General features: G+C 38.9%; 1 pseudogene; it reads right to left on the bottom strand.

The window, feature by feature from the left end:
* Positions 1-5,309: 5,309 nt before the first annotated feature.
* On the bottom strand, positions 5,310-54,634 carry LOC139714491 (ribonuclease 3-like; annotated as a pseudogene).
* Positions 54,635-57,963: the final 3,329 nt, after the last annotated feature.

Genomic DNA, 57,963 nt, shown 5'->3' with positions numbered 1-57,963 from the left:
GAATGGGTCAAAGTCAAGTTGAAGTCCTTAAATCCCAAATACATGCTCTCCTATTCATCCAATTAAACCTACGTCATGGAAGGTGAACATTCAACACATTTGTGACAAACTTGTCATTTCAATATTTTGCCAATTTTGTGAAAATATAATCACACATTGTCCACATATACTATCTAGACCTATTAGGAGAATCATGCATTATGGCGGAGGCATACCAGTCGCCATAGCGACATTTCTAGTTTAATTTTTTTTTTCCACAACATTCATTACAGAACTTATTTTTAGCACAATTATGCTAAATTAAATTAATTTTAGCCATTGAAAGTGAAAATAATCATATCTGTTTGAATAAGGTGAGAAAACTATTTGCATAGACTTTGTACACAAAATCATTTTTTTTAGTCATTTTCGGTCTTTATTTTTTCTTATTGTGCTGACATGCATGTACAGAACATTGGTGTCCCTGGACATTACAAATTTGGTCTCACAATATTCAGGAGACTTTAAAGGAAAAGAGTAATAAAATGGCATGAAAAAAAAAAATATTTGTGCGTTGTGGAGCGCATTGCAGAATTTGGCCCTTAGGCCAATCCGTCAATTTTTTTATTCTTTACAATTTCCAAGATCCAGACGATGGTTCTGATAATTACCAAAATTGTGATGTTCTGCTTCTTGTGTTATCAACTTTTCCTGTAAAGTTTCATCAAAATCAATTCAAAACTTTTTTATTCTTTTGCACACAGACACAGACAGACAAACCACTGCAACAAAAACATAAACTCCTTTCAATGGAGGTTTTGACTAGAAATACCTGTAGGAATAGTGATTGGCATCCAGTATGTCAAGTTATCCTACACCATCCTAGACCACAACCGTTTTGCCACCATCAAATCTAACTGAAATCCATGAGGGGCCTACAACAGGCTCTTTCATAGATGACCTATGTTTTATGTAAAGCACATTTCGCAGCATGGGTTTACATACAATGTACTAGAATTCTATACATTGTATATCAACATGAATTCCATTTAAAACAAGGAAAAGTAGAAATTACGCGGTGTGTAATATATGTCCCCGCCGGAAGTAGCATTTAGTAGCAAAATGTACAATATAGGTAAAAAGATGAAGGTCAAAGGTCAAAGAAGTCAAAGGTCAAAATTCTATGTAGAAGTTCTGAAGCCCTCACCTAGTGCCATCACATAAAGCAAACGGAATCGAAATCGGGTTAGAAATGGCGAAGGAGTAGCATTTTGTAGCCAATGTACAATATAGGTAAAAAAATCAAGGTCAAAGGTCAAAATTCTGTGTAGAAGTTTTGAAGCCCTCACCTAGTGCCCTCACATAAAGCAAACAGGATCAAAATCGGGTTAGAAATGGCGAAGGAGTAGCATTTGGTAGCAAAATGAACAATACAGGTTAAAAATCAAGGTCAAAGGTCAAAGAAGTCAAAGGTCAAAATTTTGTGTAGAAGTTTTGAAGCCCTCACCTAGTGCCATCACTTAAAGCAAACGGAATTGAAATCGGGTTACAAATGGCGAAGGAGTAGCATTTTGTAGCAAAATGTACAATATAGGTCAAAAATCAAGGTCAAAGGTCAAAGAAGTCAAAGGTCAAAATTCTGTGTAGAAGTTTTGAAGCCCTTACCTAGTGCCATCATATAAAGCAAACGGAATCAAAATCGGGTTAGAAATGGCGAAGGAGTAGCATTTTGAAGCAAAATGTACAATATAGGTCAAAGGTCAAGGTCAAAACTGAAATTCTGTATACAAGTTTCAAAGCTCCCATGTAGTGCTATCATATAAAGCAAACAGAATCAAAATCGGGTTAGAAATGGCGAAGGAGTAGCATTTTGAACATTTTGATCACACACGGACGCACACACGGACGGACACACGGACGGACACACGGACGGACACACGGACGGACACACGGACACACACACGTACGGAGCCCGTTTCATAGTCCCCTGCTCGAACTCGTTCGGCGGGGACAAAAAAGAGAGTGGGACAGAATTTTGATACATCTGTATTGTGTACTTCACAGAGTGATTTTAATTGAACAAATACAATGAAGTAATGATCATAACATCATCTTCACTGGCACATTCAGTCCAAATCCTTTGATATCGAAGGGTACATAACATTAACTGCAAATTTCTCTGGCCAGTTTAATTTCAACACATTTCACATTTTGTGCATGTACTGAAGTATCTATTTAGACACTAATCATACATTTCCACATGCAATACTTTTAGGGCCTGCATTGTAATAATAATAATAATGATAATTGACAGCGCTTATACCATGTATAGCGCATAACACAAGAGTTATACGTGTAATGTCCCTATGGTTCAAAAACATACAGTTCCAATTACAGTAATGATACCGAGCTTCATGTTTGTTTACACTGTAAACAAATGCATTTTCAAGGCAGACTTGAATCTATTGATATCAGTGATTTAATTGTCTTAATTTCTGAGGTAAATTATTCCATAAGGTAGGGGCATTAAAAGCAAATGTTCGTTCTCCGTAAAATTTGGTTCTTCTTTTTGGAAAAACAAATACCCATAGATCTTTATTTTTTGAGCGAAGGTTCCTCTCTGGTGTGTAGATTTGAAGTAGCTCCCTAAAATAATGTGGAGCAAACATATAGAAACATTCATATGCTTACAACAATATTTTGAACTGAATCCAATTTTTCACTGGAAACCAGTGAAAGCTTCTTAAAACTGGTGAAATTTGTTCATGTTTTTTTTTTTTTAATTTTGGATACTTCTCGTGCAGCAGAGTTTTGGATTGATTGTAATCTCTGTATCTGTTTGACTGGCAGTCCATAAAGCAATCCATTACAAAAATCAAGGTGGCACATGACAAAAGCATGAACTAATTGTTCTGTGGTGTGTTTGTCAATAAACTTGAATTTTCCCAATTTTGTAAAGTGTACATAACATAATCAGGGCAATTACCCCCCCCCCCCCCCCCTGCTAAATAAATACACTGTACTGGTTAGTGATAAGATTAGAGTTAAAGATTAGGGTTAGGATTATGTAGGATTAGGATTAAGGCTAGGTCCAGGGGGTAATTACCCTACAACCCTACTTTGCATGGTACAGGGAAACGCTGCTATGGTGAGGTCATGGGACCCCAGATTTTTCCTCATTAAAACTGTATAACCAGCACGTCGTAAACACACTAAGAGACCAGCTAAATACAATGTACAGTACACATATTATGTAACTGAAAATTGAGAATGCTGAATTTGTCCCTTTACATGGCAATTATTTTTTAGATCTCATTTCTTTTTTTATGTTCTGTTGTTTTTATCCCTGATATGAGATAGCTGATACATGTAAAACAAAATTTGAGTGTTACCAAGCAGCTTATTACAAGGTTTCCCTGTGCAAAGCAAGGAGTTGTATTTCTAAACACTTTGCAACTCTGGTTAGGAGATAGAGAACACTTTTGCCTTGTGAACAATTAATTTTCTTTTTCTTCCGGCAAATCACGTCACTTTGCATATATCTTGACTTACATACGACTGCAACTTCACTATGGTACTTTGGGGTCGGGTCACATATTACTGCATTCTATGGCAAATGACAAGTACAAAGCAGAATAAATACAAGAATACAAGTGTGTAGTTGTTTTTTAGCTACACATTGGCACATGGTTTTCTTTACAGAGATCATAAAATCTATAGGCCCTTCCCAATGCATTTTTAAGTTTGATTTTTTTCAATTCATTCATTTATTTATATTTCTTTACAGCACCAGAATCACTAAGAAAAAACATAATGCTTCCGGCAAACTTTGGGCAGAGGCATAAAAATGCAGAAGGCTGGCAAGTATGAACCTATGAAAGAATTCACTAAAAAATGAGTTTTCAATGCAACAATCTTTATATTGTGAACATAGGATATTAAAGGCTGCCAAATACTTTTTTTAGCTTTGTCAATATTTATCACCACACTTTAAGTTTGCTGTGAGAGCATTAACAGTGTGACAATACAGCCAACTGCCCCCCCCCCCCCCCTCCCTCTGCCAATCCTGAAAAATGCATTGACTCACTGTGTATTTCACTTCTGGCACACAGAGGAATAACATTTGTAAGGCTATGAATGTATCGTATTCACCAGCATTAAAGTCACGTCGTCAGATAAGCCGCATCCTGGCTGTAAAAAAACAAACCCAAAAACCTGTTTGTGTGTAGGACCCTACTGTGAAGAATGACTGTGCATGTGTACACTCATACACACTGTACAATAAAAAGCTGAGTATTGCATCAGATAGTGTTATTGTGTTATGTGTGCAGGATTGCAATCGCCGCTATGGCTAGGCACACCAACTTACTCCTGCGCTGTGCTTTCTTTTACACACATTTTTTAGATGAGTGATTTTTTTTTTTTCAATACACATTTTTAAATGTCCTCAAAATTGGTACCAGCATCAGTGATAAGTAAGTAATGATAAAAAAAGTCACTCGACTACAGAACATAGCATTGTCTGTGATCAATTCAGTGGTCGATACCCCGTTGCTCATTGGCACATTGCATAGTCCCATACATGATTATGTGTGTAGGTTAGGCAGGTGATTATCTGACTTGGAAAGATGATAATTTGCTCGTGCTAGCGTATAGACCTCACCCCGACTTCACTGCTTTATTTCTGTTAAAGATAGTGCAGCCTTATCACTGGAGAATATGGTAAATTGAAACATTTCATTTTTTATTGACTCAGTGAATTATCTAACATATTATGCTCTGTTGTCTTTAGAATGCAGAGTTCACTGTAAGACAAAACTGGCATATTGCACGAAATGTTGGTTGAATGATCTAGCACTTAACTAAGTAGCCAGTGTTTTTGGAAATTAGGATACAATGTATAGTGCTTATAAATAATGCAGGCTGATTTTAAGCATTTGGATGGTAAAAAATGGTAACATATCATCCTTCAAATAAATATACACATTACCATTACAACAGGACTGTCAAATTAACACAATTATGCATTTCAGAACAATCTGATCTAGAGTTCTGTGAGAAAGTCACACTCTTTGTCCATGAATTTCTCTCTTATTAGTTAAACCTTTGCACAATTCTTACTTGTCTTCAATCCCTTCTAGCCTTGTGGGATCAATAAAGATGTGACAGGCAGGTCAGTCATCACTTCACTTCAATGCCTTCTTTCATCTCCTTTTTTTACACCGACTTGTCAATCTCCCAACTATAACCATAGACATCTCACTCAGACAGGGAACTGCTATCTTACACTTCTTCCATCCCTCCTTTGATCTCACTCAGACAGGGAACTGCTATCTTCCACTTCTTCCATCCCTCCTTTGATCTCTCCTCCACTCTTCTCTCTCCTCTCTTAATCGACCTCCATCACTTCTCTCTCTATCTTGTCTCCTTTCTCTACTTCTATCTTCCCTCCCTCCCACATTGCCACCAATTCTACTTCTTTCTTCCATCTTTTCATTTGTTCTTCCTCTGTTGTTCATCACACTCCTTTCTTCCCTCAATCTATTCTGTTCACTCCTCTCTCTAGACCTACTATTGGACCTCCTACTTGTATGTCTTTCACCTATCCCTTTCTCAGATCTAGAGCTACTTCTTGACCCTGCACCCCTTCCATCACTTCTTCCAGTCCTGTTGTATCCTCCATCACCCCTTCTCATCCTTTCTGGATCCGATGTTCTCTCCGAGTGCTGCCTCTCCCTTCCATCTGCATCATGCCTCCTTTGTCCATGGTTATCTTGTGGTCTCAATTCAGCATTACTTCCTTTTTCTCCTCCTGCTCTGCCTCCTTGTTCATTCTCTCCATGCTCCCCTATTGTAAGGCTCCCCTCATTCCTATCCTTGTCTTCTCTGTTGACTGTTTCCTGCTGCCGCCTTCTCATCAGGCATTTCCGCTGGAACCACAAATGAGGGAAATTTCCCTTCTTGAGGGCATTCTTTGCTGCCTCCATCTGAGCGTCCTGGATGTTGGAGGCAGTGCCTGTTGCCATGCGCTTGCTACGGAAATAGACTGCCACCGAATACTGTCGTGAGTTTGTTGGTCCACTCTGACTGATGACCTTGTAGCTGGGGACGTCTGGTTCCTGTCCTTCCACCCTGAGAGTCAGGCAACACTGCTGGAGCTGAGACTTGGCATCGTTCCAGTCTTGAGTCTCGATGAAAACCTGGTAAATGGTGGTAATACATAGACAAGAATACAGTTGGTTGAATAGCATCACTGATGCATCATAAATTCTGTAATATATGAAAATTCCATTTTACAATGCCTCCATACTGTATTAAACTCCTGCTTCAAGACCAACAATGTTTTGAGAGCAATTCATACCTTGCAGTTAATGTTGCTGATATACTATGCTGAGTGGTAGGCTCTATAACTACAACAATGAACTACTGTGACATACGCAAGAAATAATGCGCATATAATGTGCAAGACTCAAATTTGACGAAAAGTTTTCATGCAAGTACTAGCATTTTGACTTGACAATCACCTTAATGCAATGGGTAACATCTGATTGTTGAGAATTGCTAATGCTTGTAATTGCTTACATTTTAGTTTTTTGAGAGGTTAATGTGGGCTTTGTGGATTAAGTTATTTGTGAAGTAACTATTTTATTTAAAAAGCAAAGGAATGGGAGTTTTGATGAAATGTTACACTGACAATGAACATTACAGGGACCCTAGTGAGAGCACAAACATACACATGCCGTCAATCCCTCGTTTGAGGCGAGTCCCCAACTGGGTTTACCCAAAGTGGGGTGGGTATATTTGTCGTTTGGGAGTTGGGAGTCGAAGTACTTGTCCATTGCAAATAAACTCTCTGCTCAGGCGTGACAAACCTGGAGGCCAAGCCAGAGTTTGATGACTCCAGCAGCTGTCGTATTACGTAAGAGCATGATAAGGATATCTGCCTGTGGCAGACCATTCAAAGTGAACTCAATTTTCTCTATCCTTTTTAAAGTTTTCAATTTTATATTCTATTGAGAAATTCTATGGTCATCCATTTTACATTTCGAACGAAAAAAATTGACCCATAAATAACGAAAATACAGGAATAAGAAGGAGAGCATTGCCAGTTTGCCGGTGCTGACAATGTGCTATTTGACAGTGAGTTACAACGGGGAGGTGAGACTACCTCTTCATTGAGAAAGCAGCTGTCGTATTACGTAAGAGCATAAGGATATCTACCTGTGGCAGACCATTCAAAGTGAACTCAATTTTCTCTATCCTTTCTAAAGTTTTCAATTTTATATTCTATTGAGAAATTCTATGGTCATCCATTTTACATTTCGAACGAAAAAAATCGACCCGTAAATAACGAAAATACAGGAATAAGAAGGAGAGCATTGCCAGTTTGCCGGTGCTGACAATGTGCTATTTGACAGTGAGTTACAACGGGGAGGTGAGACTACCTCCCTGGTTACAATCAGCCTGCTGACTGGATCATTGAGAAAGAGAGAGAGAGAGGGAGAGAGAGAGAGGGAGAGAGAGAGGGAGAGCGAGAGGGGGAGAGAGGGAGGGAGAGGAGGGAGAGGGGGGAGAGATGGGGGAGGGAGAAGGGGAGAGCAAAATGGAATGACAATAGTTCCGGTCACTACAGTACAGGCATGCTCTGTCTGCATACGCTGAATGTCTACACTCACACACACACACGTACACACACACACGCACCATGGAGCTACATGGCCCATGCCAAAACCAAAACAATCTCCTCCTCTCGCGGTGCCATCCCCCCCCCCCCCCCCCTTCTGTGGCGCTGTGGCGATGACTGATGCTTAGATTAGGCCAGGGTCAAGAAACAGGTGTTTTATATCTTTGACTTTAAGTCATTGATTGCCAAGATATGCACTGGCATTATTTACTGGGGTGTAGCCTCTTCAAACGAGAGATTTGCGTCATGCATGTGACCCCAAATCACAAAACCAACAAATGACCACAAGATATACATGTACACTGTATATTTTCATTTATTTGTTTTTTTCTTTTTCTTTTTAATGCTGGTCTAATTCTAAAAGTGACTTTTAGCATAGTTTTCATAAATAATTCAACACATGACCTAATGATGGAAAAATAAGCAAGCAGGAATGCATAAAACCAACTACTGAGTCAGAAAAGAAAATGGGTCTAAAAACATGTGAGAGACCCTACGTAAACTTCCTTTCATGCTTCCCCAGAGAAAGGGTATCTTTGTTAAAGAACATTAAAAGTTTAACCCTTACACATTTAAGTTGACTAAAATTGTGAGTTTTAAACACCTGGCAGCCTGGGGAAAGAAGCAAAGGTAGGCCTGATTGAATCTCTCTTCATTCACTGTCCACTAGGGTACATGTAAAAATCATTCAAGCAGGCCTGCTATAATAGAACTGCCTGCTAGCTAACATGTGTGCCAATGTGTATGCTCATTGGTAACCTCAACTTCAGTCAAGAATTATTGGCTCTACATGTATTTCTTTTTTGTGTACTGCATGTGAAGCTGTACCAGGGATTTCCAAATTTATCCAAGTCAGTCAAACTTTCCCATTGAATGGTCTTCCCACACTACTGGGTCTTTCAGGTTTACTGGAAAATCAATCAATAAGACTATTTAGAGGATTTTGTGATACAGGGCCATACATACACAAATGTACAGGCATAGACACACAAAAATCATGAAGACATTATATTACTAGTGTCTGATAAATACCTTGAGCCTTGGGTAGAAGACTACACTACAGAATGTCTCTACTGCAGTAAGTCCATGGTCGACGTACATTGCACCAATCAAGGCTGAAAACAAAAATAATGAACAAGACAAGCTAGAACTTATTTTACCTACTATATTCATAAACTATCTTCAGGGAATTTTTAGGAATTAAAATAAAATACAATTATTCATTTAATGTAGGTTGTACATGGTCTACAGTTCATCATCACAATTCAAGGAATTATCTGTTCACACTATTACAAACTTTTGTGAAAAGAAACAAAATTGAAATGTCAACAAACTGACAAATCACAATATGAATTCATCACATTTTGCATTTTTTTCACTCACTTATCTCAAATACAAATAAAAAAATACTGACATAAATACTTCTACGACTACTATTGCTACCATCACTACTATCAATAATAACAATGCAAAAAATTGTGCTGATAATGATGATAATAATACAAGCTTTATAATGCACATGCTGCAAATTTTGCACTTAGGTTGTAAATATAGACATGTAAAAGAGAACTATTGATGAGTGAAACCAAATACACAAGAAGGCATGAAACATTTTCCCCCCAGGGGGTGGGGGTGGGGGATTTTCTTTGATTGGTAAGTGTATTCACAATTCAGAATTGAGATTGTCTGGTAGTGTATATACATTTATCAATTTCAGCAGACATATGTGACCCACATTAAACCAACAAAAAGTCACCAGATATGGATTTTTAGTTAAGGGCAGATTCTGAATGAGCAGACTTTAACCCTAATCAGGCGGGACTTGGTGTTTTGTTTTGGTTTTGTATTTGTTTTTGTTTGTTTGTTTGTTTGTTTGTTTTGCTATGCTAAAACCAGTGTTTTGGTTATGCTGAAGACAAGTCTTGAGACTAGACTATCAGTTTTGTTTCCCTTGGTCTCTTTACTTACCTTCCACTAAGTCAGCCATAATCTTCATTGGAATACTCTTCTCATTCCTATACCTGTCCTGAGTATCAATGATGTAGTCCACTAGACCCAGGTCCCCAGCCACAATGGACTGGGTCTTGTTGTTTACCAAAGAGCTCCTCAAGAGCTGGACAAAAAAAGGGACAGGAAACAAGAAACTTAATTATTTATTAATTCTATGCACAAGAGCCCATGGGACAGCTTGTGTGTGTCACTGCAAGTGTGTATTGTTGGAGTCATTATAAGAACAATCACGGCTACTACCAGAAAAACACTGATCAAGTCAGTGTTTATTTATGTCGATGTGGGCCAATGTGTCAATCAGTTGCAATAATTAAAGTGTTACATTCAAAATCTGTCCTGATGAAGTGGTTTTTGGTTCCGATCAAGTGGTGAAAATAAAATGTGAAAAGTATGTTACATTGAATTCTGCTGCACTTAATTAGGGCTCTCACTACAAGCTGTTCTGATTATTGGGAGTGCACTGTATCATCGCTCTGCAGTGATGTCACAAACTTCTGTAGTCTTCTCATCCAGCAATGGAAGCAGCACCAAAACTTTTAGAAAGTCATAACTTTTGTATGGACTGTCCAATTTTCGTCCACTTTACTAGTTTCCTATACTTATATTGCTGCATTTACTCAGTCCACATATATATTTGGGGAAAGTTCTACTTGGAATCTTGTTTTCTAAAGCAGAAGAAGAACTTACTGATAAGTGCCCCTCATGATGGTCAGGGAAGTGTTTGTAGAGGTAAGTGGACACCACCAGCTGTAGCACAGAATCACCCAGGAACTCTAGACGCTGGTTGGAGCCCCTGTCAGATACAAGCAACAGGATAGAGAGGAGAAGTACACTGTAGTCACAAATGAAAGAGTTCCTAGCTTTGTGTTATCATTTGATGTTTTGTTATCCATCCTTTCCTTTTACAAGGTCAAAATATCTTTATCCAAAATCGATATGGGTCTGTAACCCATACATAGACAAATGGAGAAAAATATAACTAGCTGATATTGTTTTATGTAATATTCAGAAAAGAAAGAAGCTATTTTATGCAGGCAGACTGCTTTCTGCTATTTCCAAGGCCTTGGTGTATCTGGTATAACAAATGCTCAAAAACAATACAAACAAAACACAAGGCAAGTGCCATAATCTGTCTCGCCCATTCCCGTACAAGAAATTGTACGCGAATGGGATATAACAGATAAAAAAAGAGATATACGAGATATAAAAGGGCAAAAATTTATGGCAAAAAAGAAACGTGCCATAAAAACTTAACATTGGGCCCTTAAAGTTTGTTGACCCCTGCCTGTGACCTTTGACCTTGTGGTGACCATCCACTCCCAAGGGACATTTACCATCCAAGTTTGGTCACAAACGGACCTATGGATCAAAGGTTATAACCCGTAATAGAAAAAAACCATAAAAACTTAACATATGGCTCTAAAAGTTTGTTGACCCATGCTTGTGATCATTGACCTTGTGGTGACCATCCACTCCCCAAGGGACATCTACCATCAAAGTTTAGTCACAAATGGAGTTATGGATCAAAAGTTATAACCCATAATAGAAACGCGCCATAAAATCTTAACATTGTGCTCTAAAAGTTTGTTGACCCCTGCCTGTGACCTTTGACCTTGTGGTGACCATCCACTCCCTAAGGGACATCTACCATCTAAGTTTGGTCACAAATGGAGTTATGGATCAAAAGTTATGACCCATAATAGAAACGCGCCATAAAAACTTAATGGGCTGTAAAAGTTCGTTGACCTCTGCCTGTGACCTTTGACCTTGTGGTGACCATCCACTCCCTAAGGGACATCTACCATCTAAGTTTGGTCACAAATGGAGTTATGGATCAAAAGTTATGACCCATAATAGAAACGCGCCATAAAAACTTAATGGGCTGTAAAAGTTCGTTGACCCCTGCCTGTGACCTTTGACCTTGTGGTGACCATCCACTCCCCAAGGGACATCTACCATCCAAGTTTGGTGACAAATAGAGTTATGGATCAAAAGTTATGACCCATAATAGAAACGCGCCATAAAAAATTAACAATGGGCTCTAAAAGTTCGTTGACCCCTGCCTGTGACCTATGACCTTGTGGTGACCATCCACTCCCCAAGGGACATCTACCATCTAAGTTTGGTCACAAATGGAGTTATGGATCAAAAGTAATGACCCATAATAGAAACGCGCCATAAAAACTTAACAATGAGCTGTAAAAGTTCGTTGACCCCTCCCTGTGACCTTTGACCTTGTGGTGACCATCCACTCCCCAAGGGACATCTACCATCCAAGTTTGGGGACAAATGGAGTTATGGATCAAAAGTTATGACCCATGATAGAAACGCGCCATAAAAACTTAACATTGGGCCCTTAAGTTCATTGACCCCTGCCTGTGAGCTTTGACCTTGAGGTGACCTTCATATATGGTAAAATGTGAAACTTTGTATGACCCCTCTTCCCTTGAAGTTTGATTGCAATTGAAGCCCAGAGTAAAGAGTTATTGAAGTTTTTGTAGCGTTACGGACGGACGACGGACGGACGGACGACGGACAGACAGACGCCGCAGGCGATATATCCCTTAGTCTCCCCTCACCTCTGGTGGGCTCGACAAAAAAAGGACACAAAGTGCATTTTCTGGCTTTAGAAATGGGACAGGGCATATCTGTAATGTCCTGCACTTATTAACCACATCATCGACAGATGGTATATGAACCACAGTGGTCAAACTGCAATAAGATTGGCAATTAGATTGTTGTCACACACTCTGTTGTACTGTAATGAAGGCAAATGGGGTTGGTGGCTTCAATTCAGATCAACACAGCACTACACTATGATCATAATCTGATTCAAGAAATGACCAGGAAGACAGTCATCGTAATATTTGCTCCAGATTTATGATTTGAAAAGACAATAAACAATACTCATCGAGATGTGAGCCTAATGTGAACAGACCTGGTGAGGTTGGTGTATCCTACAGTCCTCTGGGTGAAGGCTCTGGCCAGGAGACGAATGTGACGGAAGTGGATACCAGTGTCCTTCTCAAAGTTGGTCAGTTTCTATCAAAACACAGTTAAACACCCTCAGAGGAGTCTACAAGTACATCACCTTGGATACCTTTTTAACAGTTCATACATCTACAAACACGTTAATCTTCACATTACTTTTGGGCTGAAATTGTGTGATTTTGATTTATATTTGGGGATAGAATTTTGCAATTCCACTCATGACGATGACAACAACAACAACACACGTTAACATGATTTATTTACAGACTGGAGACAACTAACAATATTATCAAAATTCAAACTCTGCTGTCTGAAATCATACCCCTACTGTGTTGAGATATCATAAATATTCTGGGAGCGTAATCAATATAAAATTGAAAGATTTCAGATAGTAATAGAAATCTTTCATTTTTTATTCTTCGTCGTCTAGTTTGTATCCAATGAAAGGTACCAGTAATTTTCTGATGTTAAATATCTATTTACTTTTGCCTTCAATGCCCAATCATGATCTACCAAAATTCTGCCATACTAGTAATTCATCTTCTGTTTTCTGTTTAATAACTTGGATATTAGACAAAGTCAAATACTAGAAATCAGAAAAGTCTGCCTGACGTATCTAATCTGGGATATAGGGGAGAAGCAGAGTACATCATTCAGCAATGTCATTAAATTTCTTCAAATTGAAACACAGTGCACTTACCGCCCTCTAGATGGAAGAAAAGTCTCTTGTAATCACAATTTAACAGAGGAATCATGATTGTAATTGAGATATTTCTTGCATCATACAGCAAATTACTGTAATCATGATTCTTAAATCTTGATTAGCAAATCAAGGTGCAGAAGATATTCACATTCTTGATTTGCTCAATTTGTCTGAAAGGCTTGACCCCATAACATGACTGTGGAGGTGGAGCTTATCTTGACCCTACATTTCATTCCCCCTGACTGTGCAAAATGTAACAGAATCTGCCTGCACTACACCAGCTAGCATGCGTTTTGCAAGTTTGATTCACAATGAAGCAAAACTGGCATCAAGATAACCAACACGATTCACAAAGATGATCACAAGAGAGATTTTTTCTATCATCTGACAGAGCTCTTATTCTCCTTGACTCATTACCTTTAATGTGGCAGAACTCTCAATCAGATGTCTGTCAGTCTCAGGGAAGTCAGACTACATCAGGGAAGAGAGACACATACAACCATATTGAACACATTATACTTGCAAGTAGCTGTGGAATTGTGCAGTCTTGATATGCCTTGAACAAATGAACTGTTACAGTTTGATTTTCCTCAGTTTTTTTTATTTCTCCTCATCAAAGACAGAAGAGAGTTTGGGCTAAGTTACAGCTCTAGCAACTCATTTCCTTCATTTCTGTTGTAATGATGATGATGACGACAATGGCAAAAACAACGAATAGAAAATGATGATGATGATGATGATAATAATAATAAAAAAAATAATACTAATAACAATAATAATAATAATAATAATAATAATAATGATATTAACAATAATTTCAACTACCTTTGAGAACTCGGGCCAATAGATGCAGTTGAGCTGTGATAGGCATTACAAATTTTCGAAAAGATATCTCCACTGCATTATGTACTAAATGGTTTAATTTACTAGGGGTAAATTTACACATTGTCAGTTTTTCACAAATTTCAACAAATAATCAAATATCATTCAAATTTTTCCAGAGATTTGACATTTTTCTCAATCATCCATCATATTTTAGTCACTTTCACACTAATAAAGACAGCAAAAGAACAGTTTTGAAATATAATTTTTGGATAAAAAATGTAGTTTTAACAGAAAAAGATACATGTAATGATAATTATAAAGGATATTTATATGGTGGCGCTACTATTTAATACACTCCACTGTGCATTACAAAATAAGCCAATGCAAACATAATTCAAACTATCCTTGCTGATTGGGTGTTCATGTTTAATGTATTCTGGAGCGTACCCCAAAACTCTGACATGGGACCCCTTCTTTCTACTTTGCATGCAAGTGGGCTGATCTGCAAAGTGTAACATAACAAACATTGTACTGAGATTCAAGAGTTTATAGAATTCCAGCCAATACCTGCAGTGGGTCTCTCGGATGTAGAAGCCATATTTGTTGAAGGTGTTCATTCTCAAAGAGCAGCTTGCCGAAGATCATCCTCACATGATCAAGCCCCGCCTCAAGGTAAAGCGCCCCCATCACTGCCTCAAGGCAGTTGGCCATTGCATGTCGAAGATCGTAGGGTCGACAGAGGTCGGGCCCATGGGCATACAGCATATACTTGTCCAAATCTAGCTTCTGTGTATGAGATTAGTATATAAAATCTAAGTGTCAGCCTAGAGTTATGTCACTGTTGACTGGTCTAGTGATATCTTTAACTCTTGACTATGAAATTGCTATTCAATAAAGACTGTATGAATACTGTAAAACCAGAAATATCCACAACAAGAACTTTTTGCGAATTGCTACTGGCATTCAATGTATATAGTGCTGAGAAGAACTTTTGTGAGCATTTCAATTTTGTGAATCTTGGCTCCTCACGAAATTCGCCAAAAAAAAATGTGTGCACACAAAAATTTCTGGTTTTACAGCACAACATTAGCAATATCCATTTTTAATGTATGTTTATCTGTTTGTTTGTTTTTAAACTTGTAAATCGTTACAGAGGTGTAGGGGGTCTGAATAGAGAGAGGTAGCACCTTAGATATGCAGGTGTGCTGCACCATACTTGTTGGTTGGACAAGCATCATTAGTCTATTAGAACCTTCTCTAGTAATACAATATAGTATAGTGCATATGCACTGTAGTACCACTGGGCAGGAATAATCTTCAAACCAGCTGTACTGTGGGCCTGGCACAGCACATCATTGAGAAAACATTAGCATATATGTCCAAGTTGTCTTTGCACCCTTGTATGTGCATGAACCTTGCTTGGTTTCAAAGGGAGTGTACTCATGCCCCAATCATGTTAGCTTGCAAGAGTATGCGGCGGCTTCAGAATGTCTGGCGATAGGGTAAAGTCAGACAGACATAAGCCAGACATAATACGATACTGGCATCATTGCTCCTTTACCTCTTAAGAAAAGTTTCTCCTTGATAATGGATAAACTTTAACTCTTCATGTGCCATGGTGGAAAACCCCTTTGTGCCACATTATTCTGAGACACTAGCGGTTTCATGCTTTGAGAAAACATTCTGTTTTTCAAGTCTATGTAACTTCTTTAGATTTCTGTTGACCTGAGGCAAATAGTGAGTAAAGTTGTGGAGAAAGTGCCAAGCTTTGCTTTGATGTATCATTGTATGACAAATCTATGATTGTTTTTCTTTCACATGACCAGTAGTTACATTACTGCAAAGGCATGACTTTTGCACACAAAACAATGACAGAAACTTAGAAATTACTCTCAAATCCAGTAGAGAACACCTGTCGATAGTCAATCACTACATGAAATGTAAGCTATATGTGAGAGGAACGGAAGCATGAGAAACGCTTTCATTGTACCACGGCATTTGGCGATTTATCGATTGGATTAGGTAAATTAGTGCGTTTGAGCAGAATATGCGAAGTTGGCATGCTGTCAACTGAGTCAGACATGCGAACGTGGCACATAAAGAGTAAGATTTTACTTGAAATAAAAAAATTTCACCAATCTATGAACAATATCAATCTTTGGGGGTAGTATAATGCCACCTCAATGAGTCTCAACCCTAATCCCACCAGGTTTTTTTGAGGGACTTGAAACCACGGGGGGCGGGGACCCCTTCAGATCTCCGTCATGGATTAAAATTTGCACTAAGGTAGAGGCCAATGTAATCTACAAGACTGTATCATTAGATTTTTCAGATCTTAATTTATGTATTTCATATTAATCAATTTATGCTAATTTATGCAAATTTTTTTTTTTTTTGCCTATGAATAAAAGAAATAAAGCTCCAAGACTTCTAATTTTTGGTGGACACATTCTTTTCAATATCCTCAACAATAATATTAATGCAAAAATTTGGCTTCATAATCATTACTAATGCATTTTATTGTTTATTGAATTTCTTATGTATTTCTTTGTTTTTCACTTTTTGTTTTTGTTGTTTTTTCGTCAAAATTTGTCGCAAAAACTTTTCAACGTATAATCGGGCTAAAATAAATCAATATCAGCCATTGAAAATAAAAACGTTTATTTTTATATGAATTAATTTCAAAAACACAATTTACATTGGATTTGTACACAAAATCATGTTTTTGAGCAATTTTTGGGTCAACGAATTTTATTCAAAGGGGCGTGGCTTCAAAACGGTACGCCCGAGAGCGACAAATTTGGTCTCAAAAGTTGTGTGATACTTGAAATAAAAAAGTCATAAAACGTCGTGGCGAGAGCATAACGCACTGCGAAATAATCATGCGAAACATCGAGGGGGCGCACACAAAATGCCCCCCCCCCCCCAATATGGAATCATGATATTTCCTTGAAAAGTATGGTCAAAGTGAAACAGGACATTACAAACCTTGGCAAGGACTGAGAGGTGCTGATTTTGGACCAGGGCTACCCTGTAGGAGGCCAGCCCTCCCTCCTCAAGGTCAGGGAACAGGTGGTAGAGGTGTGTGCTAGAGAGGAATTCAATCACAGCATCACCCAGGAACTCAAGCCGCTCATAGTTCTTGACATGAGATCGTATGTCATCATCTGTCGCTTTCTTGGACATGATGCGGTAAAGTTGATTTATACCTGAAAGATATATAAAACAAAAAAGAGGTTTACATGGCTGTTTTTGTGCTTTTGAGTTTAAGTCTAGCAAGACAACACAGCTGCTGAAACATGAAAATTTAATTAGGTGGGAAGAAGTTTTACACCGAAAGCAAATCAGAATGATTTTACATATGATGATAATACTTTGTTTAATCTATTAGTATTGTTGCACTTGTACCTTTTTCATGACATGGTTATTCGCATCCTAGAGATTACTAGCAAATGCCACAGGTAGCTCCAAATATAACAAAAATATACAAATATGAGGCATAGTATTTGTTCATTCCAGCAGTGTTTGATCTCACATAGATGTAGACCTATTCTGTCAGCAGCCTGCTGTAAACCTCCGAAGTGAATACAATCCAAATGGAAATATCAGTAACAGGAAGTAATGCGAAGGGCTGTGGGATATCAGGTTAGAGTTCACAGGCTATGATAAGCTAAACAAATGATGTCATTGTTCCAGCCATTTCTGTTACGGATTATTGAGTAGATCGGCATTCACATTCACATACGGGTTAATCAGAGGGGTGAAGGTTGTGGTGTTAATTTTCTTCAATCTGTCTAACTGTACAAATTAAATTTGTAAGATCGCAACTGCTGATCTGTAATTCAACAAACATGTCAACAAAAAAGAACAGAAAAAAGGAACCACAGGACTCAAACCTCGCATCTCCTGCTTTGCGGGCAGCGACACTACCACCAGGCTGGCTATCCCTGGTTGACGGCAGTGACACGATGAATTTGAAACAAGTACCCAAGCTCCAAAATTCTGACATTGTTATGTTAAGAAGTCCAAAGGGGACAAGGCATGAATGAATTAATTTGTTAAAGAAATTATTTTTTCCGACACTTTTGTTAAATTACACATCAGCAGTGACAAATTGAAGAAAATTCACACCTCTACTACTATAAAATTGTAGTCACCTACAGTGAACTACGGGGATCAGTAAAATTCTTGCCTGTTTCCAGAGTATGGGATAGACCACATCATGTTTGCACCCTGCTACTTACAACAAGTAAAACGAAATCTCTTATGGGATATGAATCGGAGTTGTGACCTCATTCTATGTGGTATCTGAGGCAAAAAGTGTTAAGCCTTGAATTTATATCATATCTCACTTAGTTCACACTGGGCCTTTTGTTTGCACCTTGACATAATGGATCATAGTCTTGACTTTCAAACAGAGCTCCCAAGTTCAAATCCTGCCATGTGCTTAACCCTAACTAGGCCGGGCTATTTAGGTAGATCATAGAGCTGGAGGGGCCTCCCAGGCCCCCCTCCAGATCTCGGCTGTCGACCGCGCGATCGCAATGAAAATTGGCACACACATTGCCTATGATGTAATCTAAAGTACCATGAAGTAAAATTTTAAGAAAATTATCATTTATGCTAAATTATGGTAATTTATGCATAATGATGCATGAAATCAGACAATTTGGTATAAATCACTAAATAAAGCTCAAAATGGGCTTTTTTTGTGTAAATATTCTTTTCAGTGTCCTGAGCAAATAAAAGAGAAAAACATTTTGCCATCAGAAAAAATTTCTTAAGTATTTTATTGCTTTTTGAATTTCTTTTGTATTTCCTTGTTTTTTTGACTTTATGTTTTTCATTATTGTTTAGATGAAACTTGTCTGCGACATTGTTTCGAACAAGAAAATATGCTATTGATTGATTTTAATCAATAAAACCCCCAAATAATCATGCTTTTATGAAATTTGCCTGTAAGCACAGTTTGCATTGAAATTGTACATGAATTCATGTTTTTGAGCAATTTTTGGTCTGAAATGTACATACATATTTATGCGCAACTTCGGAACCGAGCGCCCGGGCGTCACAAATTTGGTGTCAAAAGATGCAGGAGACTTGAAGAAAAAAGAATTGGGCTTTCAATTTTTTGTGAGATACCAAGAAAACACTAATGAAATAGTACAGAACATACTATTTTAAGAAGACTTCAAAGTTTATTTGATGAAAATCGGGTTTGGAATGACTGAAACATCCAAAAACAAAGTAAAACAAAGCGATCGTAATAAAAGGTGGGTCCCACACTTTATTAGATTCGCTCTGTTTTGGATATCTCAGCAATTTCAAAACCGATTTTCAGCAAATGAGTGTTGAATTCCTCATAGAATCACATGCTCTTTCATATTTCATAAGAGTTTTCTCATTATCTCACCAAAAAATGTTAGAAACTTGAAATTAGGTCTCAACCCAAACTATATGTAACCGGTGACAACGGTTTCAGGGAAAAGTCGGGAATTTTGAAAATTCATTTTTTCACTGAATCACATTGCCCATTTCCTAAGCTTTGCATTGATATAAAACACTTGTATTCTTCGGCACCATAAGTGGGCATAGAAAGAGAAATAAAATGCACTTTTTAAGTTGTTAGCCTGACAAAATTGCGAGAAAACAGGCTTTGAAGATTCACCTCTTTCTCAAAGACAATGTCCGAGCGGCGATGGGGAGAATCACCCATCTGTACAATGGTGCCAATCGATGTTAAGCTCCGCCTCTAGCAACCCCATCGCCTTCCGATTGGCTCACTGAGAGAGTCAAATTTCCCGGGCACCTTCCTCGGAGCTCAGCATATGGAGCCGAAAAACAAAGCTTTTCGCTCGGGTTTGTTTACCAGTACGTCTTTCAAGATGGCGAATACAATAATTGCACGTATGGTGTACATGTACATGTGTATGGTGCACGCATTACGCAATGGCATCCACACGCCATGACCGTGTGCATGTAACAGGAGCGGTGGCGAATCCACACATTTACAAATCGCGTTTTCATTGTGGTTGATTTGTCTTTATCATTGGCGACCCTTTTGAAGGCAGAAAATTGCTAGTGCTGGCAAGGGTCACGCTTCCTGTTTGTTTTGCTTTTAGAAGACATGCATATGTTGCTTTGTTCGGTGGTGCTAATTAAATTAAAACAAACAAACAAACAAACACGACTCGTTAGTTTGGTGCGATCTTGACGTGCAGTATTTGAATATAATTGGTCACATGTGACCGCTCCTTTCCTTTCATCTACCTTCCATTGAGTCAGTCTGCTGTCATAATTTTTACTACATGTACAAGTAGACAAATTTAAGAATATTTAGTTTTCTTTTCACACGATTATGTCATACTACATGATTTTTGTTTCACTTCCGTTGTCGAACATTGCGGTACAATAGTTTGGATAGAAAGCCAAACGAAGAGCACGCACTACAGAGCGAGCGTATATAAACCACTATAGCAAGAACAATGGAGCATGTAATTGTGCACGCGTGGACAAAGCATTCCCCAAACGCTGCAACTGGTGTCTCCGAAAGCCGAATTATGTAAATGTATGCGACGCACCAGCCAATCGCATGCGAGACCCTGCGCCGTAGCAACACTGGGGATATTGGCGCGGCGTTCGAAAGAAGCTCGATACTGACGAGTGCCATCCAACAAAGGGTGCTTAAAATTCCATTTTCGATAGGAAAAACTTACAAATGTAGTCTTATGCTGTGAAATTTAGTGTAGATGTAGAAAACATATCAAAGATTCGATTTCTGCAAAAAACCTAAATCGACAAAAATAATGGTCAAAATCTTTGTACCCCGCCTAGGAGGGAATTTGCTCTTGCGACTTTTGCCTGAAACCGCTGTCGCGGGTCACATATGATCCCTTTAATGTCCAGAAATGAAGTGTTTTTACCATGATGCCACTATCAACCAGGGGGTAAAACAGGGACCTGGCAATGTGGTAATGAGATTGGCAGGGACCTATGGTAAAATAGTACGAATACTGAAGAGACTGCCCTGGATAGGTATTAACGACCATATTATTATTGTCAGTATCAAACCCACGTCTTGGCTCATGAGGCAGATAAGCTATATAGGCAGATATGCTATAAGCTTCATTGCCCTTTGCAATAATCATCAAATCACTTGCCTTTCTTTCTTTCCTTGGCAACAAACTTCTTGTGTTCTGTCACCTCCAGCTTGCGTCTAATGCCACAGTTGTAGAGGGAGTTTCTCACATGGTCTGGATTGGTACCGAAGTACAGCTTGTAGGATGGGTGTGTCAGAGCATACTGGGTCACAAAAGAGTTGACAGAAATATCTGTTGACAACTTTGACTCCTGACTTGGCAGTTTTTGGCTGCAGAATGATTTTTGCTGTTGTGTTCTTGCTGCTGTTGTAGGTGTTTGTTTTGTTTTGTTTTTTGTTTTTACTACTGATATCATTGACCTCACGGAGAAACAAACTGTTCGCTTTTAATTGAGGTCTGTGAACCGAAGTAAATGACAAAAATATATCAGTACTCATACTCCCAGAGGGTGAAGTTCTCATAAGTTCTGAAACAAGCTTGCTGTCCATTGTTTAGTTAAAAGCAAATCAATAAGGTACAAGTTAACTCCATTGAGCTGTGGCATCATACCTTCTAGCTCAGTTAAACAGTGCAGTTTTCTTCTTCTTTCGTATGACTTGTGTGCAGATAGGAAACCTAAAGATGTACAGTGCACAGGATAGTACAGATATCCGTGCAGTGTCAGACAGATTGCCATAAAAAAACTACCTAGCACTTTCACTGATCAAATTGAATCTTGTTGCACTACTGGCACAAACATTAATTGGGGTACAGTGACAATATCTACACATGTAATACTTTTGTACCTTTTGCATGACCTCAGTCCATGCTGTGAATCATATGATTTTGCAGTCATTTCACACATTTTAAAAGGGCACCATATCATGCAGCTAGAAAAAGGCCATAACTCACACTCTTAATATGCCACTAACTTTTCACCTAGTTTACAGTGCCACAAAAAATATCCAAAAATGCTGAAGATGAACACAAGTGGCAATGGGTCTTACTCTGAGTAGCATGGGATCCTTGAACTTGTAATCCAGAGCCTTGTACAGACTTGGCAGACAGGCAAAGTAGCGCAAGTGACTCACCAAAACAGGCAGCATTAAGGCATGCTAGTTGCCATAGAAACAGAAAGGAAAGAGACAGAACATAAATACAGCTGCCAGCATGACTGGACATAGATCTCCACTAGATGTGATCACATGCACACTAAATCTTGCTTTAACTTCAACTGTGATCCCACATCATTATAACCCGTCGAGGATGAGTCCCGAGTATACTTGGGCTGGTGTCTACGGAGATGCGTGTTGCAGCAAAATCAGTCCGTTCTCAACAGGTTAACACATGTAAAACAGAGTAAAATCAGATACCCAGAAGATATGCATATCAAACACACACAAAGCAAGTTATTTGCAAATACCAGCTGAAATGAGTTCATGATATCATCATCTTAATACAACTTGCCATAAACTGTAAAACCAGAAATATTTGTGGCATGAAATTTTTCTGAATTGTCACTGGCATTCAATGCATATTGCATGCATTCTAATATTTCTTCTACCAAATTTGCAAAAAAAATCATGCAAAATTCCTAGTTTTACCAATAGCTTTTGCATGAAATCTTGAAATTATGAAGGTTTTTTTTGGGTCAAACACAATTAAGCCTAAGTCCAAAATCATACTATAACTAACTGAACATCATTTTGAAGAGATTCATTATGAAAATGTGATATTTCACATTTTTATGACAAAAATTCAATTTTGTCATGATTTTGATCACATTCAAAGGAAAAGAATTTATTATTTATTAACATTAACTATTGCTAAAGTATATTGAGTAATTTAAGTTATTGTAGAGTTTGTACTTATGCTGAATAATGTAAGGTTATATACACTGTATATCTGTTTTGGTATGATAATTATGAAACAATATGTTATGTATAGGTGCTTAGAAACTTTGTATGAAGCACAGTAAGAATGTTTATTATCATTATTATTATTATTATTATCATTATTATTATTATTATTATTATTATTATTATATTATTATTATTATTGTGCGGTGATGACATCATATGCTCACCCATTCACATATATGCACATGCCAAAAGTTGGGGAATCTTTAGATTTTCATAAATTTGTCAAACTTTAATTCAATTTTGATAAGATTATCACAGTTGTGCTTGTAGCAATTTGCTTTTTCATCTCACACAACTTGTAAACTAAACTAGAAATAAATTTCCTTTAAGAGATAATTATAATGGACATGAGAAAGCAGCTTTCACAGATTTCAAAATGACACTAAAAATTTGTAATACAACAAGGCTCCTCCTCACCTGGCACATGTCAACACCAATCCTGTTGATAGGATACCCTCACTGCTGATCTCTGCCGTCACCTCGTGAGTACGACTGTTTTTAAGGCGGAGCTCCTGCAGCTTCTCTTCCTTCACCTTCAGCTTCTCTTTGTCTGCTCGGGTCACTGTGGGTTTGTTCAGCAGAAGGTGACGCAGCCTGGTATAAGACTTCAGCAACTTCCGATACCTGAATGATACAATATCTCAGACAGGTAGGTTCATGGTTATAATGTAAAGTTTAGTCAGGAAGCGAAGAATGATACCAGAGGAGACGAGCAGGACAGGTGAACACATAAACAGAAGATGAGTAGTAGTACACATACACAGAAGATGAGTAGTAGTACACATACACAGAAGATGAGTAGTAGTACACATACACAGAAGATGAGTAGTAGTACACAGAAATTATTAAACAGAGAATGTATTATGTTGAAAACAAAAAGAGAAGTGCAGGAGTAACACAAAAGAAAGTAATTAGAGGGTAAACAAAGTGCATACACAGTTTGGAGTAATGAAGGTACATATAAGTCTCACTGTGAATGAAAGATAATTCATATGTATGACAAGAAATTAGGGCGGAAACTATCATCATACTGGTAAACAGAAGATTACAATACAGTAATCATATCATCACAAGGAAGCTTCAAAGCCAGTTTGTATTAGTAGGACAGAAATATATCAAGATATCCACAAAAGAAATAAAGTAGCTGGAGAAGGAAAACAAGGGGAAAAGGGGAAGCAGCAAATAAAGCAACTAATAACACTTTCATATCAAACAGTATACATGGAGGGGTATGTCTCAAAGGAATATTATGATTTTTACTTACTCAGGGTCCCCAATGTAGGACAGTTGAGCAGGACGGACACCAAAGTGGACAATGACCGGAAAAGTGACCTTCTCAGGATCTCTTTGATCACGGTCTAACTGGTCTATCCTGATAGACGAGGGTTTCTACGGAATAACCAAGTGACAATAACACAAAGTTGAAGTTGACATTGAAGTTTATTAGCATCTATGTATTTACATGTTTACATGGCATAATGCATGACAACACTAAGGCACATGCATGAATACAGGATAAGAAAAAATAGAAAATAGCATTATGAATGTTAATCAAGTCTGAAACCTGTCTTGTACACAGGTTTTAAAAATGTAATACAGCTGTTAGTACAGTACAATGACTAGCTCCTGTTTGAAAATACATGAAACATAAACATATTTACAACTATTTACATCATGATATATTTGAGTTGAAAACTTGGCATGATAAGTATGAATTTTGACAGCTCCTGACAGGGGAAACTACTGCTCCTGAAAGCTACTAAATGTTTTCTGTGTTCTGCATCTTTTTGTGAGTGGTTCATCATGTAAACATTTTTGGGACTATTGCCATCCACCAGGAGACACATCATGATATTCTTTTGCTGTGACTGGCCCTAGTTGGGCAGTAACTTCTTGTACCATTTTGGACCACAAATATCAGAAATAGTGCCTCAGTCCCACATGCTCACTTTTTATGCTGTTTGTTGGAGTGTTCCCTGATGGCTTGGGATTTTGCACCAGCACTTGCTCCACGCTTTGGCTTTTGAGGTGTCAATACAAGCAACCTCTGGTGGCGTCTCATTGAGCTTGATTACCTGCTAATCCCCAGACAACAGACAACCATCTCCATTCAGGACAGCCTTTGTGTCTTCCCACCATGTCATCTGACGCCTCCTCTGTAAAGACCAGGTCTCAGTCAATAGACCGGAATGACTCCGCCCTTGTGCAAGAAGTCATAAAAGACATACTTCAAAGCAAGAGTTTCCTTTCTTTAGAAAAACAGCAGGCACAGATCATGGAGCTGGAAGTCAGCAATAATGAGAAATCCAGGCAGATCAGCGACCTCCAAAGGGACCTCAGCAAGCACAATGACAGGCTACATGCCATGGACTTGAAAATAGATGCCCAGGAACAATACTCGTGGAGAAATTGTGTCAGGCTCTTTGGTTGCCCGGAAAGACCAGGGGAAAATACCGACATCACTGTGCTGAAAGTGGCTAGCGAGCATCTTCAAGTTGATCTGAAGTTGGACAACATCGAGCGCTCCCACAGGGTTGGTATCAGAAAGGAACATCCCAACAAGGACAGTCCAAGAGGCATTATCATCAAATTCAAGTCATACAGAAAGCGACAAGAGTTCATCTCAAAGCGACGTAAACTGAAAGGTCAGAAAATGGCAATTGTCGAGGACCTCATCGCCCGAAATCAAAAGCTGTTGAATGACACTCGATCAAACGCAAAAGTGGACAAGGCGTGGAGCAAGGACGGACATGTCTATGCACTGCTGAAAGGAAAAGACAATCAAACAAAAGTGATCCATAACAATGATGACCTCAAAAAGTTGTGATTTATGATGTCGCTAATATCTCAAAATTAATGTGAAATTCCTGGTGGATTTTGTCCCCCACCCAAGTGTAGGAAAACAGGTTGATTCACTTGACTCACCTTTTGCCTGTTCTCTCATTTCTTTTTCTCATTTTGTTATATGTACTTTCTTTTTTGGTTTATCAAAAAGCCTGCTTATGTTCTTTACTCTGTATCTGTTTTTTCCACAGTTTGTATTGATCTTTGTGTAGCCAAAGTTTTTACTATGTTGTGTTTGTGTATCATTAATGCGAATGTAATGTTTTGTGTATCTGGAAGGACATCAACATATGTTTTACTATCTAAGGCATGTTGGTACCATGTGACAAAATTTCTATATTGTAATAATTGCACAGATTTAGGAATTCCATCAATTGAATCCCACTTTTCGTATATTTCTAATGAGTGAAACTATAGAAGATGTAGATCCTGATGTGAACATTTTGAATTCTTGCTACTCTTACAATTGTTACACCCCAAGTGAGTTCAATGCTCATTTCCAACATACTGCTGCTTTCAGCTTGATACATGTCAATGCTCAAAGTCTCCAAAGAAATTTTGAGGAAATTACAAACTTTTTGTGTTTACTAAAGCATTCCTTCTCCATAATTGCCATAGCAGAAACTTGGATTTCTGGCACTCCATGTATTCCTTTTGATTTAGAAGGATACACTTTTGTCAATTCTAATAGGCATTCTGGGCGAGAAGGTAGGGTAGGTTTATTCATATCTGATGGCATCAGATTTAAGACAAATAATTATGTTGTTCAGACAGAAGAAGAAAAATATTGTTGCGAATATTTATTTGTTGATTTTTGTGTAAATGATGTAAAACATACTGTCAGGGTTATGGATAAAAAGCCTGGTTGCAATAATGATGTTTTTATCAATCTTTATGATAAAGTACTCGGTGCAGTTTTGCATGAGCGTAAAAATGTGTACATTTTAGGGGATTTTAATATCAATTTACTTAAAGAGTCTTTAGATCATGTTGGACGTAATTTCCTTAATCTCAATTCATCATCTGGTTTATTCCCTGTCATTGATTCTCCAAGTCGTATCACTACTGATAGTGCATCACTCATTGACAATATTTTTACAAAAGTTGTAGATGCTAAACTTGATTGTGGTTCTTTTGAGGTTGATATCACCAACCATTTACCTATATTCTTACTTACTAGCATGCCATTATCAAAAAACAAGCAAAACATGACAAAAATTACACGTGAGATATCAACTGAAAGTGTTAATATCCTTAATTATGAATTATATAGTGTAGATTGGTCTTCTGTTTATACATCCAATGATGCATATGAGGCTTATAATAATTTTTTAATTTTGTTTATAAGTTTGTTAGATAAGTATATCCCAATTAAGAAAATTGATTTATGTAAGAAAAAGGTAAGGAAGCCATGGATTACTCCAAAACTTTTGAAATATATTAAGCGTAAGAATAAATTGTATAAAATGTTTCTTAATGAAAAAAACTCTTTTGAGTGAAATGAAATATAAAAGGTATCAGAATAAAGTGAACAATTATTTGCGTCATGCTAAGAAACATATTATTTAAACAAATAAATCAAAATAGAAGTAATATTAAAGGTACATGGTCGGTTATAAATGACATTCTTAGAAAATCAAGAAAAGTATTCCAGAATATTTTGTTTGTGATGAGAAAGAAGAGGGTGATCCACAAACTATTGCTGATGAATTTAATTTTATTTTGAGAATTGTTGTTCAACTTTATTAGAATCAATGACTCCTGTCAACAACAATCATAATGTAACCATTCAAACTTATCTTTCCGACAGTTGTCAAAAGTCAATTTTTTAAAGCCCATAACAGAATTTGAAATATTAGAAGTTTGTAAATCATTAAAGAATAGTTATTCGTTTGATTTTAATTATATAAATGTGAATATTATGAAGCAAGTTATAAATTTTATAGTTAAACCATTGGTTTTTATTTCTAATAAATCATTAGAAACTGGTAATGTTCCAACCAAATTTAAAGTTGCAAAATTAATTCCTGTTCTGAAGAAAGGGGATTGTCATCTCCTTAAGAATTATTGTCCAATTTCTATTCTCCCATGTTTCTCAAAGCTGATCGAAAAATGTTTATTCAATCGAGTGTATACTTTTTTGTGTAATAATGATATTATTTGTAATAGTCAATATGGTTTCAGAAAACATCATTCCACTGCTCATGCAATTATGGATTTACAAGACAAAATAATTTCATCTACAGTGCACTCCCGTTATAACGAACACGGTTATAACGAAATTCCGGTGAAAATGAAGTAAACTTTAGGGCCGGAACATTATCAACTTTATGTATCTTTATTGTTTATTAATTCGGTTATAACGAAATTTCGATATAACGAAAGAAAATTGCCGGTCCCGAGGACTTCGTTATAACGGGAGTCCACTGTATTAATAAGAACAATTTTTCGAGGAATTGCTTTAGAGTGGTTTGTTAGTTATCTAGATAATCGCTTTCAATATACATTTTTTGCTAATTGCTACTCATATTACAGTCAAATCAAGTCAAATTTGTTTTTGTTACATATCAATGATTTAACTAAATGTACTCAAAATTTGGAATTTGTATTATATGCAGATGATACAACTTTATTTTACACTCAGTCAGACACTTTAAGTTTAAAAGAAAATTTAGAATGTGAACTGAATAAAGTTGTGACATGGTTCAAAGTGAATAAACTGATTGTTAATTTTGAGAAAACATATTATGTTCCTTTTTATAATAGATCAAATGAAGTGAGTAAAATAGTAGAAAATATTACTCTTATTATTGATTCACAATGTATATGTAAATCTGAAAGTGTTAATTTTTTGGGTATGCATATTGATAGGCATTTACAGTGGAATGCACATGTAAGAAAATAAACGGAAAGATGTTAACTCCGCAAATGCCATGGGTCGTCAGCAGCACACCAGGGATCACCAGTGTTTCGGCCATTTAAGTGCTGTACACCTCCCCCTGGCTGGCCGGTGCTGCGTTGGGATCCCCTTGACAGCACCCCCATGGCATTTCAAAGAAAAAACAAAACAAAACAAAACAAAACATCACAAAACAAGACAGAAAAGAAAAAGCTTGGCATCAATCACCTCTCCTCACTCCCGAAACACTCTCTCTACACCCCCCTATTCCCACCACCCCCCCCCCAAGCCTTCCCTACTATCCATGCAGATCCTGTCTCCGCTGCCCCACAAATTCTCCTGATCCACCTTTCCCCGTCCCTACCACCTATTCCCATCCCTCTGACCCACCTCCTTACCGATCGACCAGCATATCCCCTGCACCCCACCTCCACAGTATGCACCTCCGCTCTCCACCCCCTTTTCTCACACTCCTCCCTCAACTCAGCATACCTATCCAGCTTCCTTTCCCTTGCCTCATCCATCCTTGTCTCCCATGGCACAGTCAGCTCCACCATTGCTAACCTGTGCACAGACCTAGCCACCAGCACCATGTCCGGCCGAAGGGCAGTTACTACCACCTCCTCTGGCACTGTACGGTTTCCCTCATCCACCCGCACCTCCCAATCATCCCCCGCTGCTAAGATTCCCCCACCATCATCCCTCTGACCCTTCCTTCTCACACTGCATCTCACACCCTCCTTCACAAACCGGATACCCCTCACCCTAGGAGGCCCATTCTTTTTCCTTGCCTCCACTGCCACCCTCGCCACCTCCGCCATCTCCTTCAACACCTGGTTATGCCTCCATGTATAGGCCTGTAATAGACCTCTACATGCTGACAAAGTGTGCTCTAGTGAGCCCTTCGCCTTGTTGCAGACCCTGCATCCACCATCCTCCACAATGCCCCATCTCTGGAGATTTACTGGAGACGGCAAAACATCAAAGGTGGAACTGATCATGAAGCGCACAGCTCCAGAGGACATTGACCAAAGGTCATTCCATGACACCTTCCTCTGCTCCACCCCTTCCCATCGGGTCCATGCTCCCTGCACTCCCTGCTGTACAGCCTTGGCAAAGCGGTACTCCTCCTCCTTCTCCTTAACCGCCTCCACCACCAACTCCCTCCTACCCTTCCTGCCTTGCTTGCTGTACCATCTGACACCCTGATGAAACCCGACCCCTTTCCGACCCACCTGAACCGCACCCTGCATCTCCTTCCACTTTGCCATTGCCACTGCCTCGTCCGCAGCCTCCTCCGCCCTCCACTTCCTCCCTGTGCGGATCGGTGGCCTAACTCCTGCTATTACCTGGTCCTTTGACTCCCTCATCATCATCACTAGCCTAACCTTGCCAGCTTTGAACTCCTCCACCACTGACGTCATAGGCAATTGCAACCTGCCTGATCTGCAAAAGAATGCCAGATCTGTAAGCATTCTTGGAACGCCTAACCACTTCCGGTAGTATGAGTTCATCTTCTGCTGCATCCTCTCAACCCTGGACACTGCCACCTCGTACACCTGCAGTTGCCACATGATCCGTGGTAGCAAGCCAAACTGGCAGCACCACACCTTCGCATTCCCAGGGATGAGTGTCCTGTCCACCCTCTTCAACCACTCCACCACTTTCTCATAGATCTGAACTCCTCGGTGCCTGTCATTCAACTTGCACTCATACCACAGCCCAAGGCTCTTTACTCCCTGCTCAGTGACCTGAGGGATATCTTCTCCCCCAATCTGAAATCTCCTTGCGACCACCTTCCCCTTCCGCACTGACACTGAGCGGCTCTTCTTGGCCTTGAACTTCATCCGTGTCCAGGCCACCAACTCCTCCAACCTATGGAGGCCATCTTTGACCTGGGTCTCGTTGCCAGACACGATTGTGAGATCATCCATGAAAGCCCTAATCGACGGCACAACCACATCTGCAGCCAGCATCAACCCTTCAATTCTCAGGGCCACACACCGGGTTAACACTTCCATCCCAAGGACAAACAGCAGCGGCGAGACTGGACACCCCATGGGGATGCCAATTTCTAGCGCTTGCCATTCTGTTGTGTAAGTCTGGGTCGTGAATCTCATCCTGAACTGGCTGTAGTAGCTCTGCACCATCTCCCGGATCACCCTAGGGACCCAGAAAAACTCAAGAGCAAAGCTGAGATACCTGTGAGGAACTGATCCATATGCATTTGCAAGATCCAACCAGATGACATCCACATCCTCCTTCTCACGTTTGCACCTCTGGATTGACTCCCAAATCATCTGGACATGCTCCGTGCACCCAGGGAAACCTGGTATCCCTGCCTTCTGTATAGAGGTGTCCACAAACTTGTTCTTCATGACAAATCCTGACAACCGCCTTGCTAAGACACTAAAGAGGATCTTACCATCCACGTTGAGAAGCGAAATCGGTCTAAACTGGCCAATGCCTTTGGCATCCCTCTCCTTTGGGATATATACCCCTTCTGCCACACACCAGCTGACTGGAACAATCCGCTCCCGCCATAGCACCCTTAGGATCCGCCACAGCACCCTTTGGACACGAGGACAGTACTTGAACAGCTTGTAGGACAAGCCATTCTGCCCAGCTGCACTGCCAGCTCGGGCCTTTTTAACCACGGCTTCAACCTCCCACAACTTCAACTCACTCAAGTCAAAACTGACCTCTGGCTCCTGTGGCCTCAATAGCCCTGCCACCCCAGTAAAAGGCTCCTCTCTCCTCTCATCACAGTATGTGGCCTTCAGATGCCTCTCGAGCTCTTCCTTCGACACCTCCAAACTTCCTAAAACCCCTTCCTCAAACAACCTCTTTGTGAACCTGTGCGGATTCTTATAGAACTCCCTCCTCTCCCTCCTCCTCCTCCTCCTCTTCCTACACTGATATTCGGCCCTCCTAACATCCGCATACCTCTTCTTCAGGTCCTCATACAAACCCTTCAGACTAGCCCTTTCTCCGTCTGCCTGCCTCCACCTACGCCGCAAGCTCTTCTTCTCCGCCCTCAATTGGGCCATCAACCGCTGTCTCCTCGACCCTGACTTTCCAAAATCCCCCTCCACATTCCCCCCACCTCCACTACCCACAGGCTTTATCCCAAACTCTTCTGCACAAGCCCCATAACACAACCCCTCAAACATACGCATCTTCTTTTCAACACTCCCAGCCAATTCCACTTTCAAAACTCCCGCAAGCTTGATGTCAAAAAGCTCCCACTTCTCACTTCTCGCCGGTGGCCATGCAATCGGCTCCTTCCGCTCTAACACAGCATGTAGAGCATGCTGAGGGTCTCCGGCTCTGTGGTCTGAAACCTGACTGGGACCTCCCACTGTCTCACCCAGCTCATTGCTGGTGCAGTCATGCCCTACTGCCACTCTTCCACAGCTCGTTCTTGCTCTGTGAACTGCCACACCTCTCTTCCCCTTGAACCTCCTCCCGCATCCCGCACACACACCCTCTTGATCTTTGTTCATTAGAATATATAGATAATAAAGTTTCAAAGAGTATAGGCATTTTATACAAACTTAAATATTATTTACCTTTATCTATCCTTCTTATTTTGTATAATTCTTTGGTATTACCATATCTTACGTATTGTATCCCAGTTTGGGGCAACTCAACTGTAATCAGTCAAAGATGAATCCATTACTAAAATTACAAAAGAAAGGAGTACGTATATGTACAGGTAGTCATTATCTTGCTCACTCTGCACCACTATTTAAAAAACTGTGTATTTTGAAGATTCATGACTTATATATCATTCATACTGGGTTTACTTACTTCCAAAATTTATTACCTGTTAATATATCAGAGATGTTTAGTATGAACAGTAGTATTCATAATTATAACAGCCGCATATGTAATGATTTTCATTTGTTCAAAGTTGATTCGGCTTACACAAAAAGATCTCTTCGCTTTAGCTTTCCCATTGTTTGGAATTCCATACCAAGTGAGATACAATGTACGTTCATGCTCAAATTTATGATTATTCAAAAAGTCTGTTTAAAAATTTCTCCTGCTCAAATACTGATTATTTAATGTCTCCACCATTTCCTCCAGTTGTTTGTGATATGATGTGTGTTCTGTATTGTGCACGTGTTAATGCAATTTGTTGATTGTGCTATATCATGTTGTATAGAGGACTTTTCCCCCACAAGGCCTCTGAGCCTTCTTTCAAGTTCTCTGTTTATTTCACATTTCACTTCAACTTTAATCAATGGCATAATTTCAGATTGTAAGAAAGAGTTGATTACAGTAAGTGTATTGTATGCATTGTATTTGTTGTATTTTTATTTGAAATGGAAATAAATAAACAAAACGAAACGAAACGAAACGATCATACAGTCATCTTCTACTGTAATTGTAAATAAATATGGAAATGGACTAGTGACTAGTGACTAATGAAATAACAAATACAACTTCAAATGTAACATTACACAATATGTGCTATATGTCTCGTGTATGTGCACTGTGCTGCCAACTTTAAAGATCCTAGGGTCAAGCAGTGCCACAACTGTTGTGTTCTTGAAAAATGCTCCCTCTACCTGGGTGCATAAATGGGTAAAGTCAAAAGTTGAACATTGATGTGTTCCTCCTAAAGAAGCAGCCTTACTGGAAGTGGAAGTGGAGGAAGAGCCCTGAGTATGCATGCTAAATTCCAGAGACCACAGTACAGAAACACGTTGCAGAGGCACAGAGAGAGAAAAAAAATCAAAGAGAACACTGCACTTTGCAGGTTTCTCTTTAATAATGAAAACAGCTAGATCTTTCTACATGTAATGTACCAGTACAATAGTTTTGCGTGTCTCCCTGATGTTCTAAACAAATTTCCTCTCATTGATGTGACTATACATGTTTAATACACTTTCAGCAAACAATGGATGAATTGGCATGGAAGTTAAAGTTGTTAAAATCAATATACCAGTAGATGAAAAAAGGGTCCAGAAGAGAGAAATTCATACCACATAAATACATGATATACGAACATAAGGATATAATTGTGGCAGTATAAAGAGGAGGGAAAACAGATAAAAACTTGAGCCAAAAAGTGAGTATGATGGCAAAGTATGATGGGAGAACAATCCACTTACTCGTCCAGGCTTGGTGGCTATCATACAGCGTAATTTGTCCACATATTGCTGCCATTTGGTCTCACTGACCGCTAGCCATGCTGCCAGCTTGGCCCCATCAATGATTGGACGACTGCTCCTGATCAGATGCTGGATGACATGGTGCATGGAAAGAATCTCTTTGCCATTGTTAGGAAGGATGCGGGCAAAACGGGGCATGAAGTGGTAGAAATGGCATCCATCCTCCTTACCTACAAAAAGTGAGTCCATCACCATACATGTAAAGCTGAACTGAGTGAGATGCTGAGAATTATATCAGTACCATATTACGCTAATCTCATCGGACACACAGATAGCAAAGATTCCTAATACATAAAGTCTACCTACTAGCTTTTAAACACAAGGCATAACAAAGAAGTAAAAAGAAAAAAAATTATTGTATGTATGATTAGCCCAACTATAAATCAAGTTAATTGAACACCAGAACAGCATCTACTCTCTTGACTCTTCTAGGTCTTCTGTTCCAACATTGATGCCACAATGTTGTGTTACTATTCTCAGAGATAAGGCATAACTCAAATGATATTTTGAATAATATTTGATTCACTTTGCAAATTTTGATTTATTTGTAATATCAGAATATTTGAGTTGTCATATCAGAATCTCTAATTTCTTATTCTCCTTGCCCTTCAATGCCTAGATTTTGTCTTTCGAATGTATATATATATAACACAGTGCTTATATAGCGCATATCACTACCGTGGTGTCTCTATGCGCTTTAAGGAGAGGGATGAAGTAGAAAGAAGAAATGCAGTGTACAATATGTGTACCATAAATGCAGAACCAAAATCATTCATAATACTTTTTGAACAGAAATGTCTTGAGAGCAATTTTAAACTTTAACACTGTGGGAGCTTCTTTTATATAACACGGAACAGCGTTCCACAATGTGGGAGCAGCATGGGCAAAAGATCGCTCACCATAAAACTTTGTTGTGATAATAGGACATTGGAGAAAATTTTTCTGAGTTGATCTTAAATGTACATCCTGTATTAAAGCTCTTCCTTCTTTCTTCCTTTTTTTTTTTGGCTTCCTTATATTACAGTATTTTACATGTAAGAAATTTTGTCACATGTAAAAAAGGAAGTAAAAATTCAGTCCAATTATAATATAAAAAAGAATGCAATCACCTTTGTAATCAAAATCCAGTAGCTCCAAAATTTCTTCAAAGAGAAATTCTGAGAAAAGATTCAGACCTTCAACAGTGAAATTCTGCAAAAGACAGGATATATAAGGGATTATTTCTAGGTGTAAACTATGCTCATAATTGTAATTTTAAGTAATTTTCAAGGTATGGAGAAAAAGTGCAATTGCTGGACATAACATGTAAACTCGGCAGACTTTGATACTTTGCATCTAATTACAATTTTCAATGTGATGACATCATCAAATTAAAAAGCAATGATGTTGATTCTACAGGCTATTGTCTAAAGTACAACATATGCAAATTTGGTATAATATTGAGCAAAAATGACTAAGATGCTTGCCAATAAATGTCAGACACAGTAAGTCATGAAATGAAATTCTACTTTTTTATTTTTAACGGGGATGGTATAGCTTTGGTTGAGGAGGGGATTCAGGTTTTGACTTTTATGAAATATTTAGAAACAACTTTATATAAAATATCAAGAGCATACAATTCTACTATTAGGAGTTAAAGATTAATTTGATGATAATCAATTTTGAGATGGATGAGTTATTCAAAAACAAAGTTAAACAAAATGGTTTTAAGAGAAGGAGGGTTCCACCTTTCATGAGGACCTCTTTGTGGGCCATTTCAAAACCAATTTTCATCAAATAAACTTTGAGTTCCTCTTAGAATTACATGCTCTTTCAAATTTCTCGAGAAGTTTCTCATTTTTTCCTCAAAAAAACTTGGAAACCTGAAGCCCCATCTCAACCAAAACTATACTAACCCTTTAAGTTTCAGAGGAAATGGAACAGCCAACTGAGATACAGCTTCCAGATTGAATGTTGTCAAGTCAATGCATGAATGGAAAAAAAAAATCATCTCTCATAGACACAACATGTAAACTCAGCAGGTTTTGAGACTTTCCATTGAATCGCAATTTTCAATATGATTGTGTCATCATATTGAAAAACAATGACGCTGATTCAAAAAACAATTAGGCACTTTTCAATTTGCACATTGACACTGGCGTCACCTTGCTATGATGTATTTTTCATGTACTGCGCATGTGTCAGTGTTGATTCCATCGTTCACCACCCAATTTTCGAACGCGTTCACCCCGGTTATCACTGTCCACCCCAATTCACTCGTGCTGCACTCATGCGGCATTGTCTATGACGTCATATTCTTCTTTTGATAGTTGAAATCGCGCAAAAGATCATGATGACTCTCAGCAAATCAGTGCTCAGTTCACTACTTTTCCTATTTAGTTTGAGTGAATATCAATGGTTTAATTACATGAAAGTTTATGATCTTGATACGTCACAGCAGCACCGCAGACATACAAACTACAGCCTCAGGTACCTAGTCTTTTTGCCTACTTTCACTGTCATGCAATTTGCAACTGCATACCCTAGTCCCACACATACACGTACATGTAATGCTGTACGCAATCACGATTCGGTGCTTGGCACCATTTTGCTACCTTACCATGCATTACGTTTTAAAATCCATGTAATTCATCCCAGGATACTTATTTAGCATCTAGTCAAAGACAAAGTCAGCATTAAAAGTCAAAAACAAGTCACAAAGTCCACATATACCCAAGGCACAGGTAATGCACACACCACGAGACATAACGCCTGAAATCATAAAGTTTTCTCAGCAGCAGGTCAACGTGGGGAGGTGAAATTTGACATATGCCTACGATTGGCATCACAACATTCTCGTTCACCCATTCGAAAGTCCCCAGTGTCAAAAGTACATGCGTACAACACATCCAAATTTCGAGAGTAATGAGCAAAAAAGACCAAGATACCTGCAAATGAGTGTCAAAAACCTTACTTTACGAAATTCAATTCTTCTTTTTTGATTTCAGATGACCAAATGATGACATCATCTAAATGGTCTGAAGTATGGATACTTTGAATGTTATTGCCAATTTATGACCTTTGGGAATATGGAATAAAAACAGAGGGTCCCCTGTCACTTTTAGGAGCTATGGCTAACTAAACAAAGGCATGTTTTTCCATTATATTATCACTTTGATGTGCACATGTATGCGTGACATGATAGCCTGACTGATATGCACTGTGCAAAAAGATCAGGTGACACTTGAACTTTATGTGCACTAAAAATGATACAGGTTATGATATTTACTTACAGAGATATGATTGATCATTTGACATCATGTCAAATCACAAAATGGCACCCAGAGGTGTCGGAACTAGGGTTGGGCATTGGTATAGCAGAGAGTAGATTGGTGGACTGATAAGAAGATATGCTTTCAAGTTTCCGACAAAGTGCTTTGAGTACACCGCATTAGTTTGCGTCTTGGTTCTTGGTTCTTGCTCAATTATGGCACAATAATTTTGAGTTGAGTGGGCATTTAAATGACTATGAAATTTCATGAGAATGATTATAGGGCCAAAGGTACAGACAGTTGAATTGCATTAGTGAAATTCCATCCTGATATTGCTAGAAAGTGAAAGGTAATAATATATCTCTTGTGGAAATGAGTTTAATATAATCAAATGCCAATGAGAAATCTCCTGTCTTTGGTGGTCATAGATGCTGTCATTTTTTTAATGTTGTCTAAGAAAAGCATGTATGCTGTGAATGAGCACTTTACATGAGACGTGCACAGTTCGTCGGTTGCCCTGCAGAAGGGCCTTAGCTTAGGTAAATGTTCCCGGCAGAAAGGCCTTAGCATAAAAGTGAGTGTAGCGTAAAAACTATCAAAGATTATTAATTCAAATTCTGAAGAACAGTGTACAACAATATTGACTAAATGGAGATATATTTCTAGCCCAGAAAATTAAGAACTCCATTTTACAGAGACATTCGAACATCAAAAATGTGATTATCTAAAAAAGTACTTTTTTGTGTGTATAAGGCATCAGGTCAATTGCCCTTCTGCAGGGCAATTGACGAGTTGTATGCCAGAATCATGCAATTATAAAAGTGAACAAATTGAATTTAAATAGAGGTATTGGCTTCAAATGAATGTACATGTATGTTATGGGTGCACAAGATGAATGTTGCAGTGGACTTTGAGGTAGAGTGAAACTTGCTATGATGTAGCTAAAAATCAAACAGAATGTGGGAATGTTTCTTTTCGACAATATGAAAATTGGAAACATGGGGATGACTATGTTCCTGGTTGTTTGAAGGTGAGAGGATGCATTACCTAAGGGAAATGCACCCTCTCACCTATTGACTTCAAATTTGAAATTATTGGATATTTGCAATATTTGTGTACATGAGCATTGTAAATGCTGCCCAAAGGAAATGCATCCTCTCACCTATTGACTTGAAACTTGAAATTATTGGAAACAGTAAAACTGCGATTATAGGCGGATGTGGACATATTGTTCTTTAGGGTATTTTTTAAGAGTTACCAGATTCTGGTAAAAAATAATACAGCAACAGCACAAATTCCTTTGTGGGAGCCACCCAGAAATATTCTTAAGTTCAATGTGAAATTCTAATTTGGAGATGATTAGAATAGTGTGGATGAGAGGGATGAGTTTGAAGGGGCCTGAATATCCATTTAACATTTTTGAGCAGCAGAGAAGGCTCCCGCATAGGAACTCATTAAAAAAAAAATACCTTTTTCGTATTCATACCTATCATGTTTTTGATTAGAAATAGTGCATTCCTGGACATTTAAAAAGTTTTTCTTATGGCAATCTATGGCCCACAGGGTGGCAGGAAAGCAAAAAGCCAACAGTAGGGAGGCCAATGACTTTTGGATTCTTTTATAAAAACCAGACAAGTTTGGTATCACTGGAAAAGTCCTGCCAAGAGAAAGACAATGGTATTAAAATCAGCTAAATCGATACAAAATTGGTGAAGTTACGATCATTTAACTTCAAAATTACATTTACAAATTCTGCTGCAAAATCGGACCCTCTAAAACAAGACTAGCAGTAAAATAAATGATTGGAAAATGATCCTCATACCTCAAGCTTTCATGTGATACCACTTCCATATGGGTTTTCTTAAAGTCCTTCATATCCCATTCCAAATTTTTGTGTACTGACAGATATAATTTCAAAATAACCAGATTTCACTGTCCTCCCTACCAACAGGCATTTATTTTGGGCCCCCTAATTAAGTATTTTAATTTTTAAATTGACATATGTTTCCTGTGAAGTTAAACTTATTATTTTTTTTTAAACCTGAAGAATAATTGGACCTCGTACCATTTATGCCCCCTAACTAAACTGGAGATAATCATATAGTTTGAAGGAACCCCAAAATCCATTTAAAAGTACTATCTGCAGTAATGCTGAAGAAAATACACGTGAATGCAACTCTTTCCCAAGCCTAGCCCAAGCCTTCGCGAGGGAGGTAAACAGTACAAGTGGTGCAGGGCGGCTACAGCTACGACGTGACACAAATTTTTACCTTGAATTTTATTGAAGGCCACACCTACATGTAGTCGTTCTTGGCGATAGGATATCATCTATAAACACTAAATGTAGCACGGTGTGGCAGGGTTAAAAGGGGTCCCATGGGGCCCATTTAAAAACCCAAGTTGGACAGTTGCTTCTTGAGGTTAATGAGTGTGGGGGCATCAACAGCTGATTGTGGAAGCCTGTTCCACTCATTTACTAGGCCTGTACTCTTTGGCTATAAAAGTTTTTCCTGATGTCCAGGCGACTCCTTGCTTTGGCTAGTTTCATGGAATGGCCTCTTGTTCTATGATAACCACGAGTGGCAAGTTCAAAATAGTTCTCAATGTCAGGTTATGAATTGTCAATGACAATGTTTTTGAATATTCTGCCATGTTCTGCATGTTCGATGTTCTGTATGATTGGAGTAGACTTTGTCTCCTCTCTTCTTTTTTCCAAAGTGGTCAGCCTTAGTCTTTCTTCGGTATAACTTTAGAGTGAAGTAGAAATATTAGGCTATTATCATAATGAACATGTTCATTTGGCTTAATCGTGGTTTAGGCCTTGGGTCGCCCTCATTCACCTCGCACACTTAACACTAACACTCGCTTTATTCAGTGTACGCAATGGGTTCCGACTTCAATACACCTCCACTGACTTTGCGTTAGCCATGCTTCACGAAGAAGAGATGATAATACAGTTAGGTCTAGAACCACAGCGGTACAGGTTGAAAGAGTTGAACGCTAACTAGGCAACACGCATGTTTATGTGTGGGACAACAAGCCAGTAGTAGCACACGGCACAAATTGTAAAGGAATGCGTGCGCTCTCACTTTCAGCGAGTGGGGACCTAAACCACGAAACCGCCATTGATTTTGTACTGTATGTGCGACAGTGTGACATTACAAATAATAATAAAAAACTTCAGTTTACAGTTTTATTACAAACACACCAGATTACTTTCATTTCTCACTTCTCATGAACTTTGTCTTTGATGGATGCCTATCAAATGTAACACATGCGATGACGATTAACACGCGATGCATCGATGGCATTCAAGTTGTTCATTTGCGATACAAATCGCCAAAAAATCGCACAAAGTCAAGATATTATTAATCGCCAAAGAATCGCACAAAGGATAATGGTTTATGAATAGCCAATCGCTTATAAGTCACTTATAAATCGCCAATGACGTCATGCAAATCACACCAAATGCTTGAGAAAAATATTATTTGGGATATAACTCGCCAAAAAATCGCACTCGGGATAATGGCTTATAAATAGACAATGGCTTGTACATCGCTTTTAAATTGCCGATAACGTCATCAAATCAGGCCAAGTCGCAACCAGTCATTTCCTTACGAAAGCATTTGCAGTGTTCCGATAGAGTTTTCGACGAATGGGGGCGCCTTCGGCATTCCGGGAACTTTGCGTCTAGATGACAACACAGGTAAGCTAACATTACAAAAAGTTTTGTGTATCTAGATGCTGACATGTTATACGACTAAAATTTTCATGTTAATTGGAAATGGCATGGTTGAGATATTTTATTCACAAAATTTGTGAGAAAGAAAGAATAGGAAGAAGAAAAAATAAACATTCCATACAAACGCAATACATAATATGCTGTTAGCGCATCATCTAACAATCAGAATAAGAAGGGAGGCCTTCAATAATCTGTCTGCTGCAACTGAATTTAGCATTATACTTACTTCAGGCATGGGTTCTGAGAAAAAGTGGAGCGTATACTCGCGGCCAAAGCGGACCACTTTGCATTCTGGCACCTCATCCAGGCTTTGGTGGGCAAAGATGGAGAAACCTTCAAAGATATACTCTCGCTTGTCATAGACAATGACTGTCTGAGTTGTGGTCTGTAAGAGGATGGGGCAGTAGGAAGAATCTTTGTGACATACGATTTCATCTCTGTTGTCCTTTTTGTGTGTAACAAGTAAGTGCCTATAATATATGCACTGTGTAATGTAATTTGTTTTCAGAGGTTACCATCAATATCAAGCAAGAGATGATGGTGGCCTGCATTTCTCAACTGTTTTATTTGAGATTGCCACATTATCATACATGTGTTTTATGGATGTCCTAGTTTATGCTGCTACATGTAATAATGTTCATTTGTTATACTTTATACCTTACAAGTACAAGGTATGTACGTGTAGCAGGAAATACTTCTGCCTCTGAAAATGCAGACTAAAAAGCAAATAAGATACATTCTACAAAGATATACAGGAATGCTGCATGTGGTACAAAATACATAATTACCGGTAATTGAATAATATAATAAATTTAATAAAATAATGCATTTTATTTCATAATTTTACATCACCTGAATGTCGGGGAGGGGGGTTCTCAAATGTCTCCCTAATACAAGAAAAATCTAAAAAGTTCTAAGAGGCATTGTTTTTTCCTATGAATTTGAGGACAGGAGTGATGTTGCCTATAAACTTTACAGGATCTTCATCTTTTTAACATGATATTTCTTAGTTTACGTAACAAAATAATAATCATCAGAGCTGCTCATAGTCTTTATGGGGGGGGGGAATAAACTTAACTGCAAACTAGTGTAACATGTTCCTAGAGAATCTTACCAAGAAGTTTGCTGTTGGAGAGACAGTGACTCGATAGTGGTGGAGCCGAGAGGCATTGTTAGAGTGTGGGTCACAGCAAAGTATTGGCCCCTCCCCTGGGTAAATGTTGTGGGTAATCCCTGTCTTCTGCTGCTTCAAACTGCACTTACACAGGGGACCGTCATTCATCTATAGAAACAAGAGTAAACCACTTGTCCATGACTCTTTAGTCAAACGGCATGAATGAAAAACTTGCAAACATTAAGTACCCCAGAAACTGTCAACATTATTTCATTCTCATGGGTTCGTATTTAAGAGATAAACAAACAAAACAAGGCAAGTGCCAAAATGTGTCTCGCCCTTTCGCGTAGAAGATATTGTTTTTCTAACTCCCGGAAGTTTATTGACCCCGCCTATAACCTTTGACCTTGAAGTGACCTTCAACTCCCCAAGGGAACCAGCCAAGTTTGGTCACAAACGGACAAATGGATCAAAAGTTATGAGCCATAATCTAAATGCTCCGTAAAAACGTAACATTGGACCCTTAAAGTTTGTTGACCCCTGTCTGTGACCTTTGACCTTGTGATGGACTTCAGCTCCCCAAGGGACATCTACCATCCAAGTTTGGTCACAAACGGACATAAACATAAAAAGTTATGAGCCATAATTGAAACGCACCACAAAAATTTAACACTGGGCCCTAAAAGTTTGTTGACCCCTGTCTGTGACCTTTGATCTTGTGATGACCTTCAACTCCAAAAGGGACATCCACCATCCAAGTTTGGTCACAAACGGACATATGGATCACAAGTTATGAGCCATAATCAAAACGCACCTTAAAAACTTAAAAGCGCATAGTCCCAGTAGTGTAGAGGGCGCTGTTGATGATACTTCCGATCACCGTTAACATTGATAGGCAGATTGCCAAAGTTGAGCTGTCATCAAGAGTAAGTGCGTAGGTGTTGCAAAGTAACACTGCCTTTGTTGCCTTTTCTGCCCATCACCCAGTCTGTAGTACTAGCCAGGGTGCGTGCATATGTGCTTCTTTATTATGACATCACAAAAGAAGTTCGCTAAAGCTGTCATCCCCCCCAGCCGAATCAGGAGCAGAAATGTGATCGGACCACTGACTACAGTGGATCGGACTTCTTTGGACTCGGGGAAATGGGTCACAGCGTAAGCGCTAAAGAGGAGTCGATATAGGAAACTTGCGCTGTGCGCCCGCGTACGGATTTGACTAAACCACCGGGACCATGTGTCTTTAACATTGGGGCCTAAAAGTTTGTTGACCCCTGTATGTGACCTTTGACCTTGTGGTGATCTTCAACTCCCCAAGGGACATCTACCATCCAAGTTTGGTCACAAACGGACATTAACATCAAAAGTTATGAGCCATAATTGAAACGTGCCATAAAAACTTAACATTGGGCCCTAAAGTTCATTGACCCCTGCCTGATGCAACCTTTGACCTTGAGATGACCTTCATGATTGGTAAAATGTGTAACTTTGTATAACCACTCTTCCCTCCAAGTTTGATTTAAATTGAAGTCCTCAGTAGAGAGTTATTCAAGTTTTTGTAGCGTTACAGATGGACGACGGACGGACAGAAGCCACAGGCGATTCCTTAGTCTCCCTTCACCTATGGTGGGCTCGAAAAAATAGTAGTTTGCTCTCGAAAGATTATTCTTGCATGGTTAATATGGAAGTATTAACACCCTCTTTCATGTATCAGTACCTGTAAAGTCAATATAAAACATGCATTTAAAAAGAATATAGTACAGGCTTTCAGTGTAACATAATCTTGTTTATTCATTCATTTATTTATTTACCTATTTCTTGGTGGGGGATAAAGACGTTACAGTTAGCACAGTCACACATTTGCCATTTGCACATTTGCCTGTACATCAACAGAGACTTAACAAAGTTTTCTTTTTCTTTTCCTTTCTTTTTATCAAGAAATATGGGAATTTCTTTAATTTCCTTCTGATTGCAGTCCGCTTAAAATATGCAGGTCCAATTTTACCTGCAAGATGTCACATCATAAACTTGACTGTGGTGATATACCTTTGTAGAGCTCCACAAATAGACTGAGGTTATTGGCTGTTTAAATATTCCAGTGCTATATAAATTCATACAGTGCAACTACTTGAGGTACAAGGTCTTTCTAGAGGAGCACATTCTTTCAGTGGAGAGTGGTTTGCTAGGTCCAACAAACTTGACTTAGGACCATCCACTACACACAAGTGCAATGGCATGACATGACTGACCTCTCCTGGTTCATTGAACCAAAGGTTTTCTGCCAGTCGCCAGGGGTGATCAGCTCGGTTTTTCATGCAGGCAAAGCGGTAATCAAACTCCTTGTCCTCCTCTCCAGATGACACCTCAGACTCAGAGTCACTCTCACTGCTTTCACTGTCTGAGTGGTGATCTGCAGCAGGTTAAATGATTTGACCAGTCCAACATTACAAACATAGCAAACCACCATAGCATCAACAACTATGACACCCTTTCAGGAATACTACATAGCACATCTTATTACACATTACTGCAGGGAAACATACGTTGTATATGTAAATTTTGAAACAAGCCCCTTTGGACAGCTTTAATGCTTTATGCGCCATGATGTAAACCCTATGTGTTACATTATTCTGAGACAGAAATGCAATCACGCTGTGGGAAAACATAGACTGGTTTTCAAATCTATGTAACTTTTTCTAGATTTTTGATACCTTCAACATGTAATAAGCAAAGTTGGAGAGAATATGCCATGCTTTGCTTTTATGCAAATTGTATAGAAAATCTATGATAGTTTTTCTTCTAAATGACTAGTAGCTACATTATCATAGAGACATGACTTTTGCTCACAAAACAGAGACAGAAACTTAGAATTTATTCACAAATCCAGCAGGGAACACAGCTTGACAGTCCATCACAACATAAAATGCAGGCTACATGTGACAGGTATGGAATCAGAGAAATGCTTTCATTGCATCGTGGCAGCTGGTGATTTATCAATTGGTTAGTGCAGGTTTAAGCATTTGAGTGGAATATGTGAACTTTGCACGCCATCGACTGAGTCGGGCATGTGAACATGGCACATAAAAGAGTTCAGCTGGAACCTAAATAATTTTTCATCTTTGTCAAGTTTGGTATGTTTACACAGGAAATTTTGCACCTCATGAAGATATTCCCACTTTTGTCTACTACATGTAATAACGATCCTAAGCGAGATATCATGTTTAAGATTTGGCAAAAATATGAGTCGTCAAATGATCTACTTTCACTAAGGATATTGGCCTGATTTTGATGACGTCACAAATGGCCTAAGATCTCTGCCAACCAGCTGTGTGCTCTTTAAGGCCAGCTGGCATGCCCCTGGCTTCCTACAGTTTGTGCAGTGTAGCTTGACCCAAATGTATTGCTTAAAAGAAATGGAAGACAGCATTCTCCAGCTGAGCTATGAAGTGGAAACCAACAAAGTGCAGGAACGAGGAGACAATACTGAGTCAAGATCCTTAATTTGGATGGTGGATTACCAACCTGTCCGTTCTCTGTTGACGGGGCAAAAAGAATCTAATTAAGGGGCATTAAAGGCACTCAGAGAATTGCGGAAGGAACAGGTTAACACGGATATGATACTACCTTAGCACCAATTCACGTAAGCATAGGTTGCTGTGAACATATGTAGTTCACTTGTGATGTCACTAAAAAGGCAATATGCTGCAATGAAAGCACTCAGACAGATGCACAGAATGAAGGCTTGTTGTTATTTGAAAGAAAAAAGGAGAGAGAAAAATGGCGCCCTACAAAACAAATAATTTGCCCCAAGAAGGCTCACATTTCTTTCTTTATTCTCTACACGGTAATAGTCCTGCTAGATTCACATCTAGTACGTTCTCAGATTTTGCTAAAGGTATCATTTGCCAATTTTATGATTCTCATGATACTTTAGTCTGATGTATGTTAAGTTTGACACTGAATTACATGCACACACCAGATGAAAAGAAAGAACAAATTTATACTATCTATCTGGATACATGTAACTCACGTGAGTGGACATGCCAGTGAAGTTCTGGCTTCTTCGTCTCTGGCTGTGGCTGGGCAGACCGTACCTTGGGCCCCCTCTCAACGATGTCCTGCCGAAACCGTTTGAGCAAGTCTTTCAGTTTGCTGGCTGCACAAACAGTGCTTCCATTCTGAAAACAGCACAGAATGTAGTAATAGTCACATCTATTTGCTAAAATTTTACACAAAATTGCAGATGGTAGAAGTTTATCAAAATCACACACACACACACACACACACACACACACACACACAAATCAGTGGGGTCTAAGATGTGCATGTTTTCATCGGAGTGATATTGGTCACAACCACATATATTGCGAATTAGCTATGAGGATAACATTTTCAACTCACAACTCTCTGGGCACTACTACTAGTATGTTGTGGACTGATAATTCGGCAACTACAACTCTTTCTAATTAATCATAGCGAGGTTATTGCAATACAGCAAAACTTTGCTGAAAAGGATGCCATTTTTGTATTGGGCTCTCGGTCAAAAAGGGAACTTTGGGAAGATGTGTGTGCACTTTATTGAGACTGGTGAGGTCATGACATCATCACTTTATTTAATTGCAGACATGGTTGCCAATAACATCATACAATGTAGCTGCAAGAAAATATGTTTGACTTGTTTGACATACCTTTATATCTTACAGCCAACTTGAACATGGTGTGGAATCATACTTTACAATTTAAAGGCACAAAGTATTTCATACACAACATATCACACAAATCAATTGAAATTTCAAGGTGAATTTGGAGGAAATTTTAGTCTGTATGTATACACATTCATGATAATTTTACACTTGAAATGAATTTATTACAGATACTTCATCTCATAACAGGTTTATGTCAGCCTTTTGTGTTTGTATCACATGTTTGTGCATGCATTTGCTTTGCTATAGAAATAAAATATACTGTATACGCTGTTATTTTCGTGAATGACGAAGTCATAGACATTTTCGCGAGATGTTGTTTTTTGTGAATCGACGCTGACGCTTACGTTAATGCGCTATTGGCAAAGTGCATGAAGACATGTTAGCAAGTTGTTATATTTGTGATCCAACTGCAAAATTCGCAAAAATTAAACCCTTGTGAAAATGACAGCTTATGCAGTATTAGAGTTTGGCAAGCCCCAAAATGTAAACATGACAGGATTGCCTTCTCGTGTGTAAAAATCTTTTGTGATAAAATGTATTTCACTGAAGAAATTTTTTTATGTTTTCACTTTAAGATGGAGAAAATGACGATTAAGTCAGGAAATTAAATCGTCTCACCACTTGATCAGCTGGAGCTGTGGAGTAGAAATTCTCTCTAGGAGAGCACTGAATCCAGGGTGCATTATCTGCATCCATTCCTTCCTGATCAGAGTCATCCATAGGCTCCAGGGAAGATTCCCGGTCGGGCAGCTGCTCTGCTTCTTCCTTCATCTTGCGCTCCAGGTCATTCCAGCGCTGCGAGGGCTTGCTTGGGTCTGGTGGTGGCCTTCACATGAAGAATATTTGATGTTTGAAACAGGAATGAGGAACAACACAGTCACAATTCATTATAAATTCTTTAACAGAATGACATATGAGGAAGAGAGATTTGCAATAGCACCATGTGCATGGAGTCCTTATTGGCAGCTCTTTGGCAAAAAGAGATTCTAGAAAGAGAAGAGAGAAGGAGGACAGCAACATACAAGTTTGTGTAGGGATGGTGTAAGGAAGGTACACAGTGACAGTCAAAGGGCAGTAGTGAGCTGGAGTTTGTTTCAAATCTTTTTTGAAAGAAATAAGGTCTTGAATAGGGTTGTTTCACATGCCTGAAAATTTCCAATTAGGGGTAGTGTGCAGCTTCTTGGCGTTTCTACCGATTACTCCAAATGTACTTATAATACTGTGCATGCTTTGCTGTAAAGCATGCCGAGCTTGTACACTTTACGCAGGACATTTTGCCCCATCAGTCATGTGCTGCATGTTCGTCACTAATGCTGCTTTCCTAGCTTCCCTTCCAATAGTCTGCAATATCAGGTAATTTTGATGGTGTTCCTTCCAAAAGTTTGTAATCAATGGGAGTCAAAATCTGAACTCATTTCCATCCATGAAGGGGGTGTCTCTAAGAATCTGGAACAAGCATGTGTATGGCTGTAAGTGGGTTGGGGGTGGGGTGGGTGAGTTAAGGTTGAACTGATAGAGATGAGGATTCCCCTGTCAGGCAGCTGCTCCACCATTTCTCCCTATGTCGCTTCCCTCCTTCCCTCTTCTCTTTCTATGGTCTTCTGTTGTTAAACAACAATCCTTTCAAGGACTACACATGCATGCTGTTATCCCAAACCTTTCATTTACACAATCATGCAATTTTTCAAACACAGGAAAATATACATGCATCACATTGTACTTTATGCAAGTGTGATTGTCTGCAGCATTTGAAATATAACTTCTGGCTGTGTATGATTTGTTAGCTCCCCCCATATTTGTTAAGTGAATCATTCATTTACTCTTCAAATCTTGATAATAATCAAGAGTCTTTGAATGGTCCCCTGAATTTGTTAGCATCCTTGACGGATACAATCTTGATCTTAATTCACAGGTCTACCACACAAGACCATTTCTCATCACATACCTTGGTATCTTACATTACTTTACACTGGTCACAAAAAGACATGTACTCACCCACTATGCCTCTTTTCTTCTCTTCTTACAAAGGATTCCCTCACACTTGGAGATCTCTCTCGACGTCTGTCACATCTTGATGGACTACGAGATCTTCTGTGTCTACGGTAACGACTGTGGTCAGATATCCTGTGGTCATCTTGTCTTCTATGAGGACTCCTGCTTCTGGCTGATTTCTCATGTTTGTCTCTGAGGGAAGATATATCAGTACTGTAGATGACATAGTGCCAGCTGTGACTAAAGTTATTTACTACCTTCAGTAATGTACCCTATCAAAGTGTTTAATAGTGCCTCTGTAACCTGCCACACAAATCAATTAATGTGCATGAAATTTCAATTAGAGAGCACGAGTATAATAAACTTACAGGAGTCTTGATTTGTGCTTACTGTAAGTAAGCATACATATTTATTTCTTACCCTGATGGTGATCTTGATCTCCGACCTTCCCTGTGTGAAAGTGCTTCATGTTCTCTCCTAGGATTGCTTGCATTTCCTCTTTCTCTGAATTCTCTGTCTTGTCCTCTTGACTCTGAGTCTCGACGTCTACCTGACGTTTCTTTCACTCGGTCTCTATCTCTATCTCTCTCCCTGCTTCTGTGTCTATCACTGTCTCTGTCTCTGCCTCTATCACTTCTATGTTGTCTGTGTCTTTCATGGTCTCTGGGTGTATCACTAGCTCCATCCAAGAATCTATCATTATCTCTGCCTCTATCTCTGCATGTTTCCTCTTGCCGGCTTCTCAGTCTCTCATCCCTGTTTGAAAAAACAAAAGTCAAATCAGATATCTACTTGTTCATCTGCTATTAGAAATAAAAATATGGAAATTTGTTTGCTCCTTGTCCACTTGCGATCAGTTGCACCTTACAAATAGTGCCTAGTCATTTTAAAATAATGAAGTACACAAATGTGTTTTCTAGCACACCACATCAAACACAATACAAGGCATATCATTTCACTTTATGACACACGACAATAGTTGGGCAATGATTTATAACAATATCACAAATTACCTGTGTTACTAAACATGCATTACCACATAAAATAATATGGGAAAGATGCTGACTGTGTTGCATTATTGCCAGTTGTTACCATCTAAAGTGTCAGATAGAAGGTAATGTAGCAAAGGACAAGATTCTGCCAGTGAGCAGGTCAATATTAAATTACATGTAATATTGACTGGAAGGGAGAATATTTTCATGTCACATTGGCTGCCCTTGAGGGCACATTGTAATTTATTGCTCAAGCTATTACAATGCTGAAATAGCTGAAGGTGAATTACATTATACACAATGGTCCTACAAAAGGCAGTCAATCTGCCCTCCTGAATGGCTGTTCAGTATTAACTAATATTACTTCTGCATTGAATGACAGACTTTATTCCTCAATTTGTCATCTACATTGTATTTCTCCATCACTAAGAAATGCAAACCTTGAAGTGCAAGTGTTCACAAAATATCAGAATGAGAATGTTTGATGTGCATTGTAATGTCACAAGTCAGTCTATGAGACTGTACTTTTTAATGCATTTAACTGGAGGGATCTCTTGTGTAATTTTGTATGACAAGTTAGCATGCTAAACATTATAAATGTGACACAGATGCATTCAAGGGGCTTCTGAACAGTTACATGGTTTTTCACAGAAACATTGCAGTAAAGTGGATGAGGCTCTGTGTCTTTAAGCAGGAGGACCAGGGTTCAAAACCTGTTTGGAATATAATAATCTCAGACAAGAATTTTTGTTTCAACTACAGTCCGACCTCTCCTATCTGGACATGCCGGGACTGGTGCTCACACGAATAAGAGAATTGGCGGGATATGGGAGACTCCATGTGTGAAGTGAAAAATTCTTCCCATTCTCATCGAGAGCCAAACTTGACTCACTGAACCCTTCCACGCCTCCCTGTGATATCACTAATTAATGTGGTTTCTCCTACTAATCATATGTTCCTAACCTTTCTGGTGAGATGGTCCTTCTCTCAAAAGATCCTGGTCTGTTTCTGTCTCCAAGCCCAGGATCTGTCTGCTGGTGATGAGGGTGTGGTTGTGACAGAGAATGGGACACTTCAATTTGAGTACTCTGAGCCGAGAGGTAGGAATGCCCTGCATCAGTTCTACCCATTTGGGGCCCAGCTGAGAGAGGCTGAGCCTGCTGGTGGTGGCGCTCAAACCTCCTTTGTTGAGGTTGGTGAGCCTGGAGACCTGTTCTAGCAGACATCTGAGGACAGAAACTAGAGATATTCTCTCCATGCTGAGGTGACAAAGGAGGCATGTTTATCACATCACATCCCCCACCCTGACGTGGAAACGATCCTTGTGAAGAGAAACCTGTAAATTGAGTGTTTGGGAGTGAAGGTGGATGGGTAAAGGAGTGTTGTGGGGGTGGAGCTGTATGAAATGGAGGCCTTGGTGGATAATTTGGGTGAAATTGCTGGTCATCTCCTTGGATTGGTCGCTGCTCTCTCCAGTTTTCAAAATTCTGAAATTGAAATTTTTATTAAACCATATTATTTGACAAAGAAATGTTATGACTTCACACAATGGGTCTACATGAATCTGTCTGAAATCTATATTAATCAATAAAACCATTTAAAAACTCTCAAGAACTATGTTCAGGACTGAAATGAAAGAGATGGTCATTATACAGTAAATGTGTCTACAGACTAACCTGGTTTGCATGTACAATGCATACTTTATTAGCAAATTAAAGATTAATGCAAGGTCACATGAAGGTCAAATGTCATGGAAAGGTCAAGTACAAATGTGTACTTTTTATGGTAGTGAATGTCATTCATGTGATAAATTTATATTTGTGCCTATGTTCAATATAGTTGCTCTCAGCATAGTTTGATTTGCTCTTGGAGTGCTGTTAAATTTTTGCTTTTTTAAAATAAATAATGAAACAAAGTATGATACAAACAGTAACAAATTCAATGGATGCAAAAAGATAATGAGAATTTAGAATATGAATACTCGCAAAAATATTGTGAGAAACCCACATGGCCAGAAAATTTAGCATATTTGTAGACCACAAACTGAATCAGCAAGAAATTGAAATGATTAAAACTAGTGACCGTATGATGAAATTTCAAAAGTTGATTCAGCTTGAGTTACTTGATATGTATACCAAATTCATCTTGTTTCATCATTCAGTTTCCATGACCAAGTGGGGACCCCCCCTCCCCAACCCCACTCCCTTCTTGGCTGTCTTTCAAAATTGGAAACATTCATTTCTATAGTATATTGATTCAGGGAATATCTCTTTGTTGAACACCCATACACTAGATATGTGACCGTGCATCACAAAACAAACTAGAAATGTCACTATGGCGACTGATGCTTCCGCCATAAGGCATGATTCTCCCAATGTCTTCACAATGTGTGATCCATGACAGTTTCACATAACTGGCAAAATATTGAAATGACAGGTTTGTCAGAAATGTCTTGAACTGGGTTTGCTATAATTTTCTAAGAGTGCAGGTACACATATTTGGGGAATTGAGAATTTTTACTTGAATTCTGACAGACCTTTTTATAAGTTTATGCATTGATTAATTTCCAAGGTATGAAGAAAGAGTGTAATGACGGTACAAAACAGATTTTTAATTTTTTTTATTTTTATTCTCATTTTTATTTTTATTTTTTTTATTTTTTTTTTTTATTTTTTTTTTGGGGGGGGGGGGCATTGAAACCTGGCCTTTGACCCTTAACCTTTGACCTTTGACCTTCTGGCTGGAAGTTTCCCAGAGAATCTCCATTAGGTAATGCATATATTAAGTCTTGAAACTAATAATGCAAACATGCTAGTATATGAGGGAAATAGTAAAATTTTGAGGAGTTGACCTTGACCTTTGACCCCTGAATATTGACCCATGACCCCTAAATTCCCTAGATAATCCCTGCCAGTCAGTACATGCGTGTGTACCAAGTTCCACAAAGATACATTGAACCATTTGCGAGAAAAGTGATATTGCAACATTTTCACCTAACCTTTGACCTTTTGACCTTTGACCTTATGACATGAAACTCTCTCTGGAGAATCTTTACGCAGTAGTACATGTTCACACCAAGTTTCAAGAAAATACCTTTGGGCATTGCATAGATATGGGGGAAATTGCAACATTTGTAGCATTTGACCTTGACCTTTTGACCTTTGACCTCTTGCCAATGTCACTAAAATCTACTCAACTAATTGTCCCATCATACATCATCCTTGGACCAAGTTTGGTGAAAGCTGCTTCATCCAGTTTTGAGTTATCACGTAAACAGATAAATTTTAGGATTTGACCTTGATCTTTGACCTTTGACCTCTGTCCGATATCACTGAAAAACTAATCAAGTAATTGTCCCATCATACATCATCCTCCAACAAAGTTTGGTGAAATTTGCTCCATCCAGTCTTGAGTTATCGCGTAAACGGATACAATTTCATGATTTGACCTTGACCTTTGACCTCTAGCTGATTTCACCCAAAATCTAATCAAATAATTACCCCATCATACTTCATACTTGGACCAAGTTTGGTAAAATTCCAATAAATATTACTCAAGTTATCGCGTAAACGAAAGCGGACAAGCGGACGGACGTACGGACGTACGGACGGACGGACAACCTGAAAACAATAATGCCTCCGGCACCACTTCGTGGCGGAGGCATAACAAAAAGTCACACCCCTTGGTTTTACGTGAGGACTCAAGAAAGGTGAAATGGGTGAACTGAGTCAATTTTGAGTTTTCCACATTTTCTAAAAGAGCTATTCTTCTTCTACATTATTTTTGAGTTTTGGATCATAAATTGAATGGGAAAGTGGGTTTTCAGCAGTTTTTTCTACAACCCCTTTTTTGTTGGGAGTATTGTGATCAGGTTTTTCTTAGAGGCCCCTTTCATTTCTTGAAAATCCTTTGACCCCTCTTCACTTTCAACTCTAATAACATTTGAAAGGATGATGCTACTGCTTTGAAAGTTGACATTTATCATGGTCAGAATGTGAAAACATACCATCCTCAAATTTAGCTTAATATGATAATCCCTTGATTGTTAGTGCTACAGTGGTTAACATCATGTTTTTTGTACCATTCGTGGCACAGGTAGCACAGCTTAATAAAGATTAAGCACTTTAATAGACCCTGTACTTCAGATCCTCTGTTCTCAGTTCACACTTTCCAGAGTGTGTACTTTCTTCCAGTAACAGATTAAGAGAATCCATTTGACTTGAATTATGCATCATTTTAAAGCTTAAAATCTGCTCTTTCAGAATCTGCCCTTAACTAAAAATCCATGTCTGGCGACTTTTGTTTGTTTTGTGGTGCAGGGTCACATATTAAATCATGCTAAAAAATAAACAAAACAAACAAAACAACTCATTAGTCATTGGGAACCCAACAATGATGGCATCATTTGAGGTAAACGAAGATAAACAAAAATTACAGTAAGAAAGGACAGCAAAAAGAAAAAAAAATAGGGGAAAAGAAAAAAGCAAGAAGTAGTTTGAAGAAATCTGAAAATAACAGAGCACTCAAATATTTACTTGAGGTGGGCAAGGCAAGGGTGGATCTTGTTGTGGTACACCAGGAGCATGGTAAGACCCAGGGCCATGATGGCCAAATCTAGGAGCTGGTGGTCCAACACCAGGATGGAATCCATAACGTCCCTGTTGAGGGTTCAGAAGCCGTGGAGGTAAGGGTCCACGGAATCCCGGCCTTGGTGGTGCGTGAGGGTGCATTCTGGCATTTATAACGATAAATACAAGAAATAATTCTTCATCATACCTTGTTCATTAAAAAGATAAATAACTGGCAACATTTTTTTCTCTTTTTTTTTTGGTTTTGTTTGTTGCATAAACTAAGGATAGAAGAAATTGACAAATTCATGTATCAATCATGAAACACTGCTCTTGGTTTACTCCCAAATCAAATAAGCCCCCATTTACATATTCAACATTGTATCCAGTACATGCCAATGAAAACTGCCAATACACTAGAGGAGAATGAAACCACACCAATTCATTAAAAAAAGAAAAAAAAGCAAACTTCTGACTCGGCGAACTTCTTCTGGCCAGTGTCCCCTGTACCTCCTGCAGTCTTTTGGAGTATATTATCAATAGTATCTGTTCAAGCATGGTATACTCTCAGATCACCAACATGCGTTTCATAAAGCAAGATCTTACACAACACAATGAAAAGTGACTGACCATGAGCTGACTAAAAATCTAGTCTATGATAAACTTACACCAGATATGGTTATCCTCGACTTTGAATTAAGGCTTTTGACATTATGCCTCACCAGCAACTGCTCATGCCAGCCGCTCAAGCTGTCTCAATGAAGGAGTACGATCAGGCAAAACTACATTAACTTTAGCAGAGTACGTTGTTTTGCCCAAAGCTGCGTACTTTTTGATTTTGCCTGACCAATAGACACCGATAGTCACTTTAAGAGCTACATATATCTCAAGTTAAGTAGTTCTGCCTGCTCAATGACATCATTTTTACCCCAAAACTTAAGTTGATATTTGAAAATTTTATTATAAAAATGGCAAAGAGTTATAACATATTTTACATATTAAGCATGATGTTATAAAAACGCAATAAGCAAACCCCCCCCCCAAAAAAAAAAAAAAAAAAAACGGCCGAAAAAAGACTTCCTCTGGCTTCACAGAATCCCCTCAATCACCCATCATACATTGTATGTCTATGGAGGAGGGGACCCATCAAAAGTCCCCCACTTCCCCCCCCCCAAAAAAAAAAAAAATAAAAAGATCTAAAAGCTCCTCTGGACAGACAGAATTTTTTGGCTGCGTACTACGGTTGCATTATCCATTTACTCCATTTGGCATAATATATGGCTACAGTAGTAACTGATCTGTGGGAATCAGTGGGAATGCTGGGGAATGATTGTTCCAATAAGTGTGGGATTCAATATATATTTATTGTTGTGTGAAAATTATTTGTTTCAGAATGGTCTCATATTCAAGCAATGAGCAGTTTAATCGCCCGTCGCTGTACAGGCATGCTAACCTGGAAACATTAAACTGCACATTACTTGAATATGAGACCATTCCGACGCAAATAATTTTCACACAACAATAGATACGTAATGTACTCTTAAATGAATCCCACAAGGATTGGAACAATCATCCCCCAGCATTCCCACTGATCAGTTACTAGCCATCCCTTTAATGTTAAGGTAACGTTAAAAGTTAATATTTAGAGCTAGGTAGGGCTGCACACTTGTCCATTTTTTTTTTTCTACTGGTCTAGCCCGAGCAGACGCCGTGCCCCTAACTAACCGCACCAAACCCCAACACGTACACGTACTGTGTCGTTACTAGTTACAGTGCCCCAGCGCCAGGATTAGGAACAGGTGTCCCCAAGCACCGGGCGGTACAGCACAGCCGGTCTGCATCTGGGCAATTGTGCACTATAAGGACCTATATTATCGGTACCTCATTCGCCATATATGCAAAAGAGATATCCCATGAACCACCAGTGCACAATTGCACAATCTGTATGATTTAGCTAGAAAAATGTCCAAGAAGACACGTTCATGCTAATTTGTTGAGGAGCACTACGTGTGGAAAGACTGGGTCTGGCTTCACGATCCCCTCCTTATACAGACCGAAGGCAATGATGCTGGCTCTTGTGGGGATGCGCTGCCAGCGGTCGCGCACACATCAAATGTTACGATAAACCACATTTCAGACAGCTCTTTTACATTCAAACAAGCTTGACATGACATGACACATTATGCAGCAATATTTGGGGTAACTTTCTCACATTGTGCAAATGAAATACTCACAGTAACTAGGTTATATCGCAGAAATTTGTATCCATATCGCAACATCACCATTCGCTAGCAGTAAGTCGCCATTTTGAATCTGTTAGCCAATCACATGCGAGAAAGTGTTTTAATAAAAAACATGTAGAAATCTACCTCGCCTGTGATTGGCTCGTGGATCCATATGTTGAAGAGCTGTTACGCCCGCTGGTAGCTGCATCTTTTTTCATGAAAATTCTACAAAAATGTTGGATATATCATTAATCTGGGAAGTGGAATGCATACTTGAAATGTTGATTTTGCTAATAAGACCTACAAGCTTAAATTTGCCGACCTAGGGCTGTGAATTAGACTCAATCGAGAAGAGTGAGGTACCGTACGCATACCTCACCCAATTCTCCATAGCTAGAGACAGTGCCAGTGCAGTGCAGTGGTTAAGAGCTTCCCCACAGCAACGTATATGGTAGCCCTACTACATATCGACCACCTTCTTATTTAAACCGACCGCGTATAATTCGCGCACTGAACACTTAGTACACACCTCTCTGCGCACAAAGCACATAAAAATGGATTGGCTTTGAATGCTAGATGAGGATGGTGTGGGAAAACGCGATAATTCACTGTTCATTGATAGTTTTAATCAAGGACAACATTTCGAATGAATATTTTCACCGAATCGTAATGACAGCACAATGTAATGTCTATGGAAGTTTCTAAAAGGCTTCTAAAAAGCTTCGTACAACATGGTGTTCAATACAACTCGGTTTGCGTGCATTGTCAATGCAAAAACAGCGGTCGATCCTAATATTACGGACGCGATTTACCGCGGGGAGCTGAGACGAGGCCACGCAAGTTCGTCGATCGGCGATACTTTTGCACTGAAACTCCGAATCGAAAAGGGAACAACGGCATTTGATAGAGCTGGATTTTCTCAATCACGTAGGTCAAGTTTTTTTACGTGAATTTCAGTGTTAAATATTCTTATCAAGCAAATAAACATTAGGTGGTCGACGAGTAGTAGGTCCAACCCTACTACCAACTTCTGTATGTCTACGGAGGAGAGCGATAACGTCAAAAAAATAAAAGACTCCGGACAGACGGATCTTTCTGTCTAGGTTGTGTAAATCATAGTTAATCATTAGAAAATTCTACTTTACTGGCCCAACCCTGCCCTGTACCCGTCTGTCAGACCAGTGGCAGTGCCATGGGCTAGATACAGACCAGGTCGACCGCCGGACAAGGGCCTTGTCATTTGTTGTGCAGCGTTGT

The sequence above is a fragment of the Diadema antillarum genome, unplaced genomic scaffold, assembly GCF_040938485.1.
Source record: "Diadema antillarum isolate AM-2024a unplaced genomic scaffold, OU_Dant_1.0 seq00002296_RagTag, whole genome shotgun sequence".
NCBI classification, from domain to species: Eukaryota; Metazoa; Echinodermata; class Echinoidea; order Diadematoida; family Diadematidae; genus Diadema; species Diadema antillarum.
This window is presented reverse-complemented; position numbering and strand designations above follow the sequence as displayed.